Source organism: Chenopodium quinoa, unplaced genomic scaffold, assembly GCF_001683475.1.
Source record: "Chenopodium quinoa cultivar QQ74 unplaced genomic scaffold, ASM168347v1, whole genome shotgun sequence".
Taxonomy (NCBI): Eukaryota; Viridiplantae; Streptophyta; class Magnoliopsida; order Caryophyllales; family Amaranthaceae; genus Chenopodium; species Chenopodium quinoa.
In genome coordinates, this window is record NW_018744304.1 from 893,056 (window position 1) to 965,144 (window position 72,089).

The 72,089-nt window shown below is 39.5% G+C and overlaps 1 protein-coding gene across 2 annotated transcripts; it reads right to left on the bottom strand.

The window, feature by feature from the left end:
* Positions 1-29,266: 29,266 nt before the first annotated feature.
* Positions 29,267-43,985, bottom strand: LOC110695612 (ribosomal RNA-processing protein 8-like). 2 transcript variants are annotated; one of them, XM_021872826.1, is made up of 10 exons: positions 43,745-43,985; positions 43,117-43,398; positions 42,955-43,016; positions 36,348-36,399; positions 33,713-33,827; positions 33,490-33,584; positions 30,306-30,412; positions 30,101-30,215; positions 29,903-29,947; positions 29,267-29,749 (listed from the first exon to the last, which is right to left on the bottom strand). In XM_021872826.1, exons 2-10 carry the CDS (start codon positions 43,312-43,314, stop codon positions 29,678-29,680), a joined length of 861 nt encoding a protein of 286 aa, XP_021728518.1. In that variant the 5' UTR covers positions 43,315-43,398; positions 43,745-43,985; the 3' UTR covers positions 29,267-29,677. The 2 variants fall into 2 exon arrangements, with proteins under 2 accessions (XP_021728518.1, XP_021728517.1); XM_021872825.1 differs by having other exon boundaries at positions 43,735-43,984.
* Positions 43,986-72,089: the final 28,104 nt, after the last annotated feature.

The following is a 72,089-nucleotide window of genomic DNA, read 5'->3' on the forward strand; positions in this document are numbered from 1 at the left end:
ATTCTACTCCATTTTCGAGAATCTATGTGATTACTGAATTTTGTAAGAACATTAAGATTAATAACATGTTGAATATTTGCTCAAGGTGCATTCATTTGTAAATAGCACACCATGTCAAAGGGATTTTTATTTACCTAATTATTGCTAAATTGAAATTATTTTGGTTAGGAGATTGCTAAACGCAACCTAAGTTTACTTAACGTAACCCTTTTCTTCCTTCATTTTCAACCCTAAAAAACTCTTAATTTTAAATTCCCTTCTCTTCTCTCAATATTCTTAATACTTGCTCCGTTTTTTTATATGGTGGTTGGTTCATATCAAATTATAATTAAGTTAGCAAATATACAAATTATAATTACCTTATTAATTATAGCTAACTAGTTATCCTATTATATGTTGCCTGAATAGGATCTTGTTTCTACTGTTAATTAAGAGTCATCTAGAGAACCAGAAGTCCTCTGCACATATATGTTCTTCGTTGAACTAATTATATAATTTTGTTGGGGTAAGCAAGGTATTAAGAAGAGAAAGACCAACTCATGCATTATAGGCTCTGGATGACTTTAGATAAAGTATATGAAAATGTAGCTACTATTTCATCCCAACTACACAAAATAGACTCTTGTATTTCATCCTAGTAACACAAGACAACATTCTCTATTTCACCCAAGCAACACAAAACAATTAACGTAGTATTAAAAATTCCATAAAATTTATCCCAAGCGTTTTAATTTATCGACATGCATAATATTTTTAATGTTTCACTTTGATACAATTACATATAATTAAACATGGATGACATTAACGAATTGCATATAATAATTATTCCAAAAAGGAAGATATGTAAATGGGATTAGGGAAACCAACTCTCGTTGTTTGAGTTACGTTGCTTCAATTGAGTGAAATTGGGTTTATGAAATGAAACATGAGATGAATAAGATTTTGCAAATTGAATTGAGGTTATAATTTTTGCTGCTCATTGAATTTGACGAATTAATTGATTTGGGTTTCCGAAAGGCATATTGGATTTTTGGGATTTTACAGGGAGAGAAAGGGGAGCATCAAGGAAAGAATGAGGAAGGAGGGGCATATTTTGGTTTTTAGGAGGGTGTGTTAGAGTAGATAGGGATTGTATTTAGCAACTGTGTTTTGGTTATTCTTCTTTATAGAACAATTTTTAAGGCGAGAGAATAGAGCCTTAGAAGACTATCTTTGTTGAATCTTATATTAGTAAAATGTGGGAAGTCACATGAAAAAGAAAAAAGTTTTAGTTTAAGGTTCATCACTTTTTGTATAATTGGTTGTAAGGTGGCCTAGAAACCCATAGGATTATTACGCACATTCACTCTTAATGTTTAAAGACAATTATTTAACTTGTCCTTGATGAACTAAACTTAGAAGTTTATATATATTTTTACTAGGGCTTTGTTCTAAAGAGATCTAGGATTTTATTCATTGGATTTATGTTGGCTATACTTTGTGTTAAACAAGTTAAATAAAATAAGTAAATTTTGTCACAAGAAACCTTTTATAACAACTTATTTGTTAGAAATTACCTTTAAAAATTTGTTTTGGCAACTTAAAATTTTAATGTAAATTTAATTTGTAAGAAACAACCTAACCGTAGTCCACTTTCTAGTTGTTTCGGGGTTTTCTGATGTCCTGCGGGAGAGTTACAATTCCGAGACTGGAACCGGACGCCTGTACCTGCAAAATAACGGAGACTCCTGGTGGTGGGAGCTCCGCCTCCAACGGTCAAGTTAGTACTTGATTAAGGAGTAATTAATGCAGAAATTAAAGTGATTGGATCTCTCTAAGTGAGAGTGTTTAATGTAGGTAATCTGCTTTGTTAGCGAGATCAGCCGGTAACTCTAGGTGTAATCAATGTGTTTTTTCCGTAATCCCCCCTTAATGAGGATTAAGGGAGGTATTTATAACCTTGGGAAACGTGCCAATCCTAGGTTTAGGTTAAACTAGGGCTGATTGGGCTTCCCTCGGAAGTTGGGCCTGGGTGGCCGGTTTCTCCATTAGGCATGGAGTATGCCACGTGTCATGACATAATAGGTCCAAGGTGGACAAATAAGCGCGTGCCACGTGGCAAGCCCTGACAGTTCCAACTGGGGGACACTTGGCAGGACCTGATTGGCCCACGTGGCGCATTCCGATTGGTAGGAGCAAAATCCCCTAATCATTTGCCCCTCACAGGTGGCACGTGACTGGTCACGTGTTACCTGTGACAGGTGCCGCACTGCAACAGGCGACGGCCTGCTACAGGTGTCAGTCGGCGAAAGGCCGAGAGATTTTCCCGCCCAAATTTTGAATTCTGAAAGTGACCCTTCGCCTTCTCACTTCGCCTATATAAGGGAGAGTTTTCTTGAGTCATTTTCATACTTGAGAACTTTGTGAGAGAACATTCGGACCCCTGAACTTGCTCTGACATTTTGGACCTTTTCTGCCTACCGCCTGTTCTGACAAGCCGACTGCACAGGATTTTCAGCACTTCATCAATCGTCACTCGTTCAGGTAACTGTCGGTTCTCTTACTCTTAATTTTCTTTTTATTTTTTGAAATGGCACCACGGAAGCACACGACACGACCTAGGTTAGTGATCAGCCGGTCACCGGGGACGGCTGAATCTAGGACTAGGAGTGCCGCCTGCCCTTTTCCGGACCCATCTTTGCCCTTTATACAAAGTCCGACTGTATCTGTGTCTATGCAGAGCAGGATGGCCAGAACGAAAAAGACTGCTAGGATCTCAAATTCAGACGGCTCCTCCCACAGGGTGCCGATTAGTGAAACATCTGACCAGGCGCCAGATGTGGAAGTGAAACAAGGCGGCCTGAAAGCCGGCAATTCTGAGGGAAGAGTCATAGTGACCTCTTCCCATTTAACAGTTAACAATTCTGCTCCTTTTCAAAGAGAGGAGGCGGGCCCCTCCGGGAGAGGGGAGGAGTCGTCCTCTTCGGACTCGTCAGAGGACGATTCCGAGTCAAGCTCTTCTGGCCATGCTTCTTTGGATACAGAAGAGAAAAACAGCCGCCTGCAAGAGGCGAGGCTTTCTCACGCAGTTGAGAAGGGGGACAATTGGGCGGAGCCATCCGCCTCTTACCGAGAGCAAAATACCCCCTACTACTGCACGGTACCTCGGGGCCGGATCACAGTCATGCAAGAGAAAGTGGAGAGCTTTATCGCAAACCACACAATGGGCCCCGACTTTTTAGTGTTTGTGCCGGATCCAGAAGACACAGTCGTCTGGCCGGCTGGTACCAGTTATGATAGCGCTTGCTTTGGCTGCTACGAGGCGGCCATCAAGGCTGGGCTGCGCTTCCCATTACATCCGGCTGTTCAGCGGATCTTGGATGGGTATGAGTTGGGGTTATGGCAGTTAGCCCCAAACTCCTGGGTCAACGTACTCGACTATGTGGCCAGGTGCGAACTGCACGGGGTGGAGCCGAGCTTCGAGGCTTTCGCCCATATGAACTATCTCAGCCGGACCCCTAAGGCAGGCGGTACCAGCTGGTATCAATTGACAAGCCACAGGGGCTACCTCATGACGAGAGGTAAAGCAAACAAGTGGAAGGTCTGGCGGAGCACCTTCCTCATCATTGAGAGTTCAGACACTGAGCTGAACAAGCGCTTCAATAGGTGGAACAGGAATCCGCCCCTTCTTGCAGGCGGCCGTAGCATGCCGCTTGTTCCCCCCAAGGCTAAGAAAGAGATCCTTGATAAAGGACTCTTTAAAGTAGAGTCGAGGGTCGACTCTACTTCAGGGGTACGAGAGCAAGTACCCCTGCACTGCGTCCCGAGCTTCAAATGGCTCTACGACGAGTACTTTTTGGCCGCCTGTGGCCTCAGCAGTCGGTGCTCAAGAGGTAGTCGGCCTGTCGAATACTCTGTTGTTCCATACATTTCTTGTTATGACTTATTAACTTTGCTGTTTGTTTTTGCAGCTGACGCCATGAGCAAAATCACCGCCTCCAAGACAGCGGCGGCCATGTTGCGGGCCTCCATCATGCAACAAGCTTCAACCGACTCCCCCAAAAAGGGGGCACCCTTTGTGAGCTCCGAACCTTTCACCCTCTTTTTGGAGTTGTGTTTATGCATATACTGACTTTTTTCTTCTTTTTTAGACGGGTGCTCCAAGAGCTTCATCTTCCCAACAGCCGGATGACAAACGCACTTTAGGGCGCGCTTTAGAGCATATTTTAGGATGATTTTGGATGTATTTGGGGCCGCTTTGGCCGATTATTACCTTGTTATGCTTACGTCCCCCATATTACGTGCTTCACGGGTTTTCGGTTTGTTTTTGATGTGTTTTCAGGTAATATCAACCGAGTTTAACCGGATCCCGAGCCCTTGATGCGTAACCGAGCTAGCCTTGACCGGAGTCCGAGGAGTTAAGGAAGTTCAAGTGCCGTGCATTGATTACATAGCACAGGCAGCACGGTCGTGTTACCATAGGCACACCCGTGCTGGCCTATAAGCAAGCAACCCCAGGCAAGGCAGCACGGCCGTGCAAGCCAATAGCACGGCCGTGTCAATATCCACGCACCCGCACGGCCGTGCAGGCCATTAGCACGGCCGTGCCAGATGTTGCCCGTGCCCGTGTCAGCTTCAGTATGAGCCCCGTGCTAGAGCATATTCAGCACGGTCGTGTCATTTTTAGCACGGCCGTGCCAGGAAGCTGCACGGCCGTGCCATATATAGCACGGCCGTGCCAATTTGAAGAAGAAACCCGGTTTACTTACTGACAAGCTAGCACGGCCGTGCTGATCCAGGGTTAACTGCGCGCTTGACTTCTCCGAATTAGAAGACGTATATAAGGCCCGACTTTAAGAGGATTAAAAGACAGTTTTTAGAGATAGTTTTTTGAGAGCCTTTGTAGAGAGTTATTGGAGAACGTTCTTAGTATTAGAGATTCATTAGTTTTCTTAGAGAAATTCCTAGAGATTTTAGTTTTCTTGGATTGATTTGAAGCAAGATTTGCGAAGGTTCTTTGTATTATTCATTGACGATGGATATCAAAGTTCTGAACTTTTCCATTGATTCGCATCAATACAATTGGTATTATTCATTCTTGTTTATTAATCAAGCTTTATTATTCCTTAATCAGAATTCATGTTTATATCTATTATTCTTTTGGAATTCATTATTGCTTTGATTATTAATATGTGTGAGTAGTCTCCTAGCTAGGGGTTCGGGATGAAACCCGACCTAGGTAATCTATGTAATTGAGGATTGATTTTGATAAACGGATTGTGATTAAATTGATTGTATGCGATTGCATGTTAATTCATTATAATAGGAGTAGCTAACCTAGAATCTTGAATTTGGTTGCATGATATTCTTGATTTGAACAAGAGATTGTGAATTGAGTATTTCATTATTGAATGTGGTTTGATTATGTATCGAGTAATGTTAAGTGCATGAGAAATCCAAGCTTAGTATTGCCCGTTGTCTTCCTATCACATGATATTGATCAGACTTATAGTCTTTGCATATCCCGTTTGTCTCTGTGATTACTTGTTGCGTAGTTACCGATGGTTTGGTGAATTCCCGTTCTCCCTAGTGTCTTAGTTATTGATTTATTCCATCTTATTAGTAGTATTTTAGAACACCATTTTCCATTGATTTCGAACTAGCTTAGGTTTAAGATTGATTTGCAATTACTCTCGTTCCTCGTGGACCGAACCTTTATTTGCCATTGTACTTGGTTATAGGGTGTTCGTATAAGTATTGTTTGATTGAGAGTTAGATTGTAGCAACCGATTTAACCCTTGTCAAAATGGCGCCGTTGCCGGGGAACGGTGTTTGTTAATTGCTTTTTGATTTCTTGAGTCTAGTTCATCGTAAAAATCACAAAAAGATTTTTCCCTTTTGGCTACACTTGTAGCCCTGCTATTTAATTGGTTTGGTTAGTGTGTATGCGCTGGTCTAAACAGAGAGAATTAATACCCTTCGATCCAGAAATCGAAAGAACTTTGAAGAGCAATCGTAAATCTCGATTGACGTCATCAAACTCTCAAGGAAAGGAACACAACACACAACAGGTTCCAATGGCAGACATACCGTGCCAACCCAATCGGCCAGCACCACGACCCCTTAAGGAGTTGGGAACTCCTGGGGCGTATAGAGCTTCAAGTGGGATTGCTCCACCCACTACTGAGGCCAATGATTTCGAGATCCGGCCGGCTATGATCACCCTCATCGAGAGAAGGCAGTTTAGTGGTGCCAAGCATGAGAGCCCTTTGGCTCATTTAAACGAATTTGAGAAGTACTGCAATACCATCAAGGTTAATGGGGTGAATCAAGAGTTCGTGAGATTGAAGCTTTTCCCCTTTTCACTTATTGGGAGAGCTCTCGAATGGTTAGAGAAGGAGGTGAAGCCGAACTCTCTACACACTTGGGTTGATGTCACGACAGCATTCTTGGGAAGATTTTATTCCCAAAAGAAGACGGCCGATGCTAGAGCTTTGATCCAGGGATTTCGGCAAAGGAGTGGGGAGTCAATCTACGAAGCCTGGGAAAGGTACAAGGAGTATCAAAGAGAGTGCCCACACCACGGAATCCCAACATATCAAGTTTTACAGATTTTCTATGGAGGATTGAGTCCTCAAGGGAAGACCAGTTTGGATGCGGGAGCAGGTGGCCCCATTATGAACAAAACCGAAGAAGAAGTCATTGATATCATAGAAGATGTGGTACGCCACCACATGGATTGGCAAGATGGAGAGCGAGAGGCCATGAGCAAGAGTGGAGGAGCGGTCTATTCGGTAGACCATCTTAATGCAATCGGGAATTTGACATCGCAAATTGTAAATCTAGGTAAGGAAATGTCAATTATCAAAGAGAAGCTCAACGATACACCGCATCAAAATCTTCCATCCTATTCTAAGGGAGCAGGTATGCACTCTAACTCTAATAATATGCCTGCTGGATGTATATTCTGTGAAAACTGTGGGTCTTATGACCATGATACCTCTGCCTGTAACGTAGATTCCCAATTTCAATCCAACTATAATGATGGTAATGAGTGTGATAATGAACAAGTCAATGCCTTGTCTTATGATAATAGACCTAGGAATGACAATAACAGATATTTACCACCTAATCAAAGAGGGAACAATTATAATCAACAGGGTAATAATTCTGACTACCAACAGCAAAACCAGTGGGGAAACAGGAACCAAAGGGACCAAAATCCCCAAGGGTCTTATAATCAACATGGTAATTTTGGTAATCAGAATAATTACCAACAAAATGCAGGTAATCAAGGGCAATACAATCAGAGCATGAATGCCAATAACAGGGGAAATTGGAATAACAATGGTAATAGGAACAACTTCCAAAATCAAAATCCCCAACAGTCTAATGCGCGTGGCTCCCGAGCCTCTAATGACAACTACAATGCTCAAGGACCATCGCAAAGGACTAGTTTGGAGGAGATGATGGAAGCACAGACCAAAATGTTCAACACTTTCATGGCCACCAGTGACAAAAAGTTTAATGAAGTGATGACACATAATAAAATGCTTGAAACCCAGATTTCTCAGTTGGCTAGTGCTATAAAGGATGGGGTTGGAGTGTCAAAACTCCCACCTCAAGGTATTGACCCTAAAAACTTTGTAAATGCTATCACCACTAGGAGTGGAAAGACATTAAGGGGGAGCGATGAAGTAGTACCCCCTAGGAGTCAATCTGTGACTACACCTACCACTGATACTGTTCTAGAGAGTGAGGAGGAGAGGACCAGAGAGAATGATAAAACTGTAGAGGTCTTAAATGAAAAGGAAGTAACACAAGTCAAAGAGCCCAATCTATTGCAAAAACTTCCTTACCCCCATAAGTTTGTGAGACATAAGTTGGATGTTCAATTCGGTAAGTTTTTAGATACTTTGAAGCAAATTCACCTTTCCATACCATTCACCGACGCTATAAAACAAATGCCTAACTATGCTAGGTTTTTGAAAGATATTTTGAGTGGCAGGAGGAATTGTGATGGGGTGGAAACTGTTAACCTCACCGCGAATTGTAGTGCAATCATCATGAACAAGATGCCTCCCAAATTGGGAGACCCAGGTAATTTCTCAATCCCTTGTGCTATTAATAAAATGAAAATTGATAATGCATTATGTGATCTTGGGGCTAGTGTTAGTCTTATGCCATATTCTGTATATCAAAGATTAGGGGTAGGAGAACTTCTTCCTACCAACATTACCCTACAGTTAGCTGATCGTTCGATCAAATTTCCTAAGGGTAAGGTAGAAGATGTTCCCCTACGAGTTGGGAAATTGGTGATACTTGTGGATTTTGTAGTTTTGGAAATGGATGAAGATAATCATATACCTATTATTCTTGGGCGACCTTTCCTAGCTACCTCTGGTGCTCTCATTGATGTGAAGAGTGCCAAGATTTCTTTAAAGGTAGGAGAGGAGGTCCTTGAATTTGATCTGAACAAAAGCATGCAATATCCTTTGTCTACTTCCGAAAACTGCATGATGATTGACACTATTGATTCGATTGTCTCTAGTATGCATACACTATTGCTTTCTACTAACCATGATCTTGAGCCAAGTGATACCGATGAGAGCAGGTACATAGAGGAGCAAATGCTAGAGGAAGATGATGGTGATAACGGTTTCAATGAAATTACACCCATGTATGCACTTGCTGAGGCCACCAAAAAAGAGGTAACGAGGCCCCTAAAATAGAATTGAAACCTCTACCATTACATCTAAGGTACGAATTTCTTGGCCCTGATTCAACTTATCCTGTCATTGTGAATTCTTCTTTAGATGCGGATCAAACTCGGAAGTTGTGTGATGTATTGAGAGAGCATCAAAGTGCCATAGGTTATACCATTGATAACCTCAAGGGTATTAGCCCCGCTATATGTATGCATCACATAACTCTCGAGGATGGTGCGAGGCCTTCTATTGAGAGGCAGAGGAAACTCAATCCTCAAATGGGGGAGGTGGTGAAGAAAGAGATCACCAAACTTCTTGATGCAGGTATCATCTTCCCCATTTCAAGCTCTAGATGGGTTTCCCCTGTGCATGTTGTCCCTAAGAAGGGGGGAATGACTGTAGTTGAGAATGAGAATGGTGAGCTCATCTAAACTAGAACGGTGACCGGCTGGCGGATGTGCATAGACTATAGACGTCTAAACGCATCTACCAAAAAGGACCATTTTCCCCTTCCTTTTATTGATCAAATGCTCGAAAGACTAACTAAGCACAAGTATTATTGCTTTCTTGACGGTTATTCGGGGTTTTTCCAAATACCTATAAACCCGGATGACCAAGAGAAGACGACTTTTACTTGTCCATATGGTACTTTTGCCTACAGGAGAATGCCTTTTGGACTTTGCAATGCACCGGGCACCTTTCAACGGTGTATGATGAGCATTTTTGGGGACATGTTGGAGGCCGAGATGGAGGTTTTCATGGACGATTTTTCTGTTGGGGGAGCCTCCTTTGATGATTGCCTAGTGAACTTGGGGAAGTGCCTACAACGGTGTGAGAGAGTGAATTTAGTCCTGAACTGGGAGAAGTGTCACTTCATGGTTGAAGAAGGTATTGTTCTCGGTCACAAGATCTCAAATGCAGGCATAGAGGTGGACAAAGAAAAGGTTGAAGTTATAGCAAAGCTACCACCACCGGTCAATGCAAAAGGGGTAAGACAATTCCTAGGGCATGCGAGGTTCTACCGGCGATTCATAAAAGATTTCTCTCTTATAGCCAAGCCTTTGACTGCCTTATTGAAAAAGGAAGTCGACTTCAAGTTCGACAAAGAGTGCCTACAAGCTTTTAACACACTTAAGAAAGCTTTGATTTCGGCACCGATTGTGCAAGGACCACGGTGGGATCTACCTTTTGAGTTGATGTGCGATGCTAGTGATACGGCTATTGGAGGTGTTCTTGGGCAACGAGTTGAGAAGAGGGTTCACGTGATCTATTACATGTCCAAGACCTTAAATGAAGCACAAAGGAACTACACCACTACAGAGAAAGAGTTCCTAGCCATTGTTCATGCATTTGAGAAATTTTGGGACTACCTCATTGGTTCCAAAACGATTGTTTATACCGACCATGCTACCATTAAGTACCTAATTTCGAAGAAGGAATCCAAACCACGCCTCCTCCGATGGGTCCTCTCTTTACAACAATTTCATGTGGAGATCCGGGACAAGAAGGGAGCCGAGAATGTGGTTGCGGATCACCTTTAGCGCATGGAGAGGGAGCAACAAGAAGATGATGGGCTGCCCATTTGTGATGAGTTGAAGGATGATGTTTTATACCTCCTCAAGGAGAAGATTCTACCATGGTTTGCGGATTTGTTAAACTACTTAGCTTGTGCGGAGTTTCCCCCCGATTACTCCAAGCACCAACGGAAGAAGATTAGGAGAGATGCAAGGCATTACATATGGGATGATCCAATTTTGTTCAAGAGAGGTGTAGATGGTCTCCTAAGAAGGTGCGTTCCAGAGGAAGAAGTTCATAGTGTGCTGAAAATGTGCCACTCCGACCCTTGCGGAGGTCACATGGGGGCTAATAAGACAGCCCAAAAGGTTTTGCAATGTGGGCTATGGTGGCCCCATATCTTTAGGGACGCGTGGGCATTTGTGAAGACTTGCGATTCTTGCCAACGGAGTGGAAACATTTCCAAGAAGAATGAAATGCCTCAAAAACCCATACTTGAACTTGAGATCTTTGATGTGTGGGGCATTGACTTTATGGGACCCTTCCCTTCCTCCCGTGGGAACCAATACATACTTGTGGCTGTGGATTACGTGTCTAAGTGGGTGGAAGCAATTGCCTCCCCTACAAATGATCACAAGGTGGTGGTGAAACTCTTCAAGAAGATTATATTTCCAAGGTTCGGGGTTCCTAGGGAGGTTATAAGTGACAACGGGTCACACTTTGTGCATGGGGCCTTTCAAAGGATGCTTCGAAAGAATGGAGTACATCAAAGGTTCGGGACAACCTATCACCCTCAATCTAGTGGGCAAGCGGAAGTCTCCAATCGACAGATAAAGTTCATCCTTGAGAAGACAGTGGCGAAGAATAGGAAAGATTGGTCCGATAAGATTGATGATGCACTTTGGGCATACCGGACTGCTTTCAAGACCCCAATAGGCACCACCCCACACCGTTTGATCTACGGGAAAGCATGTCACCTTCCGGTCGAACTAGAGCACCGCGCTCAATGGGCTATCAAGAAGATAAATTTTGATCTAGCAAGCGCGGGAGAGCAACGGATGTTGGACCTTCATGAATTGGAGGAGCTCCGGATGGACGCATATGACAGTGCGAACCTATACAAGTCCCGATCTAAGGAGTTCCATGACCGGAAAATAGAGCGGAAGGTGTTCAATGTTGGTGACAAAGTCCTCTTATATAACTCTAGGATGAAGCTCTTCCCCGTTAAGTTGATGTCAAGATGGAGGGGTCCATTCACTGTCAAAGATGTTTTCCCTTCCGGTGCGGTTGAGCTTTATGATTCTAGTGGGTTGAAATCCTTCGTGGTTAATGGGCAAAGGTTGAAGACATACTATGAGGGAGCCCATGTTGGTGTGATAGATGTGTTCGAATGCGGTCACAAGAGTTGAATGTGACCACGTCAAGCTATCGACGTTAAACTTAGCGCTTCCGGGAGGCAACCCGATTTTCTTGCTTTTACTAGAGTAGTTTCTTTTGTTTTGTAGTTGGTTTAGCTCCTAATTTGTGTGAGTTTTGTGTGCTCTTGTGTGTTTTTGTGCAGGTAGAAGATTGGTTAGAAGTCGGAATGAAGAGAGTGATGAGTGCCTTGAAGGAAAACAAAACCTGCGGACTGCAGCAGACAGCACGGCCGTGCCATCAGACAGCACGGCCGTGCCAAATTCTGCACGGTCGTGCCAAACCTCAAAAGCCCACTGACATTCTAGCACGGCCGTGCCATTTTCAGCACGGCCGTGTCAAGTACTAGCACGGCCGTGCTAATTTTAACACGGCCGTGCCATCTGAAATTCAATTTCGCAAAAAGCCTGCCAAGCCAACACGGCCGTGCCAAATTCGGCACGGCCGTGCCAGTTATAGCACGGCCGTGCCATCTGAAACTCAATTTCGCAAAAAGCCTGCCAAGCCAACACGGCCGTGCCAAATGCGGCACGACCGTGCCAAACCTCAGCACGGCCGTGCCAGTTATAGCACGGCCGTGCAGCGCGGGTTCCGGATAGTTTTTCGTGTTTTTTTTAAACACGATTTCACTCACACTCTTTCATTATTCTCCAACTCTCCTACCCTTTTTCTCTCTAAACTAACCCAAACCCCCAACCTCCACCCTCAATTCCTCAAATCAAACCCTAATTCCCCATACTCTTCTTTCAAGATCTCGGCACCCTCCTTGCATTGGATCATTTTTCAAGTGATTGGACGCAAAATTCGGCCCTCTTTGAGCTCGCCACAACTCCACTTCGTGGAGTCCTCAGTGAATTCGTTCTTAAACTCATTGATTTCCGCAATTTTTGTCCAATTTCATTCGTTTTATTGAATATTTGTTGTTGAATTGTGCTTTATTGTTGCAAGTTTGGGTGAACTAGTAGTGTTAGGGTAGTACATTGCATGCTAGGATAGTTTCTTGCTTGTTAATTGGTATATTGTGCTTAATTTCTTGAATCAAACATGCCTAGAACAAAGACATCGACTAGGAGACCGGGTCGGGACGATGCATCCTCATCCATGGTTCCACCCACGGTGGACGCCATGGGTATTGTTTTTAATAACCCGTCCTTTTTGGACAAATTTGTAGGATTATCCCACCGACCGATCCGGCCTACCAAGTTCTACAACCCTTTAGCCGCTAGGGCTCTAGGGATCGAAAGCGACATGGTTCAACTATTTTCATTTACCAATTTTGATTCTTTCCTTACCATGCATGCTCTCACTTACAAGAGGCTTACCCTCGAGTTTTTGTCTTCTTTGTACGTGCATCGGGATGAGAATAACTCACCGCGGTACTTGTCCTTTCAACTAATGAACTCGGGCACCATTCAAATGTCGGTGGCCCAAGTTAATGCCGCCTTTGGGTGGACATCCGACCTGAAATATGGTCCTAAGGATGGCCACTCAAAACACTACAACTCCGAGTTGTTTTGGCGGAAAATCACGGGGAAAATGGATAGAGATCCCCGTAGGGATAAGACGACTTCCATCGTCAATCCCGCCTTTCGGTTGTCCCACAGGACCTTCTCCTCTACTATCTTTGCTAGAGGAGATAGTTCGGGTGTAGTCTCCATTAGGGAGTTACAGTTTATTTGGCACCTCACCCGTGGGGACGGGCGTCTAGACATGGGAGCGTGGTTACTAGACCACCTCGACGGTGTAGCCCGGGGTAGGGTGATATTACTATCGGTGGCATGATCACCATTCTTGCGCAATATAATGGGATTGATTTTTCTGAATTGCAGGCTATCCCAGGCACTACGAGGCTTGATATGCGCACCTTGAGAGCCATGCAGTGGCTTGAAGGGACATCCCAGCTGGATTGCTATTTGTGGCTCGTAGCAGGCAAGCCATACGCCTACTTGCCCGATCCGGAGAGGACGGTGGTTTACAACAAAGACAACTGGATCTTCGACCCCGACTTCCCCTGGAACGAGGACGGAGGCACGGAGTATGTAGACCGCAATCCCCAGCCTCACCAGGGGGATGAGCAGGCCCACGGGGGCCAAGGAGGTGACGATGCTGATGATGATGATGATGATGACGAGGTAGGTGGCCCGGATGCGGCCCAGCAAATCCCGGCGCAAGACATCGCCTGGCTCCGCCAAGGAATGGAAGATTTGAGGCTTGAGGTAGCGGATTTGCGCCGGTCGAACGAGGATATGACCTCCGCCTTCAGAGACCTGAAGAGGAGTGTTGATGATATGGCCTCCCGTTTCCCTTATGGCCCGGGCGGGCCTAGCTCGTGATCCATTTCCCTTTCCCTTTAGTTACCTCCCTCTCCTTACTATTGTAAGTCCTTGATGTGTAAACATTGAGGACAATGTTTGATTCTAGCTTGGGGGGTCTTACTTGTATTTAGGGATTTGGATTTTTGGTAGTTTAGTTTTTATTTGCTTTCGAAAAAAAAAAAATAGAAAAACAAAAACAAAAACAAAAAGATTTACTGCTTTCCTAGACTAACCTTAACTTGTTTGCTAGTATGTCTTTCCTTTTTGCAGATTGGGAACATTCGAGACGCGGCATGAGTTTGAAGAACGATGCTATGGCCGTTAATTGGAGCTCCCGGGAAGCAAATTTGGTGAGATCTTTTCTTTTTTTTGTGTGCTTAGGATAGTTTAGTTTAGGAAGAAGTTGAATGGTTCGAGGATGTTTGATCGGTTCTAAGGAACCTGGGATCGTTGATGTTGATATCATTCGATCACTTGTTTGTCGATTGGGATTATTATGTGATTTTCATGCCTCTTTATGAGCCATTTATCTTATTTAGATTACTTAGTTGTTTATATATGTGTGCAATATAGGAAAAGCTTCTGTTATGAGAATGTGTAGTCTAGTTTATATGATTTGCCTCATAGTCTTTTCCTATATTTTTGGATCGTGATAAACTTGTCTAATTGCATAAACTTTTGGAATAATGCTCATATTTGGATTCGAAACGTGAATGAATGTGTGTGGAATATCTATTTCTACTTAAGCCAGTAATGAATGCACAGTTTGAGTCTATTGTTGATCAATGTAGACGAGTCTAGGCGAAGGTAGTTGGTTAGAACACTTTTGTCATGTGAAACTCTATGCCTTTGGGCTGTGGTAAGATGGAGTCGCTTCCCATTTGTGGATTTGATCCCCTTAATTGGTAGTTGCTTTGTTTTTTAGATCCCGTGAGGTTTATTTGTTCTAGCCTTCATCATTCTTGTTGAGTGGCATATTTGGATCCTTGATTACGCATTTTTCGATCTTTGTGTTGACTAGTAGCTCCCGAGACCGACTTGACACTTTTAAGGGAGGAAGAGGGCACCTTTTTCATTTTTCTTATTTTGTTCCTTTTGTTTTGTTACAAATTAATTTTCTTTTTACATCATCTTACTTGCTAACCATGTTGAGCCTTTAATTCCATTCTTGGTTACCCATGTTACAAACCCGATGGCCGATGTTTTACCAACCCTTAGTTGTGAAGCGTTTACCTCGCAAGGTTTGTTTGAGCTTATTGTGTATAAATCAAGAATAATGATCGATAGTTGGTTTGAGAAAGTTTGAAAGTGAGCTTAATTGTAAAGATGTAATATGAAAATTTGTTTTTGAAAAAAAAAAGAGGAAAAGAAAATCAAAATAAAAAAAAGGAGAAAAGCCATCCGAATTGTGAAAAAGGCAAGGACACATAAATAAAGTTTTGAAGTTTGAAAGAGGTCATTTGAGTGTGTATTATATGGATAATTCGGGATGTGTAAGAATGTGAATCAATGAGATTGTGGAAAGTGAATTACATCTTTTGAACTATTGTTTTTGAGAATTGTGATTCTTGCGCTTCATTTAGGAATTAACCCCACTTTTTTTAAATTGTTTTCACCTACCTTACCCATTGCCAATACATTACAACCCTTTTAAGACCCTTAGACTTTAGAGTTGTTCGGTTCTCAAACGGTGGAGGGAGATACCTTTCAACCCTATGGAAAGATTATGCGTAATCGAGATGTCGGGATACCTTTGTTATTTCCTCAAAATATCACTTTTTCCGGTTCCTTCGAGGAATCACGAGGGGCCAATTAGGGTGGTGATTTGAAGCAAAAGGGGAGGACGTGGCCGGTTTGGTTGGGTTTAGAGGGAAGCATGACTTCTTTGTTCTCTATGCTTGGTTTAGGTTTTGTTTGCATTTTGATCAACGATACCTTGGATTGTGTGTCTCGTTGCTTGTTTGAGTGAGTTTTCATTCCGTGCATGGTTGTTCTAAGTAGGATCCATTGACTTCATTCCGTGCTAAATTGGATTTATATGTAATGGCAATAGTTTATTTGATCCTGTGCGTGTGTGTATCCCTTGGTTTTTGCTCGAGGACTAGCAAAAGTGTAGCTTGGGGGGTTTTGACAAGCGCACTTTAGGGCGCGCTTTAGAGCATATTTTAGGATGATTTTGGATGTATTTGGGGCCGCTTTGGCCGATTATTACCTTGTTGTGCTTACGTTCCCCATATTACGTGCTTCACGAGTTTTCGGTTTGTTTTTGATGTGTTTTCAGGTAATATCAACCAAGTTTAACCGGATCCCGAGCTAGCCTTGACCGGAGTCCGAGGAGTTAAGGAAGTTCAAGTGTCGTGCATTGATTACATAGCATAGGCAGCACGGCCGTGTTACCATAGGCACACCCGTGCTGGCCTATAAGCAAGCAACCCCAGGCAAGGCAGCACGGCCGTGCAAGCCAATAGCACGGCCGTGTCAGTATCCACGCACCCGCACGGCCGTGCAGGCCATTAGCACGGCCGTGCCAGATGTTGCTCGTGCCCGTGTCAGCTTCAGTATGAGCCCCGTGCTAGAGCATATTCAGCACGGCCGTGTCATTTTTAGCACGGCCGTGCCAGGAAGCTGCACGGCCGTGCCATATATAGCACGGCCGTGCCAATTTGAAGAAGAAACCCGGTTTACTTACTGACAAGCTAGCACGGCCGTGCCAAATACAGCACGGCCGTGCTGATCCAGGGTTAACTGCGCGCTTGACTTCTCCGAATTAGAAGACGTATATAAGGCCCGACTTTAAGAGGATTAAAAGACAGTTTTTAGAGATAGTTTTTTTAGAGCCTTTGTAGAGAGTTATTGGAGAACGTTCTTAGTATTAGAGATTCATTAGTTTTCTTAGAGAAATTCCTAGAGATTTTAGTTTTCTTGGATCGATTTGAAGCAAGATTTGCGAAGGTTCTTTGTATTATTCATTGACGACGGATATCAAAGTTCTAAACTTTTCTATTGATTCGCATCAATACAAATGGTATTATTCATTCTTGTTTATTAATCAAGCTTTATTATTCCTTAATCAGAATTCATGTTTATATCTATTATGCTTTTGGAATTCATTATTGCTTTGATTATTAATATGTGTGAGTAGTCTCCTTGCTAGGGTTTCGGGATGAAACCCGACCTAGGTAATCTATGTAATTGAGGATTGATTTTGATAAACGGATTGTGATTAAATTGATTGTATGCGATTGCATGTTAATTCATTATAATAGGAGTAGCTAACCTAGAATCTTGATTTGGTTGCATGATATTCTTGATTTGAACAAGAGATTGTGAATTGAGTATTTCATTATTTAATGTGGTTTGATTATGTATCGAGTAATGTTAAGTGCATGAGAAATCCAAGCTTAGTATTGCCCGTTGTCTTCCTATCACATGATATTGATCAGACTTATAGTCTTTGCATATCCCGTTTGTCTCTGTGATTCCTTGTTGCGTAGTTACCGATGGTTTGGTGAATTCCCGTTCTCCCCAGTGTCTTAGTTTATTGATTTATTCCATCTTATTAGTAGTATTTTAGAACACCATTTTCCATTGATTTCGAACTAGCTTAGGTTTAAGATTGATTTGCAATTACTCTCGTTCCTCGTGGACCGAACCTTTATTTGCCATTGTACTTGGTTATAGGGTGTTCGTATAAGTATTGTTTGATTGAGAGTTAGATTGTAGCGACCGATTTAACCCTTGTCACCGGACCCCAAGGCCCGGAGGACGACTGTTGCGAGCTCTCCTGGTTCTGCCAGGAAACATGTGGCGGCTGAGAAACAGCCGGCCACTTCTTCTAAAACTCCAACTGGGCCGCCTAGAAGTATGAAGTTGTCCTTGTAAATTTTAGACTTGCTCCCTTTTTTACTAGGTCTAATCCGTTTGTTTATGCTTGATGCAGCCGGCCCTTAGGAGCCTGACTTGGTAGAGGTGGCCAAGTCTATGATCAGGGTCGTTCCTCCAGCTGAAAGGGAGGCGGTCAGGGGTGTCGGCACCCTTGACCTAGACGGGATTGCAGGGGTCCTTGCTGAGGTATACTTAGCATATTTTTGAGTATTTGAATTTCTGGACGCATGTTTTCTTTTTTGTTTGGAAACTGACGCCTGTTTCTTTTTACTTAGGCCCTGCTCCGAGTGAACGGCCTTCGCAAGCCGCTTGAACGGAAGAACAAAGAGGTAAAAGCTGCAAAAGCTATGGCCGCCTCCAACTGTGATAAGGCAATGTTTCAAATTGCCCAAAATGAAGTTATGACCATTGATATTCTTTATTATCAGGCGCAGGCTACCGCCGCTGTTCGGGCTCAGTTAGAGGCGGCCCAGAAGAGGAATGGCGAGCTGGAGGCGACCATCACCAATCTCAAGGCCGAGCTGAAACCTCTTCGCCTAAAGATGTACTCATACGAAGCCTTGGAGAAATCCTTGGCCAACGTAAAGGAACGCCTGGTGACCCAGGAGAGGAGTCTTACTCAGGAGCTCTCGGAAAAGGCCGAGCAAGAGAAGAAAGAGCTGGTCCGGGAGATGATGGAAGACTCTGCTCAAATCCAGCGCATGGCTTGGGGCCGCCTCTTCCCCAATGCCGACTTTGCCTCATGGGAAAAAACGTACCGCCAGTGTTCTGATACATATAATCAAGAGATCCTGGCGGTTGCTGAGGAAGAGGCGTTGGAGGAAGCGTTGGAGGAGGAGGAGCCCGTAGTGGCGCTTGTGCCGCTTGGGGGTAATGCATCAAAAAAGGATGCAGCTGAAGCTGAGTCCAGCAAGAAGAGTGCTGACCAGGCGGCAGCTGCTAATACTGAAGATCTGCCCCCTTCTTAAGCTTTATGTATTCTTTCCACGGCCTGCGTGTCGTTTGTTTTGTATTTACCCGGCCAGGGGGCCGGGGCTTTGAATATTTTGCCGGTCTTTAATGACCGGCTTCTTTTTAATGAATTTTTGTTTTGCTTCAAATTTGTCTAAGTATTGAATATTCTAATATCCAATTGTTCACTAGACCGACTGTTTTACATGGCCTATAGTTGCAGACAGGTACGGATAGTTAGTCACGCCGCCTATGCCCCTGGACGACTGGTTGTCTGTTTCCAGGCTAGACGATCAGTCGGCCAATTAGCCAATCGGTATTCAAACTATTTTTAAAACTGGATCCCCTTTAGGCAGGCAGTCCTGTCATTTGTAAATTTAACCAAGTAGGAAAGTTGTCTGACCAAGTAAACATGATTGTTACCTAGTTGCCAAGGAACTGAGTAGTAGAGGTATCAAGCGGCGGGTATCGGTTGTTTCCCTTTATTCGCCAATATTTGTTGGCTTTTAACTCATAATTTGTTAACCTAGCAGGAGTAGTGGTTGAGAGCCCCCGTTTGCTAAAAACAGGCGGACGACTCATACCTTTTAGGCTCAATACTAAGTTTGAGGGAGTGACTATAAGTTAACATAGGAGTTACTTAGTCTCCGTCACAATCTAGATTGAGTAGTAGAGGTACCAGGCGGCGGAGGCCGGCTGATCCCCTTGATTCACCAATGTTTGTTAGCTATTAACTCAAGATGTTACCTAGTAGGAATAGGGGTTTGAGTGCCCGTTTGCCAAAAAAACAGGCGGTCTACTCAAACCTTTTTGGTTTCATACCAAGTTTGAGGGAGTGACTATGAGTTAACATTGGAGTTACTCAGTCGCCGTCACTCTTGCTTGAGAAGTAGAGGTACCAGGCGGCGGAGGCCGGCTAGACCCCTTGATTCGCCAATGTTTGTTGGCTATTAACTCAAGAGGTACCTCCTGCATTTATCCCAAGTAATACAGGCGGTCATTTGACTCAGATGTCAACTACTACCACTGGTTTGGTTAGTGATAGAGTTATCCTTGTCTCAAAAACGGCTACGTGGTTGCCCTTGGGGACAGTCGTATAGGTGCCGTGTAATTAGTTTATAGAGCAATGTTCCACCCAAAAGGGAGCTGCTCTCTGCGACGAATTTCATCCGGAGGGATGCCGCCGTACGCCTGCTATGATGTTGGGACAGGTCGTATTAGTTTTGAAGATTGGATCAGTTGGCTGGGCGCCCGGTCTGATCATTCGGCCTGTGGCCTTGGTAAGTTCTTGGTGAACGTAGGTGCTAAGTAAAAGGAGGGTAGCCGCCTGTTAGGCACAGGGTCGGCCAGGCCTTAATCTTTTTAGCTAAGTATAAGGGGGGTGGCTGTGTGTTTGGAACCAGTCGGCCCTCTTCTATAGAGAGTAGCCGACTATATGTCCAGACGGCATGCCCCTATGGTGATAGAGTAAAATACTCAATGGAGAGTAGCCGACTGTAAAGGTACAGACGGCATGCCCCTCTGAAGATAGAGTAAAAATACTCAATGGAGAGTAGCCGACTGTAGAGGTACATACGGCATGCCCCTCTTAAGATAGAGTAAAATACTCAATGGAGAGTAGCCGGCTGTAAAGGTACAGACGGCATGCCCCTCTAAAGTAAGAATTTAAACATGGAGAGTAGCCGACTATTTGTTAGTAGGCGTGCCCCTATTAGTACAAAATTGAATAGTAAGTATGCAAACTTTCATTAAGTAGCTCTTTACTATTTACATCATTCAAAAGAAATATTTCTTAAGATTGTCTACATTCCAAGTTCGAGGCAACGGTCGACCGTCTGGTGTTTCCAGACGGTAGGTACCGTCCCTGACCTCTTCACAGATTCGGTAGGGTCCTTCCCAGTTGGGAGTTAGTTTGCCAGACTCATTAGCCCTACCAACTGCTTCCATTTTTCTAAGTACAAAGTCCCCCACTTTGAGTGGACGCCTGTGTACTTTTTTGTTGTATGATCTAGTCATTCTCATGCGGTAAATTTCATGGCGCAAGACAGCATTGCCCCTCCTTTCAGGAAGTGAGTCTAATGCCAGGCGCATGGCTTCCCAGTTTGCCTCTTCGTCATATAGCATTACTCGAAGAGTCGGCTCGTAGTGTTCTATTGGAAGAACAGCTTCCGCACCATAAGTTAGGAGGAAAGGAGTTTCTCCAGTCGCCCCTTTTTCAGTCGTCCTAATGGCCCAGAGAACATGTGGTAATTCATCCGCCCATAGGCCGCCTGATCGTTCAATATTTTTCTTGAGACCGCCTGAGATGATTTTATTAAAGGCTTCTATCTGGCCGTTTGCTTGTGGACGGCCGACAGATGCAAAGTAGTGTGCAATTCCTTGGTCACCCAACCAGATTTTGAGAACAGGCGTCTCAAATTGGGGACCATTATCAAAAACCATAGACATGGGAACTCCGAACCGAGTGATGACATTTTTCCAAATGAATGAAATTACATCCTTCGTCTTGATTCCCTTTACAGCCTCCGCCTCTACCCATTTAGTGAAGTAGTCGACGGCAACAAGTATGTACCTCCTTCCGCCTGTAGCAGGCGTATATGGACCCAGAATGTCCATGCCCCACTTAGCAAACGATAGTGGGCTATGAATGGTAGTGAGGTCAGTAGCCGGACGGTGAATTAGCTTGCCAAACCTTTGGCACTTGTCACATTTTTTCACCATCCCCATTGCATCTGCTTCCAAAGTAGGCCAAAAGTAGCCCTGCCGCCTTGCCCGTTGAGCAAGCGTCCTACCGCCTATATGGGAAGCACAGTAACCAGAGTGAAGATCGTCTAGTATCTCTCGTCCCTTTTCTGGAGTAACACACTTTAAGAAAGGTTGAAGGTACCCCCTTTTGTGAAGTTCTCCCTTTATTATTTCAAAACAAGTTGCTCGTTTTTTCAGTGCTGCCGCCTGTTGATGATCATCCGACAGGGTACCCTTTGTCAGATATGCCCTGATTGGATCCATCCAGGTTGAGCTTCTGTCTAAGATTCCAATAGGTTCTTCCTCAATGCTTCTCCTCTCCATTACTTCCCAAAAACCAGTTCGAGGAGTATCAGAGGAGGCGGAAGATGCTAATTTTGACGGTGCATCCGCCTGGTTGTTTTCTGATCTCGGCACTTGGATCAGATGGAAATCCTCAAGGGAGCCGACTGCTTGTCGGACCGCCTGTAAATACTTGATCATGGCCGGAGGGGTTGCTTCGTATTCGCCATTGTACTGACTCACTATCAATTGCGAATCGGTACAGGCGTCTACTTTTCTTGCCCCTGCCGCCTTGCACATGCGGATCCCGGCTAGTAAAGCTTCATATTCTGCCTCATTGTTTGAGGCCTGAAAACTGAAGCGTAAAGCATACTCGTACCTGTCGCCCTCTGGCGACTAACATATGACGCCTGCTCCACAACCATTTGAAGTAGAGCTTCCGTCCACATATACCTTCCAGACTTCGTCTGGAACTTGAGAGTCAGGAGGACGAGTCATCTCAACAATAAAGTCAGCAAAGGCTTGCCCCTTCACTGCTTTTCTAGGCTCGAAAGCAACTTCGAGGCTCTGTATTTCTATGGCCCATTTGATCATTCGGCCTGACGACTCCATGATGGTCAGTGGCCGCTTGATAGGTTGGTCTGTATACACGACGACTGCATGTGCCAAAAAGTAAGGCTTCAATTTTTTAATAGCCATGAAGAGTGCAAGACCAAATTTCTCCACTAAGGGATACCTCAACTCGGCATTTTTCAGTACGTGACTGACAAAGTAGACCGGGAGCTGACAGCCGACTCTTTCAGCAAGGAGAACAGCGCTTAACGCATGATCAGAGACGGCCAGGTACATATAGAGTACTTCTTTCGGCAAAGGGCTGACCAGCCTCGGCAAGGAATGCAAGTGAACTTTCAATTTCTGGAAGGCGGCCTCAGCATCCGGCCCCCATTCAAACCTTGCCTTCTTCTTAATTGCCTGGAAAAAGTATAGGCATTTGTCGCCTGATCGGCTTAGAAATCTTCCTAAGGCCGCCAGACAACCTGTTAGCTTCTAAACCTCTCGGATGGTACGAGGCGACTGCATGTCAATGACCGCCTGCACCTTCTCAGGGTTCGCCTCTATTCCTCTCTGATTGATAAGGAATCCGAGAAATTTCCCAGACTCAACCCCAAATACACATTTCTTGGGATTGAGCATGACATGGTGCCGCCTGAGTGTGGAGAAAGTTTCTCGGAGGTCCGACAGATGATCTTTCTGAAGTTTAGTCTTGACAATCATATCATCAATGTATGCCTCGACGTTTCTCCCAATCTGATCAAAGAACACAGTGTTTATCATTCGCTGGAAGGTAGCCGGGGAATTCTTAAGACCAAACGGCATGACCGTGTAACAGTTACCACATTTGCAACCCAGTCTGGAAGTAACATTGCCGAATGAACCCTGCGTCAAGTAATTTTTTAACTTCGGCGGCTGCCGCCTGACTTCTTTCTTTGCCATGGTTCCGCTTCTTCTGCCGTACCGGCTTCTTTTTCGGATCCACGACCAGTTTATGTACCGCCAGATCAGGACTAATGCCTGGCATTTCATGGACTTCGAATGCAAAGATGTCCTTGTATTCTTTCAATAGTTTGTGAAAGTCGTCACCAAGGTCTCTCAGAGCAGTCGTCCCAACTTTGACTGTTCGATTAGGACGTGAGTTGTCTAAGATCAGGTCCGTATGCTCACCAGCCGGCTGAGGGCGGAACTCATCCGACCGTTCCTCTGCCAATGATTGCTATTTTCTTTCTTTTCTTGCGGCCCCTGTCTGGGATGCCTTTCTCTTCTTGCCGCCTGCTTCTTGAACAGGCGCACTCTCCTTGACATTGTCAAGGTCTGTTTTTTCACCACTTGACCCAGTGGCCATAACAGTGGGCTTGACATCCGAGAGATAGCACTCTCGGGCCATCCTCTGATCTCCCCTTAGGGAGCCGACTGTTCCATTATCCCTCTCAAACTTGAGCAACATAAGAGATGGGATTATAACAGCCTTGGAATTATTCAGGGTTGGTCGTCCCAGAATCATGTTGTAGGCCGAGAGTTCTTCTACTAACAGGAACCGGACTACCATGTGTCGTCCTTCCCCTTTTTCACCCAGGCGGATGGGTAAATCCACTCATCCTAGTGGGTGGACGACTCCTCCTCCAAACCCTACTAAAGGGTGGGAGGCCGGATGTATGCAATCAGTCCGATATTTTAGTTTCGACAGACATTTGCTACTGATGAGATCTGAGGAGCTTCCGGTATCTATGAGGATTCGGCCAACTCTCTGGTTGGCCACTTTACATTCAATAACGATAGGGTCGTCATGCGGCCCTCTTACCCCTCCTAGATCTTCTTCAGTGATGACAATCTCAGGAAATGAATATTTGGACGGTCGTTCTTGGTGAACGGAATTTACATCTAACCGCCTGATATTGTCTTTGTTGCCCCTAATAGTGGGGCCGCCTCCTGAGAAGCCGCCTGCAATGGTGTAGACGACTGCATCATATGTATCGGAGCTGTCGACCTGTTGTTTCTTTTTGGCCGACTGCTTTTTCGAGGAAGTGTTCCCCGTAGATTTCTTGACATAAGTGTCAAGATTACCTTGCTCAGCCAGGCGGTCCAGATACCGCATGAGACTGATGCAGTCATTGGTGTGATGGCCAACATCTTCATGATAAGCACAGAATTTTTCTTGGTTCCGGTTGTTTGCAGAACCCTTCATGGGGACCGGCTTCTCAATTGAGATCCGTCCCTTGATTTCTTTTAGGATAAACTGGTTATCCTTGTTAAACACATACTTTGGGGAGTATGGTTTGAATTCTTTTTTCTTTGTCTGGGCCGGCTGTTTAGATGAATCGGTCGCCCAGACCTCTTTTCTTTTCTCGTCTTTGTTGGACGACTGCTTCTGTCGTCCTTCTCTTTTGTCGGACCTTTTACCGTCCGACTGTTTTACCGTACAAAGATCAGTCGCCTGTATATAGGCTTCCGCTTCAATCAAGGCCTCTTGAAGAGTCGCCACCCTCTTTCGAACCAAATCAAATTTGAAGGTAGACCCGTCTTTGAGACCTCTGAAAAAGTCAGTATAGGCTACTTCATCCGGTAACCCTTGAATCTGTATTCTCATCAGGTTAAACCGCCTGATGTAAGAACGAAGCCCCTCCTTCTCGCCCTGCTGAATTGTTCCTAAATCAAGGGTCGTTTTCTTCGCAGGGATGTTCATGGCGAAGTTGGAGGTGAATAAGTAAGCAAGCGTCCTGAAGCTATTTACACAACCAGTCGGCAGGTTGCCGAACCATTGTTGTGCGATTCCTTTGAGAGTCGCTGGGAAACACTTGCACCAAGTGGGATCATCCAACCCTTGAAGGTACATCAGGTTGGTGAATGCCATCAGATGGTCTTCTGGGTTAGTAGTGCCGTCATAGGCGCCTACTAGTACATTTTTTACTTTGGCCGGCTGAGCGGCTTCAGTAATTTCCTTGGAGAAGGCCAACGGCTGTTCACCAATTCTAAGCAACCGTAGCTGCCAGTCCATAGGTTGGACGTTTTTTGCTGCATGTCCACCAAACGGAGGTGGCTGCAAAAAATACTGTTGTTGCGGCACAAACGGTAAGTTTGGTACCGCCTGGTCGCTATGAAAGCCGGACTGACGGGAGGTGCCGCCTGACTGACTCTCATGATACGACTGAGTATGCCTCATCAAGGCATTTAGCAGACTGTCTTGAAAGTTTGAAGTAGAGGCCGACTCTGACAATCGGTCACTCTTCTTCTGCTCTAGCAGTAGCCGAGCGTTTGTGAATGTTTGCTTCGACCCGTCCGCCAGAATATGATGAACAGGTTTCCTATTTCCTGTAGGAAAACGGAATTTTGTGAAATCAAGGGCAGGTGGCTCCCGCTTCCTAGATTTAGGATGAGGAGTCGCCTCTCGCCCTTGAACTGGCTTCCTCTTCAGTGAAGTGGAGGGTTTCTTAGCCGACTGCTCCTTGACCAGAGCAGGCGGCTTCTTGTTGATCAACTCTTGAATCTCTCCCTTGAAGTCCCTCATGAAGGTCATGAGTTCGTTTCTTGTAATGGGAGCTGACCCATCAGTCGGCTGTTGCCGAACAGGCGGTGCGCCTGCTGGCTCGCTTCCTGTATGAAAATGTTCCCGTTCCCTCCTTTCGGTATGACGGGTACGTCGGGCCCTTAGGGTCCCGTCTGAAGTTGTGTGAGCTTCAACTTCAAATTCATCCTCAGTATCATGGTCCGACTGAACTTGAGGGTCGTCTAGGGGACGCCTCTCTTCAGGAGTCGGTACAGACTTGGATGCCATCTCAGAAGTACTCTCCCCAAAGACGGCGCCAAATGTTTCGGGGTTTTCTGATGTCCTGCGGGAGAGTTACAATTCCGAGACTGGAACCGGACGCCTGTACCTGCAAAATAACGGAGACTCCTGGTGGTGGGAGCTCCGCCTCCAACGGTCAAGTTAGTACTTGATTAAGGAGTAATTAATGCGGAAATTAAAGTGATTGGATCTCTCTAGGTGAGAGTGTTTAATGTAGGTAATCTGCTTTGTTAGCGAGATCAGCCGGTAACTCTGGGTGTAATCAATGTGTTTTTTCCGTGATCCCCCCTTAATGAGGATTAAGGGAGGTATTTATAACCTTGGGAAACGTGCCAATCCTAGGTTTAGGTTAACCTAGGGCTGATTGGGCTTCCCTCGGAAGTTGGGTCTGGGTGGCCGGTTTCTCCATTAGGCATGGAGTATGCCACGTGTCATGACATAATAGGTCCAAGGTGGACGAATAAGCGCGTGCCACGTGGCAAGCCCTGACAGTTCCAACTGGGGGACACTTGGCAGGACCTGATTGGCCCACGTGGCGCATTCCGATTGGTAGGAGCAAAATTCCCTAATCACTAGTGTAAACCAACCTATTTCGGCGTTAACTGAGGATGTGTAGATCACGTGACCTTATTTTATACTATTTTCACCCCTTTTCCCCTCTTTAAACCTTTCATCTTTAGTTTTTTCAATAACGAACCAACTAATCATGTTTTTCTAAGCTCTTCCATGATATGGTGCCTGCTGCAACTGCTGCATCATCAATTGGGATGTAAATGCATTCAATAAACACCCACCCATGAAGTCATGTGCCCACTTTCATGGTAATAAAATTTTCAAGCAATGAACTTTCTTCCATGATTCTCATGGGTCCATAAAGCCCTCTAGTGACCGTTATAATGTTGAAAATAGGGAAGAGATTAGAAGGAAAGGGTTTGAATGCGAAATATGTGAAGGAAAAAAGGTAGAAATAGTAAAATATAAGGTCACGTGACCTGCATAACCTAGTCAACGCCGAAAATAGTTTCAGAAGGTGGTGTTAGGTTGTCTCATGTTAAAAAATAAATAAATAAATAAATAAATAATAAAATAAAATAAAATAATAATAATAATAATAATAATAATAATAATAATAATAACAATAATAATAACAATAATTCCCTACCTTTTAAAAAGTATGAAAAAAAACACTTATGAATAGTGTGAAGACTAGGGATGACAATTATAAATGGATATCCAAAAACCCGATCCACCCGATATAAATAAATGGACAAAAATCCGCATTAAATGGATGAAGTGCGGGTGACGGACCGGATTGGATACAAGTGGGGCTCCGTTCCATCCGTCACTCATCCATTATCCCCCCGATATATATGTATATAATTATCGATTAATTTGATATAGAAGTTTATGTGTATTAATTTGATATATATGTAATCATCACCCGTAAAATACTATATTAACATAAATAATTTTGATTATACATAAAATAAGAAATTATAATCATCTCCCGCTAAGCATCTGATCCACCCGTTTCACTTGGTGATGACGGATGGATAGGATGCAGGTGATGGGTTTTGAGGGTGGCGTGTGGATCGTGTAAAGCGAATGGAGTAAGCGAGGTGGATGCAAGTGAAGCTCCATCCGACCCGAATTCAAGTCGTTGCCATTGCCAGTGAAGGCAATTATATCCTTGAAATGTTGGTTTACCTATATGTCCCTATTGATATTATGAGATAACACTTATTAATAATGTTAGAACAATATTGATATGCATTAAGGTTTTTTGTAGCCAAAATATTTTTTTTTTTAAAAGGTTGTTTTGATAAAATAATTGTTATATAAGGTTTCTTCTAACAAAATTTTCATAAAACAAAATCATACTACTAAAATTAGACAACTTTAGATCTAATTTACTTAAAATTCATGAACTACAAACATAGGGTTGGCTACTCAAGGGTATAGGTCAAGCTCAAGCTAGATTTTGAGTCATGCTAAAAACTACAAAAATAGTCTATGCTTAATATTAAAATATGATGAAGCATATGGGTCAAATCAGGTTAAATTTAATTGTTCATGTTTAGATCAAGTTTGATTCATATTTCTCTCAATATATTCAGTAGGTTCGGATTATGTTATTAAGCTGGATTAGGGTGTGCCTTCCATAAATACAATAGAACATATACCAAAATTCAAAATCAAAGACAAGCCCATAAAATTGAGGTTCATCTTTACAACAAACACTAATTTATTTGGATAAAGAAAGGGAAGGAAAAGAAGAGGGAGGGGAAGAGGAGAGAAGGGAAAGGGAGGAGAGGAAAAATAATACTCCCTTCGTCACAATATATAGTTCCCGTTTGGAAAATAACATGGGAATTAAGGAATAGGAGGAGGAAATAATAAAGTACATGGAAAAACCAAATTGATAATCATTTGCAAAAAAAGAACAGAGAAAAAATGTAATTTTTACTATTTCAATAATAAAATTGAAAAAAGAAAAAAAAGTTTAAAAAAACAAAAGGAGTCATGATGCACAAATAATAATAAAAATTAGAAGGTATTTTTTGTCACTTCCCTAATAAAGACAAAAAAAATGATGGTAAATAAGTAATTTCCAAAGAACATTAATTAAATGATAAAAAAAAGAAATAAGTACTATATTTAGGACCACCAAAAATGAAAATGGGAACTGTATTTAAGGACGGAGGGAGTAAATTTTCATTCCAAATTTTCTATTGCTGAAGAGATCAATTTTTTACAGTTTAATCACTCCATTTATCTCCCCTCCAATTACCTTCCTCATTTGTTATCCAAATGAAAGAAATTCAATCCCTCCACTTCCCTTCCTTTGCATCTATTTCCTTAATCCAAAAACACTCTTTAACTACCCTATACTTGATTGAGTCGTTCCATTAATTTTCTAGACCAATGTATTCCTAAATTTATACTGTATAATTAATTTGTTAATCATCTCCACTCTCTAAATGACACAAATTAATTAAACACAATCACGATCCTCAAAGTCATACCAATAGAACAAGAAAGCTCAACTGAACTTAATTCCCTAATTAAACTAGTTGATCGATCACAGCCAAAGTTAGCAAAAAAATTATTCCAAAAATATGTGCCAGTGGTAATCAACCAAAAATACATAAAATAACATTTGAATTTACATTGCTGGTCTTGTTCAATTATCATAATGTTTAAAGGCAAGAACTGCACAATGAACAGTATAGCTATGGCGTAATTGAGGGACTGCTCGTGACAATTAGGACTTCCTGGCTAACAGCAAATTACAGCCACCACTTCTAGTTGACAGCAGGTCTAAATGAATAAGTTCCATACTTTCATTCCCTATCTGAAACTCCAAAAAACTTGTTTTCCGAATTTCATCAGCAATACCACCATAATCACCATTTAACAATGCAATTGTGTTCTCTAATCCAAGTACTCCTTGGGTTATAAAGATGTTTGATGCAAGATTCTCTTAAATCAAAGAAGATGCTAGTCCACCATAAAAACAAAACTGTTCTTTTCCCAAATGCTCATCGACGCTTGTAGAGACAAGGCTTAAGCTCAGGCCATTCAATCTCATTCACATCTCTCAGTTGCTCATCCTGACCAAAAATTAAAGTGATGCATATTCAAAATAAGAAACAAATAAACAAGGAACGGTTGATTGGCCCACATACATGCAAAAACACAAAGATAACGAGGGCCTTTAATCTTAATACCCTGATATGGAAAAATGAAAGGAAAGCAATTCACACCTTTTTCCTGAAGAAAAACAGGATGAACATCTTATTTGAGGAATCCTGTAAACAAGAATTCATAAATAGACAGTTTTACAGTAAAGCAAGCAGGAGTCCAGAAGAGACTTTATTTATACTATTAGAATAACTAGAATAAACAAAAGAAAGAAACACAATGTGGTTGTCAATTTTTGGGGAAATTAAAAGCACATATACCTTTTTTTCAGTAATAAATCCTAGTTCACATATGGCTTTGGAAAATTTTATGGGATCTGCTCCTCCAGTGTTTGGATCAAACCTACTCTTTACTTCAGCTATCAAGAGCCAGCCCCTAAAAGCATCAGAATATTATCAGAAACATACAAAAAAAAAAAAAAATCACTTATCAATAATTTGTAAACCACCAAACTAAAAATATTGCCTTGGCTTAAGAACTCGGTGTGCTTCCTGAAGATAACTAGGGAAATCAGTTCCCATCAGCGAAAGGCAGAATACAGAGACATCGACGGATGATGATTCAAGGGGTGTCTGCAAGAACAAAACTTTATGATTTAAACAGCATTGAGATATCAATACACTTGATCAATGATGTTTAGTTACAAGAGCATACTGCACCTGATCTCAGCAAAATGTTTGAGCGTGCAGCATGAAATAAAGTCTAAAATACATGGAAAGTTGAAATCACAGAGGACAGGTATCATGTCTCACAAATATTATTAAACTAGAACAGATCTGCAAGAGCAGACTTCCAAAAATTGCTCATGCATAAAAATGTAGTCCAACTCAGTCTCTAGACTACAAAATTACTTTTGCTGATGCCTCTTTATAGAATCTTACATTTTTCTAAGTTAGCTGTAACTGAAGAGTGAATGTAAAAAGCCCTGCGTTACATTAATTGACAAAATAATCCAGCCTAAAGAAGGGAGAACTCATACAAATAGAAAACAGTCTATATGACTTATACTTTACAAGACAATAGCTTTTAACACAAATTACAATAAGAGTTATGTACCAATTGGTTGTTGGTGTAGTGGTGATAGGGACTACAATAGGTAGGAAGGACTGCGTAATTGATCCCCCACAACAACAATTGGGAGGAGACTGGAACCTAACCACCCAAAACTGATCCTCGAATCTAGATAAGCCCAAAGGGTGAACCGGGTGGAACACCAAAAAAAAAAAGTTACGTCTTATTACTACAAGTTTCAAAATATTGTTTATAAAATTCTAATGCTCTTATGTTTGAGATTTAAAAATATAAATCCTGATGACCGGGCACATTCCATTTTAAAAAAATAAATAAATAAATAAATAAATGTAACATACAGCAAATACAAGGAACTTGATAAAATTGAATGAGGGTCAACTATGGAAAGAAGACAAACCTTGAGAGAGTATTTCGACTATCACAACTTTAGATCAATCCCCCAAAGGTTTGGTGAAAATTGTATGAGCTTACTCTAATTAAACATTCCAATCCAAAAGAGATACCCTTGTGCTAGCTCATCAATTTCATATGTTATGTTACCCAAAATAAGTGCTTGTTTGGTTAGATAAAGTATTAACTTCCATGAATTTTCAATGTCCATGAAATTTTATTTCCAAGATTTATTTTGGCTGGGCGGTAGAAATTTCTACTTCCCAAATTCCCTAAGGAATTTCCGCTAACCTTAAGGGGCTAGGCAAGTGAATTCCTCCATATAGTGGAAAGTAGAATTTCCTATCTCACTTCCCTGATGAGTGGCATTTATGCCACGATTCAGAGTCCGTTTTAGTGGTTTTTCCCCGTGCTTGTAGCTTGTTTGTGCCCTCTTTTATGACTTTACCTTATTGTCTTCGTTCTCTTTCATTTCTTAGTTTCCCTCCTATTTTTGCCCTTTTTCTACCTTTGTTTCTTTTTCTTCATGTTTTTGTAGGAAAGACTAGATGATGAAGCAAGGGGTGAAGTTTTGAAGCTGAGCGCCCAGGAGAGACCGCGCAAATGCAGTTTGCGCGGGCGAACTGAATTCATGCGAGGACGCTCACATGGATTGAAATTGAAGGTTTGAGAGAGTGGCTATGCGCGCCAGCCAGACGACGCGCAAAAGAAATGCGCGGGCGCGCACTGAGTATAAGATTGCAGAGGTTGAGGCAGGAAGTCTGCGCGCCTTGGTTGCGAGCGCGGGCACGCATCAATCATTCGCGGGCGCGATTTTCGGGGTTTACTTTCCCGTACCCAGATTATCGCGGGCGGGGCGCACACGATAAGTCGGTCTCCCTCACTTAAGCCTCTTGTATAAATAGCTTTAAGGCTCTCTTTTTAGCAATTAATTAGGGTTTAGAGTAGCTTAATTTCCAGTAAACTTAGAGAGAGAAACACTTAATCTTGTGATCTTGGATGATTTGTAATCAACTTTTTGAAAATTAATGAAGCTCCATTAGTAACTTTTTTCCCTTAACTCTTTATTCACTTGCTTTATTTCCTTAGTTTGCTTATTAAACATGTCATTCCTTGTTAGTTGTATGATTAGCTTGCTTTTCAACATGATTATTGAGTAGTCCCTTAACTAAGGGAATGGTGATGGGTTAGCCTAATCTTGAGCATGTTGGGGAATGGGAATAAGGGTTGATTAGTGATTAAAGTCTTTGTTTTTCATGATTTACCAATTATTTCTATTGAGTGGCCAATCAATGGTTGTAGTTGGGTGAGTTAATCTTGATTATGACGACAATGTGACTAAGTAAAGCTCGTCAGATGATTCATGTTTATTTGCTTCAATTCATGCATAATTATGACGACAGTGTGATTGTGTGTGCTTGAGAAAGTAGTTGCTCCCGACAGGAGAGTAGACTATGCCTTTAATCATCTTTCATGTGAAACTTAGTTTGCTTGATTCCCACCTTTCCCCTATTATTGCTTGAGTGACAGTTTGCTTTGAACCATTTCCTTAGTGCTTGTTATATTTGGTTTATTCCCTAGTTTAATTGTAGTTTATTAGTGTTTGATTTTCCATTCAATTTGTCGAGCTAGATTAATTGGTGATAGTGTTTGTGGTGCTTAGTGTCTCCCTTGGGTTCGACCCTATGCTTGCCTTATTTAGGTTAGCTTAGGATCATAAATTGTTTTGATTAGGGGTTTGCATATAACGACGTGTTTATCTCTTATCATTCCCATGTTAATGTTAACCAAGTGAGCACATACATCTATTTCCTATAAACTTACTTCCCATCTTTTTATTTGTCAACCAAAGCACTATTTAACTCAGTGCCAAACACGAATATAGGTCCAAGTGGGGTTAAGACTCATCTATTTTACAAACAAGTGACTACTTTTAATACTTGTGTTGATTGTTAAGAATCTGACTTGGATACTTATGGAGTTACGGTGGATGAAGGGCCTAGGTGACATAGGTGGCAACTTTAGATAGCATTAAGGTAAAGTAATATGTGGACTCAAAGTCTCAAACCCAAGCTTCCAGCAGTATATATGTTTTACTGAAAGAAATATATACAAACAACCATCCCACTAAATCATGGATCTAATGACTACTAAGTAAAACAAGAAACATCCGCAACCACTTGGGTCAATGAAATGGGATGAAATAATAGATTGCTAAGGTGCACACCTTGGACATGTCACAAGCAATAACAGAAGGATCACTGGAAACAAGATCAATAGAATATACTTTATTTTTTACATTCTTTGATAACCGTGCATCCCCTGCATTTGACAAAAACAGGCACAATTAGCGTAAAAGTGATAATGAGAAGCAATAAGTGAGACTCCTAGTTACACCAGACATCATTTCAATATAGGCATTAGTTTAAATAGGGCACAGAAGACCTCACCACAACCAAAATCAGCCACGATAAAAGATGGGTCATGATCCTTCAGCCATTTGATGATCACGTTAACTGGCAGCTCAGGCCAATGTGACATTTGTTCTTGATATCCTACATGATACTGGCATATAAGTTAAGAAAATGTCAAAACAAGCAAGGTATCAGGCAATGACTATATCAGACCCAAACAACTTCCTGGCAGCATATTCCTATGAGTATATGACAGATTGGATATAACAACACACACACTTCAAACACAAAAAAAAAAATTAGAATTTCACATGCCATGTACACACAAAAATTATGTAAACAAAAGAACATAATTCAGATGCTGAAGCAAAAGTTTACAATGTAAGAGTACAATTCAGCAAAATATAGTGGGACTTCCTAGTAAGTGCAACTGTGCAAGGTAGGTAAGTTGTTTAGTTGACAAAAAAATTGGTGAAATGAGGTTAGTAGGACTTATTATGAATTTCCACTTCCCACAATATGTAGGAGTTCCCTTACGTAATTCCCCAAGGTAATAAGAAATTCTTATAGAAAGTTACTTCCCTATTGATAACCAAACAACTTTAGGAAATTCCAATGAATTTGGATTATGGAATTTAATTCCCAAAAAAATCGAACTTCACGGGAATTTCTACTTCCTGCGTGAATCAAAAAACCACTAAATATTTGGACTTAAGACATTATCCCTATAGTTACGACTAACACTACTTCACAAATATTTCAAATCCAAGTCTTGCATAGTTGTAATGTGAAAGAGGTGTGCTACAAACATCTCTTTGAGCAATCTTGAAGGGCCAGTGATAAGTAGTCTATAGCATGAGTATTGGTACTCAAGAAATTTCTCCAGCAAATTTTGGAATATACACCCTTGATAATGGACCAAAGAATCCACTCAAAGATTGATCTTACCTATCTTATCATTAAACGAGTAGAAATCAACTAATAGATTCCAATGATTTACATATGGAACATAGATAATTCATCACAGACAGGCGAATCTAGGAATTTAGAGATGGGGTACAAATTCGGCTTGTTAAAATAAAACTTATAAACTACAAACTTGACAAACTAAAATTTCAGTTTGTTTCCACTATCTTATTAGTCATTCATAATTAAATAACCAAACATATTAAACCAATAATTTTATTGAAGGTTACACTTTTATAAAACTTTTAGCCAAATCTAAAGACCATATATATACACTAGAAATAAAGTACTTGTAATAATTTAATCTAGTATAACTAATCACACTTAGTTTTATACATTGCCATAATCTAATATACAATGATACAAATTGAGGCATACTTATTTATACCTGATATATAGTACTGAAATCAGGGGGAAAAAAAAAAAAGTGTTAACTATATTGATGAACATACTAAGTTTAGAACCAACGATTCGAAAACTCTTTTATTTATATATATAAGAAATCATTAGACAACCATTAAATATTAACAATATATTGATGTAATTAAAATGACCGATATTTGATATTAATGTTATATGTTTAAGTATATAAATGATACTTCGTACTTCATAGTAATATAAAAGTGAAGAGGACAAGAACAAATTACTCCCTCCGTTCAATTTTTATCTTCCTAATTTCCGTTTTGATATGTTTCTTTTTTATCTTCCCACTTTTGCTTTATTCCTTTTATGGTAAAGAAATCATCCACTTTTATCACTCCTTAACCCACCACATGGTCCATATAAGAATATATAATAATGATTATGTTTTTAAAACTTCCTCCCTCAAACTTAAAAAGTAAAAATAAAGACCCATTTTCCACTTACTACATTTTATATAAATAATAAATGGGTATGTAAAAAAAGAAGAGAGGGAGTATTATATGTCTATATATAATACCAAAGTTTTTTTAAAAGAACTGGATAAAAAAATAAAAAATAAACAAAAGAAAAAAACTTAAAAAATAAATATTAAAATAAAACTCATTTTGGCAGAAGCGTACTTATATAACTAAGGAAAACAGTTGTAGACATTACCAGTCTCTTTTCATTTCCTTTTTAGAAGAGTGCAGCAAAGACCTATTAATGCTGACTCTATGACAAAACCTATGAGATCAGTGTTATATAATATTCAGTCTCTTTGATCAATATTTTGTCTTTTGGAAAGAGGGTATGTACCCCTGTATCCGCCACTATTTATGAAGAATCTCTAGCATGAGACATTATATTATTTCAAAACAGAATCACAAGTACAAAATCCAGCACGAACATTGTGTGAAATAACTTTTAACCACTGGACACATTTATTAAAGGGAAGATAATATTCAAAAAAATTACTAGATGGTAGGGCTCGCAAGAATGGCAAGTGAACATTTATGCAATAAGGAATCTAGGATTTAGATATGCATATAATAAATTAGCTACTCCAATAGGTGGCTTCCACAGCCACCAAGAATCTAGAGTGCACTTACAAATTAGTAATTAAAAGTTATCCAAAACTTCTAAGTACTAGATGACTTATAATATCTATTACATAATAGGCGGTAATTTATACATATGTACTGTTTAACACAGAACATTCCCCAAACTCTACCCATTTAGTCAATAATATATCCAGGATAAGTCACACAACTTGGATATAGTAACCATAAAAGTAGAAACTCACCATATTGAACAGAGAAGGGTCCTCCTTGAAAAACTTCAGAGCTTCATTTCCACTGCAAAACAAAAGTAGGATACATGTGATATCAATTTAGCAAAATAAAATGGCTAACAATACATCAATAAATAGTTTATAACATGCTAAACCAAATCATGCCCCCACAAGCCCCCAAGTAAAAGATTATAACAAAACAAAATTCAACTGTCAAACAATTCTAAACTCAATAATCATACTTTTCACTCTATTCAAGGGGTGGGGGTCCAGTAATTCATGAATTTCAAAGATTCTTAAAGATGAACATTTAACACCTCCAGCAAACAATGAAGCGGCTGATATCTGTCATCCACAATCCTAACAGAAGAGACGCAGAAAAGGGAAACATTAAGCGAAGAGAAGGGAAACTATACAAGTATCAACAGTTATCATACATTGGTATTGGACAATACACTAATTAATTGATGGTCATTTAGTTAGCGATAATATGGATATTATTCCTTGTATTAACTCTAGGTTAATTCCTATTCTTTCTTCAAATGCATTAGGAACTCCCCTCGTGAGAAGGGTTTCCTATTGTTTTCCTTTTTTTATAACTTTAAATTAAAACAAATTAGTGATACTCTACAATGAGTCCCTAGATCATTCTTTTAAAAAAAAATAATACAGGTACCTTATTTTCTGGGACTACATCAGATCCATTAGCCTTAAGATCACAAGACTACCTACAAGTACCAAAATCTGAAAGATTCCCAGAAAGAGAAGTAGGGTACCATAATGTCTATACAATTAATAAATCATATAATAAGACGCCCCCAAAGTACACACTAATCAACCACATGAGTCTGGAAAAAATGGGCCTCCCCAGCTTCATTGCACTTCTTCTATCACGGCAAATATTATTACGTACTGCCACCTTCTAGTTTTGGCTATATTCTTTTTTCAGGACCACAGATGCTCTAATTGAGTACCATGCCACAAATAGGAGATTGCTACATTCACAAATATATTCACTATAATGCTATGTGAACAACAAATATTTTTAAGCCAAGGGCCATTCAGATCTCAGGTACATGATGCCACTCAATCAGAGTGAAAAAAGGAAATATTGAGAACGGAAATTGAAAAACGGAAGAAAGTGTACAACTATGCATGTGTCTATCAATTGAAACCATCTTAAAAGATGATAAGAAATTAAAACATTAACATCCATACATATGCTATCATAATGCTCATTACATATAATTATGTCCTCCATTTTACAACCTTGTTAGCAAACACTAAGTTCCATGCTCTTGATTAATAGCATACATATATTACTAGACATTGACATAACCCATAATTGCAATTTACAATCATCGGCATACATATATGACTAGTCATTTACATAACCCATAATTGTGATTTACAGTCATCTAGGCTGTGAGCTGCATCCTCTTGACTAACAGTATACATAAATGACTAGTCAGTAGTCATTGACATGGGATTAAATTCCTTACTATTTTATGGTTATAACAGATAAATCCTATTATGACTTAATAGCTTTATTGATGCAGAAGCTAGATCCCTCCAGTTTCACATTGATGTTGATTCCCTTGATATTCTCACAGCGGCATTCAAGGAATTAATAGCTTGATTTTAGGTTAATTTCTCTCTTATGGCACTCCTTGCATGATCTGGATTGGTTCTTAAAGGCTTGAATAAGTGTTTGAAGAGTAGTAGTGTTTTCAGGCAATAATATAGGTTCAAACACTTTGAAGCCAAAAGGGGACCAAGGAAAAATTCGTCTTTTGCTAGAATGGTGATGCCGGATGCACTAGTGCACACCCATATGAAGGAAACAACACTAAGAACAGCCAAGCAACAAATTAGAGCTATTCATGGAAAACTATGATCAGTTCCAGACATACAGCACCAGAAAACAGAAATGCACAAAAGCACCAATGCTCCTAAGTTATAAGTACAGGCACCAGCAATGCAATATAGCTTCATTACTCCTCTAATCCAGTGCTGTCCATATATCGTTCCTTTAGGTTGTCCAAAATACCCTTAATCTAATCTTGATATCACTGATTTTGACTCAAAAGGTCAAGAAATCCTCCCCAAGGTCCATACGCATTAAAGTAGCATTGCAACCAAGGTTGATGAATGATGATGGAGCCTTAAAAAATTATGAAGATAGAAAGAGAAAATATAACAAGCTTACAATTTTTCCAACCTAACTTTCCTTTCCTCTCAACCTCTCTTCAATTCACCCTCAAATCAAAATAAAAGAAATTTCAAAATAAATATAAATGAATGAAAATAAAAGAAAAACATTAAAGATCTCATACAGTCATACCACACATCATCACCATCAACTTCCCCCTCCCCCTGAGAAAAAAGGGGAAAAAAACTTGACATTCTCAACCAAAATCAAAACAATTCTTAAATTTCTTACCAACCTCTTTAATTCGTGTCCATAACACACAAACACACAGCCCTGCTTTGAGCTCACTTTCTCCCTGTCCATTGGACCCCTTAGGCCTAATAAACCTCACAATCGACAAATTTAAAACCCTTTGTAAATAAAAATTCAGAATTAATGATTTTGACCTCATATTGAATAGAGCATTATATAATTTTCTAAAATTATGATTTTTTTTTTTTTTACCACAATGTAAGAGTGCCTTATTTCAACTATGAAAGGAGATGATCCATTTTATGGAAATTCCAATAAATAATTTAAATAAAAATTCACAGGACCCAGCAAGAAAGCAAGTTTATCAGCTATAACTAATAACTATGACCACGTGGGTGGTTTTAGGAGAAACATAGGCAAGTGCTCTACCAAAAAAGCTATGAATGAGATGGCTTCTAGTACCTAAAGAAGAAAGAAACGAAAAGAATAGAAGTATACCCACAAGATATATTCAAACCAAAATAGTTGGGTATGAAAGATTGAAGTCATACTAATCTTAATATACCAAAGCTCGTTTATGTAATGAGTTGGATTACGGACAAAAAAAACTAAAGGAAGAAGATGATTTTGATTTACAAAATGAGAATAATAACAGGAAATAAAAAGATAGTGCAAGCTTTCAAGAGGCTTGTTTTCTCCCAAGACTAACAAAAAAAAGCAATTCGACTCTTAGTAATTTTTTCCATCTCACTGATTCTTTTATTAATAGAGCTACATCCACTGCTTTTTCTTGAAGCTAAAGTATTTTTGTTGCACTTCCAATTTTATCCCTTTACTATTCCCAATGCATAACACTAACAGCCGACCAAACTTCCACCTTTTCCTAAAGGCAGATGGTAATCAACTCTTCATGAGTCCATGGCAATGAAGATCAATGACCCATGTCTTGAAATATACAAAGCAGATTGAGTTGCAGCTCCACATTATATATCTTGTTGTGATGTTGCGAAGTGGATACCAGGTTCAGAAAAAAATGAATCTGATCTAGATGAGTATCAAAAGGTGGGTAGTTGGGATAGGTGTTTGGTTGGATGCTGCAGTTTGGGTTATGAAATGAGAATTATATAAAACAGAATAATAGTGCAAGCCTTCAAGAGGCCTCTTCTCTCCCAAACCACACCTCTGTTTCAAAATATAAGCCCTAGTTGACTTTTTCAATAATCTGCTACACAACTTTGACTCATGTTTGTGCTTTATACATAAGATTAAACATAGCCACATGGGTACTTGTTAGATATTATTGGTCAAGTATCTACGTTGGCAACGAAACATTTATTTTAAAACAAAAGGGAGTAACAAACAAAAGTAATTGAACTCTTAAATGTTTTTTTCATGCTTACCCTCTCACTGATCTCTTTTAGTTAAAGAGCTAACTCCCTTGCTTTCTCCCCAAGCTAAACTAATTATGTTGCGCTTCCAATATTACTTCTTCCCTATACCTAACGCATAACAATGTATTAGAATTCCTCCATGTTTATACCTAATGCATAACAATGTATTATAATTCCTCCATGTTACATGGACATGGGCATGAGAATCGAATATAAGTGTAGATCCCCATTCGGCATTTTTAAATATTATGGATGGGGACATAGTCCTATACAAGAATACAACATCAATAAAATATTCTATATTTAAAACTTACAAGTATTTATTCTAAATATTAAGTCACATTTATAAAAAAATAGAAAACTTTTTTCCAAAATAAAAGACAGTGTTCTAATACATAACTTTATTAAATTTGGGCTCCAAAGTTGTAGGCAGCTTGCAGCCTCAAGTTACCAACCCACATATAAGAGATATTATTATTATGGCCCAACATAAGGCCCAAACAAAGACCACTTCTATTAGCTATACCCTATGTTACTCGGACTCGAGTACAAGTGTCGGATAAAAGTATGGATATGAGTGTCAGATGTGACAAAGTTAAAATTTCAAGAATACAAGAACTTTGTCCTAATTTGAAATCATGCACGAGGACATGAAGAAAAAAACGGAGATAATTAAAAGTAAACATATCTTCAATCTTACTCAAATTTTCAAAATATTTGAAATTTTAGAAAAATAAAATAAAATTGAAACAAAGGGAGAATATAAATAAATAAATAAGACAATGAGAGTTGGGGGGAAGTACTGCCAAAGTCAAATTGTCAAAGTATCGAACGATTTTTAATTTCTTTCACATAGTTCATATTATGTTGTACCCCTTCCCCAACCTACACCAAGATAAAAAAAAAATTAAAAAAAAAATAAAAAAATAAAAAAAATAAAAAAAAGTATAAAAAAGTTGCACGCAATTTTTAAGCTTAGTACCCACCTCCCGCCATAGTGGAGCAATCATTATAGGGGAAAAAATCTCTTCAAGGTGATGAGATTTATACTCTTACCAAACGCCCCCATTCTATTAAGCAAAAAAACGTAAATTTCACCTCAAATCCCCCCCCCCCTTTCCCATTTAATGGAATTAAGGTTAATACATAAGATCAAAACTATTCTTTAATTATTCCCCCTCCTTGCAATCACTCTTTCTTTTAATGTTCCGTGTCGAAATGATAAATCAAGGATGAGCTATGGATACAAATACCCGGATCTAGCTCGGATATAGGCCAGATCTTCCGTATCGATTATTTGTAGGTGAGGGTAGAGAATATACCCCACCAGCTGCACAAAGACAGGAGAAAGATGCACACAGACATGCATTGAAGAAGACTATCAGAGCTCTGACCATTTTAATATTCCATAAAGACTGATTCGCGTCAAGATCTCCCTTCCTTACTCTAATTTAGGTTTGTATGGAGAGTCATAATTGAGCAAATTCTTTCGTACCCAACCTCTATTCCGCACCAGTACCCAGATCATTGTCAGTTGTATTAGTATGGGGGAGAATTTGCCATGACGGAATAAAATAGTGACTAATCTTATTCATTAACATTTAATTTTACAAACACTAACTGATTATGCAATCTGCCACTTTACCCATCTTTATTAATATGGGTTAGAATTGCATGATTTCGGACCACCTTAAAGGCTCAAACCCTTCAACTATTGAAATTGATGCTATACATTATGGCTTGTTAACTACATCAGGAAATCATTTAAGCTTTATGTACAAAAATTATGCAAATATGCAAGAAACAACAATAATAAAATTGTACAGACTATATACAACAAAATTTCACAAAACAAATAACATTTGGCATAATAAGCAACCATACACAGTTAAACACCATAGCTTGAATAACTTCTTGAGATATTTAATCACCATAAGTGAGTTCATGAGGTATTAGCTCTCAAAAATTCCATAACTAATTGCTCATCACCATGTAATAAAGATATGCATTTGCATTAAAATCTCAAACAAGTGCACTACACAAGAACTTTGTTTCAACATTTCCATGTTCCTTCACAAAACTCAGTTTACAATACAAAGCAAAGGACAACAAAAAGAAGAAGAAATGAAGCACCTTTAATCCACCCAATACCTTGAACATATGTTACGAACCAGGTGATCACCGCAAACCTTGTCCCAATACCATTATAACCCAACAAGATGAATTAAAACCTATAAATTCAAAAATGAAACACCTTTCCTACAGGCAAGGGGTTCCTATCAAAAGCTGGCCCCCGGGGATTGTAGACATTCCCCCATTTCCATCCCGTAGCATTTGCATGCAGAGTATGACCATTGAACTACTGTTGAGAGCCGACACGGGTTTTTGCGTTAACCAATTCAATGGATGATAAATACTTCTCTGACCTCGGCTTCTCTCATCCAAGTGCTGCCTAAATCCCCCCTAAACTTCCCTTACTACTACCTTCACATATTACAAGTAACTTATCCACTTTTATTCAACCAAACTCCATTACTTTCTTTTGTTTTTCATTTTTAAACAACCAAGCTCTATTAGTAGTATCTTGTCTATTGTATTTGCCTTTAATCAACCCGACTCCAGAGTCCTATTTATTCACCTTCCTAAAAATTAGTGCAAAGGGTACATGAGACTTTTATCTGGAAACGGAGGGAGCAAGTAAATCAATTCAAGTAGCAGTCAGTTTAACAACAACACAAAACAAAAAATTTGCGCTAAATTACATCAAATTTTAGGAATTCTCATGCATAAAAATTATAAAAATAAAAAGTAATTAAGAATTTACGGGCAAGTGTAGAGCTTTTCGTTGAGCATCCTGAAATGTCCACCTGATAACCTTGCCTTCATCTATACAATCCCAAAAAACAAAAAACAAAATTTATTAATTGAAAATTCTAAAAATTAAAACTAGAATGAAAAGGGGTGAAAGCAAGAAAGAAAATACTACCTTGTCAAGAAAATTAGAGGATTTAATAGGATTAGACCGAGAAGAATTAGAGATTTTATTTGGGATTATTTGTTTAGAATGAGAAGTGGCAGTGGTTAAAGAAGAAGAGGTAATTGTGTTATCTTTGTGAGATTTGTTGCGGGCTCTACCCTTTCCACCTCTTCTCTTACGTTTTCTGGTGTCTCCCTCTATCGCCATTACTCAACCTCTCGAAATCCTTCGCTCCTTGTGGAATGAGTAAGGGAAATTTTGATCGCAACTCCCACAAGGCCACCAGAAAACCTTGCATAAAATCAATCAAGACATCAACTTATCAAGTATCTAACTCAAATATCTAAATAATTTAACAATTTAAGTTCTAACTCCAAAAAAATTAAAATCACACAAAAACTTAAAAAAAAAAAAAATAATCCCTATATACACAAATGAATTAAAATGTATCAATTATATATCAATCATCAATTAAAAATCCAACAAGCAAGAACCTAATTCTACAATCATAAAAGTGAAATATTCAACTTAGCAATTAAGAATCTAACTCCACGATTGTATTTCAAATTAGCAATTATCAATTATCAATTAAATTCAAAAATAAATTGAAGATGTGCAGCAGCTCACGGTGTGTAACTGTGTAGGGCTTTGGAGATGTGCAGCGTTTGGCCTGAGGTGGAAATACGGGCTGCGAGTGAATACGGTGGAGCAAGGTGGTTGTGCGCTGCAGGTGCTGTTGGTGTTATTGTGTTGTGATGCGAAGGTGGCTGCAAGGGTGAGTACTGAGTATCAATTACGCACTTGGTACTTGGCACTTGACAGTTGACTCAAAGCCAGAACCCGAACTCACTCCTACCTACACACGTACAAAACCAAACAGAGGGTGAGACAGCATATAAAATGAAATGAAAATAAATATAGTAAAATAGAAATCTATTAACTATTACTAAAACAGAATATGCTGACGTCACTAATGCCTATATCTCACTCTCTCAATAAAAAAATTTCTCGCCTAAATGCAAGGATGATGTCATCTTTTTTTTTTTTGGAGCTATCTTATTTAACATTTTTGAAATTTAAATATTGGAAGCTCCTACATTACAACTAAAATCGCCTATTAATTAATCTTAGGAAATTGAAATAATTTTACATCATAACTCATAACTATTGATTTGGGTATTTTTACCCCGCCACGTAGATCAACCAGAGTCTGACACGTGTCACCTTAAGAAGAGCACAAAGTGGACCTACCAGGGCACGACACGTGGCAGACACATATCCCACGTAGGATTGGCGGCCTTCAAGGCCCAAACTCCTAGGCAGCCCATCAAGTCCTAGGTTTCCTTAACCTAGGACGGGCACGAATCCCAAGACTCTATAAATAGAGAGACATTCCCACCTAGGGAAGGGGGATATTGAATACATTCAAACACATTCAATTCACACGAATTACGAGAGTAAATACTCAGATATTGAGGCTGTCTATGATAGCCGGATGATCATTTCTTACCATAGAAAAACCTGATCTCACTTTACATTCTACACTTTTTATCTTCCGAACACGTTCTAACTTGATCGTCGGAGGCGGAACTCCACCCAACCGAAGTCTCCGTTGTTTTGCAGGTAGTACAGGCGTCCGGAGTCCAGTCTTGGTGTTGTAACTCTCCCAAGGGACACAGAAAACCCATAAACAACTATATACTAAAAGACACACCAGCAATAACACGTGTCATCTTTTGGTGTGTCCTTAGTTTAGGTTTTTTTTTTTAATATAATTCTATTATAAAAAAAACAAATCTTATACTAAAATAGTTTCTAATCTTATAAAATATAATTACTTAAAATAAAAAAATATTTGACATATCTTTAATACTAAAAGACACACCAGCAACGACACGTGTCATCTTCTGATGTGTCCTTACTTTAGTTTTTTTTTTTTTGAATAAAATTCTATTAAAAAAATAAACCTTATACTAAAATAGTTTCTAATCTTATAAAATATAATTACTTAAAATAAAAAAGATTTGACATATCTTTAATACAAATATTTGTATAGCTACGAAGTATAAAAAATATTCTTAACATAATTTTGATAATTTTCTACGTCATTTTATATCTAACATATCTTTCGTATTCCTTTATTTTGATTGAAATTTGTCAACTATATCTTTAAATTTTTTGTTTATAAAAAACAAATTATAATAATATTTTAATAATAGTTATTGAAAATTACCGTGGATGACACAGGAACTAACCTAGTAAGAGAAATAAAATTAAACTAATAAAAATTAAATAAAACTATACAAGCAAATAAAATCAAACAAAATACGATAATAAACTAAAATTAAAAAACTATACAAATCTCTCCTCTCTCCTCCTTCCTCTCTCCAAAACCCTAGCCTCAATTCTTGAATTTTGGAGGGGCTTCTATCGGTTTTAACCGGTGAAAAGCCCCAATCCTTGTTTCTTTAAAGTTTTTTAAGGTTTATAATAATGCTTCCTCCTTTTGGGAGGAACTTTTCTCCCTCGAAAGAAAGGGTTTTTAAATCTCCTTTGAAAGACAATGGTTTTTCGACCTCCTTTGAAAGACAAGGTTTATCTCCTCTTTTCGGGGGAGAAATTTCTTAGTTTTGAATCCATGATATTAGATCTAATGGATTGTCGTGAAATTATTTCGTTGGTGAAAAAGTTATCAAGTTTTCGAATACAGACAAATGAATCAAACGGAAAACATCCTCACGGCTACAAAGGATCGTTAGATTGTCTCTCCAACAAGGCTGTATTTTCCAGCGATATAAGCGGGAGACGTTCCACATTGCAAGATCTACTCGACGATCGTAGTTTTATGAAGAAATTTTTTTTTTTTGATTCAATATCTTATGTATAGGTTAACGTCGAATCTCTATTGTAGATGTCGTATTACTTTTAATTAATAAATTATTTTTGCTATTAAAAAAAAATTTAAAAAAAAAACTATACAAGAAGAAAACAAAATAAATTAGAAAATAAACTATAAACTAATAATATAAAACAAAAGTAAATTAAAATAAAACAAGGAAAAAATAAAATATGAAAATAATCTAAAAATTAATTAAATAAAGTAATTAAACTAAAACATACCAAATAAATTAGAAACTTTATTAAATAGAAAATAAGAGAATAAAGGGGGAAAATAAGATAAAGTAAACACAAAAATAAGCTAAACACTACCCGTAACTTTTTGGTTCAGCAGGTCACACTGTGTGGCAGGGGTTACTCGAGTTATTTTGTTAGGGGTTACCCGAGTTATTTAATCAGGGGTTACTCGAGTTACTCGGTCATGGGTTACTTGAGGGGTTCGGACAGGGATTACTCGAGGGGTTCACTCGGTCAAGGGTTACTTGAGGGGTTACTCGGTCAGGGGTTACTCGAGTTACTTGGTCAAGTAGTTACTCGAGTTACTCGGTTAAGGGTTACTCGGTCATAGGTTACTCGAGTTACTCGGTTAGGGGTTACTCGAGTTACTCGGTTAGGAGTTATTTAAGGAGTTTGGTCAGGGGTTACTCGAGTAATTCGGTCAGGGGTTACTTAAGGAATTCGGTCAGGGGTTTCTTGAGGGTTCAGTCAGGGGTTACTTGAGGGGTTACTCAGTCAGGGGTTACTTGAGGGGTTACTCGAGGGGTACGGTCATGGATTACTCGAGGGGTTACTCGGTCAGGGGTTACTTGAGGGGTTACTCGATCAGGAGTAACTCAAGTAACCCCTGACCAAGTAACTTGAGTAACCCCAACAACTTGAGTAACCCCTGACCGAGTAACTCGAGTAACCCCGGCAACTCAAGTAACCCCGGCAACTCGAGTAACCCCTGACCGAGTAACTCGAGTAACTCCTGCCGCATGGTACATCAGGCCGCATACAAAAAAATTGTGAAACACTACCCCTAGCTAGGAGTGACATAAATGTCACTTAACAAATTCCCCCAAGATAAGCTTTTGCTCGTCCTTGAGCAAAACAAGAACTAAACATAAGGGAAGATGACGCACTTATTTAAAGAAATAAACAAAGAGAGAAAGAAAATACACTAACTCACTGGCGTAGGAATCACGGATGCATTTAGCGTATGCATCAAGAACTTTAAACCCCTATGTCGCTAAAGAGGACGAGTAAACTCTCGTGAGGGTTTCCTAAGATATTAACCCACAACTAAACACGCTCAAGTCAAACTAAAACAAAGAGAAAATAAAGAAGAAAGGAAAGTAAAAACACGAAACAAAACATGAACAAGAAGATCATTTTGAAAAGTCAAACATAGATGGATAACAATCTTTCTAAGCAATAAGAGTAAGCACACTAGTGGATGTCAATGGTTGATTGAAAGATAAACTATGCTAAGCATAGAGAACTCTAACATGCTCCACTCCCCCCGCATTTCATACATTCTTACCGCATTATCTCATCTAGATTCAAATCCACCCTTCAAGGTAGCATCTCATGACTCCACGAAAGAGCCGGGACAAAGATAAGGCAATAAGAACAAGGGGAACCTGACATCTTACCAAATCACGCTCTCTCCATATGCTTGAAATCTAGTTCTCTCCACCGACTAGTGACTCAACTAATCTAAGTGAAAAGGACTTTAAAATGGGTTGTAACATAGGCTAGGGGGTAAAGGTGCGGAAAAATTTGAAAATTTTGGTGGTAAAATCCTAATTGTGAAGAAAAGAATGATCAATTCTCAAAAACAACATAGAACATCACCAATTTCCAAACAAAAAATACATCTCCCCCAAGCTTATTCAACACAAACTCACAAAACTATAAACAAAATGCGTACAACCTTTCCCCCAAGCTTGAATTGAGCATTGTCCTCAATGCTCAAACTAGGGAAGACACTACATCAAAATCTTTTTGCGATTTTTATACATTTCTTTTCTTTTATTTATTTTTTTTTTTTTTTTGAGCTTTGCTTTTGTCAACTTTTATTGCATGTCCTTGCCTCTTTTAACTATGGACGACTTTTTCTTGAATTTTCACTTGCTTTTATTAAACACGAATATTTACAACCTCACTTTTCATTCCAAACCATCACCTTTTCAGCTTTTGAAACCAAGGTTAAAACAAAATTTCATGCCAAAAATTTCACAATTCTAAGGGTAAAAAAAACAAAAAGGTCATGAGGTTTGTAATATGCTTATAAACAAGGAGGGATAGTCTCAACATGGCTAGAAAGGGGCAAATGCAAACAAAGATAGAAAAAAGCAACAAAAGAAAAGTAAATCCTAGAAAAGAAAAAATAATCACTGAAAGAAAATGTCTTTATTCTCCCTAGATTTAGTTCGATCGCAATCTCGGGTAGCTAGACGTCAAGTTCTTGATCTAAGCATGCCTTGGTAAGGATCTTGTATCACTCAAATAAGGATATTGAAGACTTGAACAATGAAACTCATATATCGGGTTACAAAAACTACCTTCAGGGCTTCAAATCCCCTAATGAGATGAGAGCAACACCTTCTTACGACAAACAAGTGAATTTAGGATCAGCGGGGCCTTACGAGTTCTATCACAACTACCTTAGCATAGGCATATCCTAGAGTCAACCATTGACAATCCAAGAACGTGGAAACTCTTAATTCTTAGGAAGAAAGACATTCAAAAACGCAAATCCATCAATTATTGCTCATCAACACACACACGAAACGTACCAAAATCACATGGCTTGTCTTTAAGCAAAAGAAGATTTTTTTTTTACTTAAGCATGGAGCATAAAAGACAAAAGGCATGCAAGCAAATAATTCCCAATCGTCAAATAAGGATCGTTCGGCATCAATACCAATGATCACCAGATTTCGAAGAATCAAATGCATGCAACCTCGAATCATTCAAATCTTATCTAAACTAAAACCTAAAACTAAACACACAAAGAGAAAGTAATTAAAGGAAAGGAAAAAACAAGATAAAGTAGAAAATAAACTATAAACTAATAAGATAAACACTATTAAATTAAAATAGAAACAAGGAAAAAGAACGAATAAAAAAAAAATTCAAAGCAAATAAAATAAGAAAAAAAAATCTAAAAACTAATTAAAGAAAGAAATTAAAACCAAAACATACCAAAAATACCAAATTAATTAGAAACTTTATTAAATAGAAAATAAGTGAATAAAGGGGAAAATAAGATAAAGTAAACACGAAAACAAGCTAAACAATACCCCAAGGAGTGACATAAATATCCCTCATCAAATTCCCCAAAGCAAAGTTTTTGCTCGTCCTCGAGCAAAACAAGAACTAAACATAAGGGAAGATGACACACTTATTCAAAGAATGTAAACAAAGAGAGTAAGAATATACATTAACTCATTGGCGTAAGAATCACTGATGCATTTAGTAAATGCATCAAGCACTTAAACCCCTATGTCGCCAAAGAGGACAAGTAAGCTCTCGTGAGGATTTCGTAAGAGGTTAGCCCACAACTATTGGCAACACACTCAAGACAAACTAAAACAAAAGAGAAATAAAGAAGAAAGGCAACCAAAAACACGAAACAAAACATGAACAAGAAGAGCATTTTGAAAAGACAAGCATAAATGGATGACAATCTTTCTAAGTAATGCGAGTAAGCACACAACTGGATGCCAATGGTTGATTAAAAGATGAACTATGCTAAGCATAGAGAACTCTAACATGCTCCACTCCCCCCGCATTCCATACATTATTACAGCATTCTCTCGTCTAGACTCAAATCCACCCTTCAAGGTAGCATCTCATGACTTCACAAAAGAAGCCGAAATAAAAAAAAAAGGCAATAAGAACAAGGGGAACCCGACAAGAGTGCGAGACACAATATTTCAAGTATTGTGTACCTGATTTCATACACCAAGAGTTTCTTGCTTAGATAGTAAATGACACTTTCTTTTCCTTCCACTTTTTGTGCGGCAAGCATTGCCCCCATTGCCTCCTTTATGACTGTAAGGTAGAGTTAAAGAAGGATGTCAGGTATTGCTGGTGCTAACATAGGTGGATTTGCTAGGTATGCTTTTGTTTTGTTAAAGGCCTTTTAACACTCGTCGTCGCCCTATTACTGGTATATTCTTCTTGAGCTTTTTTTAATATGGGTTCACATATCATGGTGAGTTTTGATTCAAACCAACTTATATATTAAAGTCGTCTGATGAAACCTTGAATTTCTTTTTCATTCTTTGGAGGAGGCATTGATATGATTGATTGCTTTGATCTTAGTAAGGTCTATCTTAGAGAACTAATTACATAGCTAAGAAGCTTGCCTGATGTAAACCCAAATGCACATTTTGTCGTATTAAGCCTTACGTTATACTTGTAAAGTCTCTTGAAGAACTTGCGAAGTGCAACTATGTGGTCTAGTCTATCCTTTGACTTAACAATCATGTCATCGACATACACTTCAACTTCCTTATGCATCATGTCATGGAGTAGTGCAGTTGCAGCTCTTTGGTAGGTGGCATCCACGTTTTTCAACCCGAATAGCATAACTGTGTAACAATATGTACCCCATTGTGTAATGAATGTGGTTTTCTCCATGTCTTCCTCAGCCATTAGAACCTGATTATGACCTGCGTACCCATCCATGAACGAAAGCAGTGCGTGATTTGCTGTGTTATCTACAATGATGCCAATGTGCGTAAGTGGAAACCCATCTTACGAACTTGCTTTGGTGAGATCTCTATAGTCAACACACATTCGAATTCTGCCATCTTTCTTAGGAGTCGGGACCACGTTGGCGATCCATTCTGGGTATTTGAATACCCTTATAAAACCTAGAGTTAATTGTTTCTTGATTTCGTCTTTTATTTTAAGAGCTTCATCGAGTTTCATTCAACGTAACTTTTTCTTTATAGGTTTTTAGTCAAGGAATTAAAGGTATAGTGTGTTGAGCTATGTCTCTGTCTATGTCGGGCATATCTTGATAAGACCAAGCAAAGACATCGACAAATTCTGTTAGCTTATTAATTCCTCTATTTCCTGTGGATTTAAAGTTAGTGCGAATTTAACTTCCTTAGGAGCAGAATCTTTTGCCAAATTAATTGTTTCTATGTCTTCAATTACTGCAATTTTATTTTCATGTTCTTCCATTACTTTTAATATTTGTCTTTTTCTTTGTCTTTTTCCTCATTAGTAAAGCAATCTTTATCAGGAATGGGGGAATGACTCGAGTCGTAAGCGAAAGAGTTCATATCATTAAATTCCTTAATCATTACATCAAAGAGGGAGAGATCAGGTGCAACCTCACCTGAATGACTAAGAGCCTGAATACTAGAAGAAAGAACATTAGAAGATGTAATGCTAGGAGACTCAAAAACAGAAGACTTAATGCTAAGCGATGACTTAGACTCGACAAATTAAAAATAACAAGCTTAGACTTAGGAGAACCCAACTTGAATTTAGACTCGGACTTGGACTCAGACCTAGACGATCCAGAATCATCAAACATAGCGCATTCACCTATAATAATTGCCATTTTTCTTCCGTCCGAAGCAATGATTTTCACGGTCATTCGCCACCCATTTAGGACGCCTTCGGCTAGTGTGATGAGCTTAGAGCGAGGGGTTAAAGTTTTCATTTTGCAATGCAATTTGAATGAGGGCAGAGTTGTTGTCGATCTGCTCTGGTTTTGGTTCTACCCTCTCTTAACCAAACAACAAAGCAATGGCTCCATATTCAAAACATGGTGGAGTAGCTCGCTTCCTTTACCTTTGAAGAGGAGATAGTTTCATCAATGAAATAATAATCCTTGAAAATTTCATAACTTAGCCGACGCCTCCTGTCCTGAACGAGTGGCTCAGGAAATACATAGCAAGGGAAGTCTTCTCCCTCTTTCATAAATTGTCCATTTAAAGTAAGAGGGTATGGATTCATGAGCTTTTCTCAGTTATCCTGACGAACGATATTTCAGGTTATGAATTGAACTTAGTCTTAGCTCTCTTTTATGTCTTTTTTTGTGGGGTGTAACCCAAGTCCAAAATTTTCCCTCTTAGGTTCGGGTGCTAATCCCAATCGAGAGGCCATTTCCTTTTTACGACCTAGGGTCATGCCAGGAAAATGACCTTGTTTCTTCATAATTGCATTGACTACAAGGCTAGATTTGGATCAAATTCAAATGGAGCTTTATCTTGTTATTCAATAAAAGCGATCTCTTCAGTTTGGAAATCCCATTTGTCTTCATCTAGGGTTGTTCAGAGTGCAGTCTAGACCACACCAAACCGCAAACCAAAATGCAATTTTGTGGTTTGGTGCGGTTTGCGATTTGAAAATTGCGGTGCGGCTTTCGAAAATTAAATGACCAAACTGCAAAAAAACCGCAGTTTTGCGGTTTGGTCAGGTTTCCAAAAATATTTAGACCAAACCGCACTTTAAACTGTTAAACCATTTTTATACTATTTGTATTAAAAATACATCAACATAACTTTAAAATATGACGTAATTTTCGACTATTAGCTAATAAAAAGTTAAAATAAGAGTTTAATATTTAAATTATAAGTTAAAAATCACAAAATAAAATAAAAGTTTTTTTGAGAAATAATATTTATAATTCAAATAAAATGTGGCTAAACCGCAAATTGCGTTTTGCGGTGCGGTTTTGTTATAAGTGCGGTTTGGTGCGGTTAAAAAAAAATGCAAACCGCATCGCAAACACCTCTATCTTCATCTTCTTCGTCGTGGTTAACGTGAATTAGAGGCTTTTCACCTGTCACTAGGATGCGCCTAGGAGATGCATCTATGACTATTGGAATTCCTCCAACTATTGCTTTGATCTTCTAATGGAGTGGAGAAGGGATTGCCTTTAGCTCATGAAGCCAAGGGCAACCTAGCAGTAAGTTGAAAGAAGCTTTGATATTTACCACTTGGAATGTGGTTCAACATTCAATGACTCCAGAAGTAATGTTCATTGTGACAGTACCCACAGCCCGACGGCGAGTTTAATCATAAGCTCTTATGCCTTGTGTTGAAGGAGTAAGCTCCTCGTCTTTTATTCCTAACCTCCTTGCAGTTCAGAGAGGACATACATTAATTGCTGAGCCATTATCCACGAGAGTCATTGGAACATTCATCTTCCTACACACAACAGTAAGATTGATGTAGTGCTTTATTGTGTTGATCACCTTTCGGAGGCAATTATCTTTGTCTGAAAAGGCAATCAAATTGTTCTCACTTGGCAAATCAGTAGTCAAAAAGTTAACAATACCTTTAGGAGTCAAGTCATCATTGATTCCGACTTTGGAAAGAGCGCTCATAACAGCAAGACGATGTTTGTGTGTGGTAGCCATGAGCTTCCACACATTCAACTCGACTTTAGTCATTTTCAGTTCTTTAATCACATCAGTTTCCTCCGAATTTGTGACAGTAGTTATAGGTTGTGCTTGAGATGTTTAGCCTTGTGGAGGTACAACAAGGGGTCGTAGCCTTCCGAATCTAGAAAGAACTTCAACTTCTAAGTCTCCCCAAACATCTTCAACTTCTCCCCAAACATCGTCAACTTCATTATCAGAATAAACCACTTGTAGAGGAAGGGTAATCATGTGTTTTAAATAAGCATCTTCATCGTCGCTATCCCATATCCAGTTGACGTCTTCGAGATGAGGGACATAAACAACATCTGGAAGTGACTCTCCTACTGGTTTAATTAAAAGAGATGGATCATAAGGGACCTAACCCTCTGTGATAGCTAGAGTTTTAGTTAGCGGACTGCTCTGAATGTTTGTCTTCTTGCCACCGAAGGGGACAATAAGTTCATTGTTGTAAATGAGATCTTGGATAACTTCTTTAATTTGTAGCATTCTTCGGTCTAATGTCCATCGCCTCGGTGGTACTTACAGTAAGAATTAGGATTCCAACAAGCAGATATATTTTCTAGTGCAGGGTTTCTGAAAGGGCCAATTGGCATGATTAACCCTCTACCATGTAGACGATTGAAAGCAGTTTTGTATGTCATTCACAAAGGTATATAGACTCTTCTTGGCCTACGAGGTGGTCGTGTAGGATTATCCAAAGCTAATACTTCAGTGAGATCAATGTTAGTTATTGGCGTTGTTAGTAGTATTATTTTTGGAAGAAGAAGAAGAAAGATTGTCGTTCTTCTTAGTTTTCCAATTGTTACTATTATTGTTATTATTGCTACTACTAGCATTTTTCAACAATCATTCTCAATTTAAATACCAATAGTATAAACAGCTTCAAAATTAATCAATCCCAAGAATCTAAGATGTTTTCTGTACTTGTCTTACATATTGTTAATGAACAGAATGCACCATGTCTTTTTCACAAGGTGGTTAAACCATTTAAGCAGCGGTTTGTCTCCACCTATATCAGTATGCGGTGAAACCTTCATTGTCCTTTTGCTTGAGAATCTCTAGCTCTCGTTGTGAGATCTTTCCTTGAATGTTGCACTTGTACCATTCCAAGAAATGACGAGTGATATCATCCCATGTTGTAGTGTCATTGATGTCCAGAGAATAAAACCATTGCTGACACACAATTTTAAGAGATAAAGGAAACACCGTAGGGTACAGTGATACCTCCACCCCTTTAAGAGACATGGTTGCTTGAAATGCCTTTAGATAAAAAATGAGATTGTCTATAGGCTTGAATATTGGGATGTCGATCATAGAGTATTTCTCCGGAAGATTTTCTCTAACAATCGAAAGACCTGTTGGTGTTTCATAAGAGTATTCATCAACAAGCTTGCTGATTTTTTCAGTCATCCTCTTGATTTTTGCAGGAGAAGTGGCTTCTTCCACAATCCCTACTGAGTAGTAAGGTTTTAGAGCATATAAGTCCATCAACATCTTCCTTAGTAGCCATTCTTTGAAAGAGAAGTGGTTCTTGTAAAGCTAAACTGACTTGAGTTCTTCGAGTGTTCCTTCTAGTTCAAAGGGACGGTTATAGCTGTGCGGATGCAGTGTGTCTACAAACTAGTCTTCTTCTACTTCTTGTCCACTCGCTGTAGAAATCACATAGATTGATTCAATGATTTGACTCGACTCGACTCACATACAAGGTTTATATGAAAAGACTATTTTTTTTCTTGAAAAAATTAGTTACGTGAAGTTATATATAAAATTATATGTAGGAAGGATGTATATCCGACTTACTCCCCTAAAAAAAGTACGAAAAATAACACATGCATGCGCTTAAATATAGTCATAAAATACGGTGTGCATGACAACACAACTTAACTAAATGACGATATGACTAACAACATACGTGACGACTTGACTATACATGGTGTGTGCGACGACTCGACATTTATAATGTGATTAAGTGGATTATTTAGACACGTGTTATGACCGTAAATCTAGATTGATGTGACACGAGACAGACACATGGACCAAATAGCACGAAAAACACATCGGAATTATTAGTGACGTAAAACTGGAGTATCACATGAACAGCATGACTATCGCGCCTTTACAATATCTGCCGCGCAGCGACAAAAATATCGCGTAGCGGCAAAAATTGGTGTGACATGGCATAAGGCAACGTGGCGCGCCAGAGTATGACATGTCACGGTGCGATTGTTTCCGGTTTATATGTCCTTAATTATATAAGTTTCCGTATTTTAATTCCTTCCTCTGTTACTAAGTGGTATAATTAATAAAAAATATCTCAATAAAAAAGATTAATTGTAAGAAAAAAAACACCATGAAAAGACTTAGTGAAAACACGTCAAGATGCACAAGTAAGCACATAGTCACACATGATGCAATGAAGTTCCACAATCAAACCAAGGATCTACATTCATACTATTGGTCAGTCAAATAAGGTGTCGAAAAGGTACCACAGTTAAGAGTTTTGGTGCGAAAGTAAGGCAACCTACCTTCTGAGGGTGTATGCTTTCAAAATGCTCCGCAAGTTTGATAAAATCGAACCCGACTTCGTGGCTTGGTGGATTTAACATCTAAGACCAACCCTTATTGTCTTGAGCATTTTCAGGTCAGTAAAGTATAAATCCCATGGCTAACGTATGTAGAACACATCCGGTAACAGAAAACTCAAGAAAAAAAGTATCACGTGAAGGCTGAAACTATCGCGCCACGTCAAGAGCTAACTAGCGTTTACGCGACAAAATTGTCGCTGTGCGGCAAGAGATGACTTAGCACAGTAGTTTCAAAATTCTGTGCGATTATAATTCAAGTCATTCCGATAAAAGTGACCCTAAAATCAACGTATTTCGGGGACTACTAACTAACCCATGATGCCCCCTAATACAGATTGGTGCATATGAGACAATGTTAATTAAGTTGCAAAAATACATGTCAATAATCTTTTGAGTCTCATCCACTCATCTTAATGTAATACCGATCACTCAAATTGATAAGTAACCAAAAATCCTCCCCACTTGAGTTGCCAAATTGTAGGCATCGGACGCCTACGTAAGCATACGTGAATATGCTTGGCAAATTATAGGAAGTTAGATTTGATATACTTCCTCCTTTTTTTTTAGTTGCAACACTTTTATTTTTACGGTCTCCTAGGAAATTTTTGAATAGGAGAGAAATAGAGAGAAAAATAAGAGGGACCCATGTAGGTAGGAGATAGATAGAGAAAAAGAAATGTCAAAAATGGAAAGTGTTGCAAGTAATTAAAATTTTCAAAATAGGAAAGTGTTGAAACTAAAAAGAAATGGAGGAAGTATAACGATAGGGACAAAAAAGTAGGGAGACGTTACAAGTTTTTAAGGAACTTGTAAACCGTTCATGGATCATTAGAGGCAACCACGAAAAGGGACAAACCGAAAGGCAACAACGATTTGATTCATGAAGGTTATACCCCATTCTTAATCCATAAGATTATTAACTGGCCACAATTCATAACTGGATATTCGGGAATGATGGTACAGATTGAATTCATGAACACAATGCTGACGTATTGGCCTCTACTTGATTCTTATAGCGACATGTATTAATTGTAACCTAAAAGACATATAACAAGATTCAATTTGCTCCAAACTAATTAATCTAAGTCGGTTGAATATTTAATGCACATATAAATCTAATTATTGTGATCACTTGAATTTAGCAACAAGATTACTGTGAACCTATTCATGATGCAAAACAATTATTAATAAAATCATAGGCATGATACAAACAAGATTAATATAACGCCTAAACATAATACTAATAATTAAAATAACGATCTTAAACATGATGCTAATTAAAAATAACGATCCAAAACATGATGCTAGCAAGAATAAAGATTAGAATTAATTATACAATGGAATAAAAATTAAATCTACTTACTTCGATTGCGAAACCTTGCAACTATATCATGATGAAATATTGCAACTACATAAAGATAGAAATTGCATAATTCAATTTACAAAACTACCACGCCAGTTGAGCATCTGTCGCGTCACGTTATTTCTAAACGTCCCTCGGTGACAGAAACTGGCACGGTGCGGTAAAACTATCGCCACGCGCCAGTACTTAACATTAGCTAGGAATTTTTATATATTACCTTTTTACGCGTTTTGATTAAGAAATTTAATTATTGAAAACGATTTTTGAACGCGTTTAAGACTTTTAGAAGTTCGTTTCAAGTTCGAATTGCTTTGTAAATTAGACGATTTTTTAGAATAAAAATAAGGATTAAAAATAAATTATTTGGGCTTAAGATAAAAATAAATGTGGGCTAGAAAAATTAAATTAAATAGATTTAGAAATAAAATTAAGCACTCCTTTATTTTAACCATGAATTCGAACCAAATGGTAATGAAAGGTTTCCCTCATCATTGAGTTTTGATCGAGGAGACATTTTTAGGTGTCTACAGTACCCCACCAACATTTTTCTCTCTCTTACACATCACCATATATATTCATATTTAATTATCTTTTGATTAATGAAGTTATACTACTACAAAAATATGTTTTCGAAACAATTAAAATTTAAATATATTATTAAAAAAATTATGTAACGAAAAATTAACCGACCAATCAACCACTTGGAAAAAACTCATTGATTTCTAAATTTTCAATTACATAAGAAAGATAAATATCGTACAGTACATTATTGTCGTACAGATTATTTAAACTTTTTTTTTTTTTTTTTTTTTTTTTTTTGTGGTAAATAGAAATTACATTACCAAAAGGAGCTGTAAAGCAGCAAAACAGAAATACAAAAAGCTCGAAGGCCTAAACTCCAAGACACCGAAAGCCCCTAAGGGCAAACAACCACCAGCTAAGGACCAAGGACCAAAGGCCACCTTCTAGAAGGGTTCCAGTGAACCTTGGGCCAAACATGGCTCTTTTGAACTCAAAGGAAAAGAGCTACCCTCTAGGAGGATTACCCAAAACCAAAGGAACGGGATAAACAACTAACTCAAAAGCTTACAAAAAAATGGGCCAACAAATTAGAAAAAGAAAAAGCTAAAGCCCAAAACACCAACACTAAAAAGCTGCTAACAAAAACAAGATAAAGAAAAAAGCAGCAGCAAGCAAGCAAAGAGGCAGTAGCAAAGACACTAATAAAAATCAAATAGGAACACAGCAGCAGCCTTCAATAGACAAGCAACAACAAACACCAAGCAGCAACAGAACACAGCAACACAGCACCACCAGCCTCATGCTTAAACAGGACAACAGCAGCAAGGCAGAAGGTAGCAAAAGCAACCAGCTGAACCTGAGAACAGGTATAGAAAAGGCTGAAAAATGCCAAAGCAGCAGCACCACACAGAGTAGCAGCAGCTAGACAAAGAAGCAAAAGACAACAACAACTTCCCAACTCAAAGCAGCAACCCCGCAGCAGCCCTGGCAGCCTAGAAGCAAGAGCAAGGCAAGCAACAACCCACCTTAAAGCTAGGCACCTAGTAGCACACAGATCAGCAGAAAATAGGAGGCTGACCATGAGCATCCCAGAGACAGCCATCCACTATTACTATTCCTCAAAAAACTAAGAACAACAAACAGAAACAACAGCATCAGACCCAGCAGAATAGCAGCAGCAAAAGCCAGCAACAGAGCAGCACCATAATATGACAACACTAGCAATCAGCATGCAGAGGCAGGGAATAGCACCAGTCAACAGCCAGCAAGCAACAGGTAGCCAACAGACTTTGACAAGCTAGGACAACAAGCAAACTAGTATTAGCACATCCAGCACGACAGCAACAACACAACCAAAACCAGCATCAACAAGCTCAGCAGAGCAGCAGCAGCAGAAACCAGCAACTGCACAACACCAGACTGTGGCAACGCCAGCAGCTAGCAAGTAGTAGGCAGAGACTAGTGCCAGCAACAAGCAACTGAGATCCAAACAACAACCCAACAACCAACATAAAAGCAGCATAAAACACAGTAACAACAACCCAGCAACCAGCAGAGCATCAGCTGGTAGAGCAGACAACAGAGCAGCAGCAATTGACAGGCAACAAAGCAACAAACAACAGACAACAAAGCAGCAAGCAAGGAAGAACTGCAGACAGGCCTCAAGAACACAGTCAAATCAAAAGAAATTTCTTTTCATCTTCTGAGCACATACCAGCAACTCTAAAAACAATATTCCGAAATTCGGAATTAGCATCAATACAGGAACCATTAAACATGGTTGAGTTCCATTGAATCCAAATGCTATAGACCGTTTCGGTAAAAAAATCAAGAATAAGTTCTTCCTCTCACCCACTTTCCTACAATACCTCAAAGCCCAATCAACCTCCAACTGAAACCTTTGGATAGGTTTACTAATATGAAACAAATCAAGCACCTTTTTCCAAATTTTACTAGAATAAGGTCATCCAAAGAAGAGGTGTTGAACATTCTCGGGCTCACGCAAGCAAAGCAAACAAATGGGATCACAAGTAATTTTCCACGAAATCAACCTATCCTTAGTCAGAAGCCTATTCAAGATAGCCATCCACAAGATAAAAACACTCTTAGGGGAAGCTTTATTATTGCACACAGTCTTTTCCAACTCACTTTGGGACTTTGTTGTCTAATAGAGCTATAGATCTTCTTGATTTGAACTTTGCCATTACGCTTCACTACATCCCACCCACCAAAATTCTTAATAACCTCTCTACACTTGAGAATCTTCTTTAACACCCATGAGCATTTTTGAGGAAGAAAAGTAGTCTGAATATCTTTATTCCTGAAATAATAAATATAAACCCACTCACCCTAAGATTATCAGCCTTATTACAAATGTTCCACAGTTTCTTACAAACCGCGGCAATGTTCCAATCCTCTAACGCAAGGATATTCCAACCTCCACTTGCCTTAGGAAGGCACAATTGTTTCCAAGAAACAAGAGCTTTTTTTTGTAGGATTAGAATTACCAGAACACAAAAAGAACTGAAACCTAGCCTCAATCTCTTTTATGGATTTCTTAGGAAGAATAAAGATTTGAGACCAATAGGTTTGCATACCAAACAAGACACTCCGAATAAGCTGCAGCCGCCCGACATAAGACAAAAACCTCACCGCCCAACTATCAACCCTTGAAGTTATTTTGGCAACCAAGGGCTTACATTGAAGAACAGAGAGCTTTTTTGAAGATAAAGGCACACCTAAATACCGGAAAGGAATACAACCAGCACTCATACCAAGGATTTGAGCCTGATTGAAGGCGCTGGACCTTTATACAACAGAAGTCACAACCTTCTAAAGCAAATGCTGGCAACGTCCAAAAGCAGCAAGATCGACTTCAATGCCTATATCTCATACTTTGCATCGTTATCATATTCTACCAAGGTATCGCAGGAGGAAGAGGTACTTTTCATCTTATTTGCCCTTATTCATTTAATGATGTGCAAATTTGGTGGTATTTCTGCACTGTTATTGCCACTTGTAGTGAACATTTCATATAGCAAGTCTTTTATAGCGCTAGTCCCATCTTATTAGGACAATTATATAGATGTATGTTTAGATGTAGGGAAGCTCTTAACGAAGGTCAAAGCTTAGAGAATATAGGTGGACCTCTATGGTTGGTCACTTGTTGAGGTCATCTCTACACTACTTTGTGTATGGAGAAGACTGAGGAAGAGGTTAAGAATGAGATGGCGAATAAGACAACTTTGTATGTATCAAAGCTTGATTGTAGGGAGAAAACTTTAAAAGTGGACTGTTGCACATATGTAGAAATATGTTTCAACTATTTTGACCACCAAAAAGTTCCTGAACCTAATCTCGTTATGCATTGTCTGTTGGAGTTAGACCCTTTACCTGTTAGTTGGTACATTATGAGCCGAAAGGATACTCCGGATCCTAACAGTATCTAGGTCTTTGATGAAACTCCAAACTGGCTTAAAATGATAGGCATGAGGACAACCTTTGATGAGGACTCCCCTTTTTGGTGTTCTGTGTTAGCTTCCAAAGATTTGCCTGTAGGAGAACCTAAATACTTTGGGTTTTGAAGCCTATAATCCTCAGATGGTAGCTAGACAATTTGGTTTGTGCCAATCTCTTGCCATCCCCCTGTTCACCACATGTAACATTCCTTGGGATTCTCGTCCGAAATTTTGTGAAGAAGATGTTTGGAAGAGTAACTCCCTCACATGTCCTAAAGTCATTTTGCAACCCAGGAAGTCAAGCCCTATGGTTTCCTTGAGTTACCTTGAATGGTGGTATCATGGACCACTTCAAGCTCATGCTGTTGAAGATGCCAAAGCACACTTTGTTGTGAGTGTGGGCAACTATAAAGGTATGAGTTCCTCTAAATGTTTCCTTCACTTGCTTCTTATTTTCCACTCACAATCTACTTTTCACGTAAGAAGAAGACTGTTGTATCTTCAATCAAGATGAAGGGCAAGTCTTCCTACTATCAAATTAATCGCTCAACTAAGATTGTTGCAGAGTTCAATTATGAACTCATGGCCATAGATGATTCACAAAGAAGTGTCATTCATCCCCATACTGATAGGGTTGGATTGAGAAAGATAGTTTTTCTTTCGACCCCAAGTTCCTTATAGAAATTAAGGAGTGACAGGCATAGGCACATCCCCATGTCAAGTCCCAACATAAGGTCTCAATCTGCATTCAAAATAGAACCAGAGCTAGAAACTACTGATATCCTTCTTACCAGTAAGTGCATTAGCTCTAATTTGTCCAAGCTTCTTATACCTTGTTACTCACTATGATTTCTTTCATATCAGGACTAACTCGCAATATTAAAAAGAAATGAAAGTCTACAGATAATACCACGCCTTCCAACCCTGTTTCGATTGACAGTGATGAAGAAGAGCTTGAAATTACAGCAAGCGTTCCAGATCTCTTAGAGAAAATTGCTGCTTCTAGCCTGCTGTCACTAGAGAAATCACCACCTCATGATCCTATACCTTCTCCTCCAATCGTCAAGGTCCTGACAAGAAGAAGAGAAAAGGTGATGGTGGCTCAATTAAGAATCAGAGTGCCGTTTCAAACAAACAGCAATTGGGGAAAAGTTCATCATCTGGTGATGAACCAAGAGCTCCAAACATTGAGGGTGATGTGGGTGTGCAAGCAAGTCCTAGCCAATCAAATGCTAAGGTTCCTGTTTCAAGAACAACTTCAGTCTCTTCTCAACAATTTAAAGTTTCTACTACCATACAAATAGATAAGCTTGCTCAAACTATCAATGCTAATGTTAATGTTGTTGCCCCCCTAGTTTCTTACCCATCGCCTATGACTTCAAAATCTATACCTGAGCCAAAATAACCTTCTGTTGCTGTTCATGGCAAGGAAAATATTGTCTAAGATGGCGTTGAACAAGGTAAAAAAGACTCTGTATCCACTCCAACTCCAACATCTTTACCTGAATCAACACAACCTTCTGTGACAATTCAAGATCAAGAAGTGGAAATTCATGATGAAGTAGCATTAAGAATCACAGAGTCCATTCCAATAATGGTGCCTAGTGACACCACAAATGTTCAGACTAGAGATGCTGAGCCTCAGATTGATATTATAAAATCAAATCTTCATGAAGAGGCCCTAGCAGAAAAAAGTGCATCTCCTGATTTAGGTAAATAACACATGTCTTCCTTTTTTGTATCTTTATTGGTATCTAACACGCTCATTATTTCCAGCATTGACAACCATTGACCAAGGAAATCAGAGCAACAAGGCTTCAACCATACAAACGTCAGATGAACGTAAGCATCCTAACTTTATAGAGTTATCATGCTTTTTTAGTCTTTACCAACGCCCGAATCTTGACAAAGTCCTAACTCTTTGTGAGAGAGTAGAGTTGTAAGAAGAACCAAATACGCAGATTAAGTTATCTCTAGAACTTGTGGCTCAAGTTCTCTTGTTGGGAAACAATGATCTAGTTGTATGGCAAGATTTATTTGTGGCCTGTCAAGAATGTGTTATGTTATTGAATTGGCCAACAAAAGATCATCTCACCCTCCTTTAATGATTTCCGATATATCCTAACAAGTGTCCCAAGTCTTCCAACAACGAGATCTTTTGAAGAAGAAAAACCTAGACCTAGATGTAGATATGGACCACCAGCAAACTAAGATCGGTGAAATCATGGAAGAAGAGAAGAAGCTTCAGGCCAGGAGAGCTATGGTAGAACGAAAGCTTCAGGATTACAGAAGAGAGAAGAAACAATTGAAGCGCCTAATTTCTGAGAGTGCTCCAATAGTTCAAGAAAATTTGTCTTAATTTGATCGCCATGGTGAACAGATGGTGTTGATGAACAAATGCAAGGTTCTTCTTTCTGAGCTTAAACGTAAGACAATGGTTGAAAAGTTTCTCCGTTTGTAAATAGTACATTTTATTTATCAAAAGCCTCTAATGATGGATGCTTTTGTTGTAAGTTTTTATATTGTTCACATATACTTGAGTTGTACTATTTTAAGAACTTTCCATTAAGCGCCCTTGGAAACATCTTCCTATCTAACTCTTGCAACAAATAGGCATTCCTAGACATGACTTTGTGAACTCTAAATGGACTCTCCCACTTAGAAGAGTATTTTCCAAAGATATGATCTTTATAGTCACTCTTAGGAAGTTTCTTCTTCCACACTAAATCTCCTTCCAAAAAGATTTTATGTTTCACATTTTTGTTATAAGATTTTGCTACTTGTTTTTTTTAAGCTTTGATTTTAGCTAGCGCTTGGAGTCTCTCACCCTTAACGTCCATCAATTCAATGGACATAGATTGCTGGTAGTATTCTTGGCTTATACCCATTTGTTTAGCTACCATAGCGGACTTAGCACGTAGCTCTGCTGTACAACAGGTTCATGTCCATACACTAGTTGGTAAGGAGTAGTCCCTATTGCATCTCTCTTTGATGTTCTATATACCCAAGTAGCATAGTGTATAAAAATGTGCTAATTTTTAGGATTTTCATCCACCATCTTAGCAATTCCCTTAGAGATTACTTTATTAGTGGCTTCGGCTTGTCCATTGGTGATGAGTGGTGTTTACGCCACCATTTCACCTTTTTTCACTAATGAATTCCCCTTATTTGTTATTTGTTTGTACCTCTTCTTACCATTTTTACCTTTGTTTTAGTTACTTTTGTTCTTTCTCGTGTTTTTCCTTTTCTTTTATCTTTTCTTTTGCTTTTTACCCTTTATTTGTTTGCTTTGATAGCTCCTAACACTCATGGGCAAAATTTAAGTTGCTAAGCGGATTTGAAGTTGCTAGAGTGGCTTGTTCCAAGAAAAGGAGGTGCAAAAAGGAGAGGGCGCGCTGCCACAGCAAGCCGCAGGCGCAGGTGCCAAAGCCGCAGGCGTGGACATGAAGCTTTTGAGCTGAACACCAGAGTCTGGAGATGGCTGGGAGTTGGCTTGGATTGGGCGCGGCCCTGGTGATAGCGCGACGAGCTGGGTTTTCCCAACTTTGTACCCACAGCATAGAGGGCGCGACAGCTTGCTGGAGAGGCCTCTCCCTCACCCTTTTTCTTTGTTTTATCAAGAAACTATAAATAGTGTTTAGCTTGAATATTCATTCTATTCACTATTCCATTGCAATATTTTGTAGAGAGAGAATATCAACATTTTAGAGAGAGAAAATAGCTTAACCTTGAAGTTTCCATTATTGTAATCAAGATCTCTTCAAGCTTCCTTCAAGTTTTCATCTTTTCAATGCAACTAGTTCATGTTTGCTTAATCCTTCAAGTTTAATAGTAGTAATCTCTTTACCCCTTATCTTTTGTTTGGTTTTATTGCTCTTAATAGTGTTTATTTCCATAAAATTCCTTGCTTTTTATTTGGTTTTGAATCATGTTTAGTTTTGTTGGGATTGAATCCATGTTTAGAGTAGTTGGTATGACTATCCTCTTTCCTCTAGCTTAGATTTCTAGCTAGGAGAGGGGGTGAAAATCATGATTGATTGAGTTTATATTGATGATTGATTGGGTTTTGCCTTGAGTTGATGATTTTGTGCTTATAAAGCTTGGAGCTATTGTTGTGCACCTCCAGCCCCAATATTTGAGTTTTAGATTAGATGCATGAGAATGATCTAGTTTAGGTTTGATCGATTTCATCGACTTGCTTTGAGTGGTTGCATGAGAATGAATTATTTTGAGTAGAGTTTGTACTCCTTGGCATGAATCCATGATGATTTGTTGGGTTTCGTAGATACCGTCTCTACGCGGAATAGAAACCCCCCAAGACCCACCCAAATATTTAAAGCAATAAAGCATGCATAAAAATAATAAAACAATAATTAAGAGAAGGGAGAAAGAAGTTATACCCTTGAAGCGTGCTTCGCTCGTAAACCGAGCTCTTACTTCTTAGCTTAAAGCCTCACAAGCTTGACGACCTCCAACGACTCGTACCCACGACCCGACCCGAACGGTCTTCGTCTCGAGGGTTAGTCGAGACTTGACCAAAGATAAAACTAGAGTTTTACGAACTTAAAGGTTTTCTCAATAATTAGAGATGCCTTTTTGAGTTCCACTCAAGTTGATTTCCAAATGCCCAATCATGGGGTATTTATAGAGAAATGCAACTTGCACTCCTATTCATGATCAATGTGGGATAGTTTGCATATCCAACTAATTTATTTAAATAAAAAATATATTAAAAGATAATGCAATTAACAATCAACAAGTGGCACAAGGAGAATTAGTTATTAGGTGAGGACCATCACCAAGGGGGGACCATTGCCTTGCTGCCCAAGGGATGGCTCCAAGCTTTGGTCCCCACAACTCCAAACCGGCATCAAGGCTTTGGTAGGATGGCAGCCTGCCTTGCTAGCCAGCCAGCATTGCAAGCCCCAGTGCATGCGTGCTGCTAGCGAGCCACGCATGCCGCTACTACTGCTGGGCGAGGCCCTAGCTCGCTGCAGCTAAGCGTGCTGCTAGGTGCTGCGATCCGAAGGCACACGCACATACGCATAGCCCCAGCGTGCTTGCTGGCTGGTGCGTAGTGTTGTGCATTGTTGGGCTGCAAGCTCTACGCCTAGGCACATGCACGCATGCAAAGCCCAGCATGCTTGCTGGCTGGTGCGTAGTGTTGGGCTATGCTGCCATACGCAAGCGCCTAGCAAGCTAGGCATGCTGCGTGCCAGTGCTAGCAAGGCCTAGCCTTGCGATAACAGCTGAGCATGCTGTGGGCCAGTACTAGCAAGGCCTAGCCTTGCGATAGCAGCTAGGCATGCTGTGCGCCAGTGCTAGCAAGGCCTAGCCTTGCGATAGAAGCTGGGCACTAGCGCCTAGCACGCATGGCATGCTAGGCTTGCGTCTAGCAATGCGAGGTGCATGCTAGCTCGAGCTAGCCTAGCAATCACATGGCTAGGCCAATGTGATGCTACGAATTTAATTTGCTCGAACTTGTTGCTTGTTGATTTTGCGACGCTCAGTCTCGACGCTCTAGGCTCGATATCCGACGTGTGTGTTCGTAATACTCTAGTGACTCATCAAGTCCTTCGGATTGATTCGTTGGTTTGGATCGGCAATTCGTTTGGGTTCGACCCGAAGGGTTCAGTCAAGATAAAGCTGTAATATTAATTGTTCACTAATATTACTGATCGGAAGCGGCCTCCACCCAGGCATTCCGATCACTTGATCTCACTGAAGGATTAGCGTCCTGTTAATTCTGAACCCTCTATCAGAATAATACACTTGTTGGAAGGACACCATTACTTTCAATCTCCCAATTGTCCTTCCGGACAAGTGTACATATAGTGTATATCCCATTTCCTATGTCGCTTAATGTCTATTCATGAACTATAAGGTAAGAATCTTCATCATCCTTATTATGTTCAGAAGTGTTTCTCGATCTCCGAGTTCGACTGTCAATAAGCAGATGATTTTTAAAATCCATCTGAGCACGACATGCATTTTCACAGTCTCGCTCTTCGAGTGGCCTTGATAACAACAAAGACATATTCCCTATTGTTAGTAGAGGGACATTTCAAGTCTTGTACTATAAGCCTCCCTTACTAAGAGGACCTAATCTCCCGAGTGTTCCCGTTATAGTCCCCAGTTACGGTAGATGGCAACATCAAAGAGACTAGTACTCAAACAAGAGAACTTCACAATACTCATGGTTGAGGAAACATGTTCCGATAGTTATAATGAGAAATGTACTTATGACGATTTTGAATCTCTTAAAGTACTCTCATAGGTCGATCCGGTGTAGTTCCAAACTAGTACCTGTGTAAATGATTTATGATTACTATGTCCTTGTAGCACAAGAAACGGTGTTGTAAATCATACTACACACTAATCTCCGGTGGTCATTGATCGTCCATCAGTTAAATGACCTCGATTAGGGATAATTTTCGATTTAAATATTCAATGTTCACTTAACAGGTGTTTCTTTATCCAAGACATGGTCTTGATACCCTGTTTTGAATATTCTCAGAAATCGAATGGAATCATTATTTAATTCTAAATCACAATTAAATAGCAATGGAGTGAATAGTAATTTTGAATAAATTTGATTACTCCAAAAATGAATTGTTTCAACATAGTGTTTTACATTAAGACGTCTAGTTTAATTCAAACACATGTATAGGGAATTCAAAGCCAATCTCCAACGTGCTTGATTCCCATTGCCTTGACGTGCTTGTTGTGCTTCACTTGAGGCAGAGGTTTAGTTAAAGGATCGGCCACATTGTTATTCGTCCCGGTCTTACAAATTCTGATTTCACCTTCGGATTTCCATTCCCTTATCATGTGAAATCGCCTTTGGACATGTTTGAACTTCTAGTGCTCTCTTGGCTCTCTAGCCTGAGCAATAGCTCCATTATTGTCACAATAGAGATCTATTGGACCCTTGATGGAGGGTATAACACCAAGTTCACTAACGAACTTACGAATCCAAACTGCCTCCTTAGCGGCTTCTGAAGCTGCCAAGTATTCGGCTTCAGTTGTAGAATCTGCAGTGGTGCTTTGCTTGTCACTCTTCCAACTAAATGCTCCTCCATTTAGGCAAAATATGTACCCTAATTGTGACTTGAAGTCGTCTCTGTCAGTCTAGAAGCTAGTGTCGGTGTAACCTTCAACAATCAAATCTTTGTGGCCACCATAGACCAGGAATTTATCCTTGATCCTTTTTAGGTACTTTAGGATATTCTTGGCCGTAGTCCAATGCGCCTCTCCTGGGTCTGATTGGTATCGGCTCATAGCACTTAAAACGTACAATACATCAGGCCTAGTACATATCATGGCATACATGATCGATCCAACTAGCGAAGCATATGGAATCTGATTCATTCTCCCCGGCTCAACAGGTGTCTGTGGACACTGTTTCTTATTGAGAGTTACACCGTGGGACATGGGTAGGTGCCCTCTCTTGGCATTCTCCATGCTGAATCGTGCTAGTACTTTATCAATGTAAGTACTCTGGCTCAATCCAATCATCCTCTTAGATCTATCCCTATAGATCTTGATGCCCAATATGTACTGTGCCTCTCCTAAGTCCTTCATTGAAAAGCACTTTCCCAGCCAGCCCTTTACGGACTCTAATAATTTTGTGTTGTTTCCAATGAGCAATATGTCATCGACATATAGGTCTAGGAATGCGATGTCACTCCCACTAACCTTCTTGTAAACACAAGACTTATCTGGATCTCTTCGAAATCCTCTTTTGCAAGTGAAATCATTCACCCAGTCCTTAGAATCCTTCATAGGCTTCCTGGGTATTCAATATTTAGTAAGCTAGATTTGGGGAAGCCTATTAGAGAGGAGATTATTTTCTTATGGATGGCCACTAATGAGGAGTATGGGAGAAGGTTGAATCTTGGGTTTTTGTTCATGCAATGTTGTGTTTCAATCGCCAAGGGGAATAAGACCGGGGAGATATGTTGTGGAACTATGGTCACTAGGTTGTCCATGAAATTTGAACAAAGGGAGTTGCTTAAGTCTTGTACTTTGGTGGGTGGAGATAATGATATGTTATTGAACTTGAAGCAACTCAAGAATTTAGAATTCATTGTTCCCACCACGAATCCCGATGTTTTCAAGTGGCTAGTGCGCAAGCGTCACCATTGCTTGCTCCCAAAGCCGGCTTTCACCTCTATTACTAGGAATGGTCGGAATGTTTGGAAGGTGCCCTGCGATAATGGGGATGTGGATGTTGTGATGGGTGAAGGTGGGGTAGATGATGGAGATGATGATTATGATGATGATGATGAAGAGAAACAACAACAACAATAAACACAAGGTATATTTGATTTTGAGCAACAATTTAGGAACATGAGCCTTGGGATGTAAGGTCTCTTAGAGACCCAACAAGGCATGTTCCTTCAATAACAAGCCTTATATGATGCGAGCGTCAACAGAGGCAAAGTTACCCCCACGGTCAATTATTCATATTGGCCGCCACAACACGGTCTCGTACCGTCTTGGGGGGGGTGATAATACGCCCACGTATCCTTATTGGCAATGGTACTGTGAGATATACCTCTCCTTACAAAGAGAATTGTATGAACCCTATAAATGCTCTTTCTTATCCTTTAATCCATATACTCCCAAACCCAACTTTACCTGATTTCACCTCAAGTCGATATGAAGAGGGAGAATCTTTAAGTATGTCAAGGGAAAAAGTAGAGGGAAGACCCCATTCATCTTTTGGGATAAGTGAATCTTCACGGGCTGCGTGTGAAAGAGAAGGTAGGGATTTAAGGCCCACTCTCTTTCAAACCTTAGGCATTCAAGAATAGGCTTCTACAAGATTCGGGCTTTTGGAAGACAATCCTAACCAAGCTGCTACTGGAATAAATTCGAGAAGTGTTATTATACCCTAAAAATTCCCTTCTTTTAAAATACTCTTTTACTCTAAATAACATTTAAGGAAATATCCAAAGTATTACCGCCACTGTGATAAGGACTAAGGCTATTTTAAAAGTCACACAGCGGAAGTCTAAAACAAAAAACCAACTTTTCAAAAAATATAACTTCAGTTCACAACCTCAAAACAAGTAAAGTAAAACGTTCACAAGTTGGAACCAAAATAATTACAGCCTTTTTAAAGCCAATTTAGAATAAAGCATAACAATGTTAGTCCATAAATATTAAATCAACACTTCAAAATATAAAACTAAGAAAGCATAACAGATAGCTCTCTGCACTCATTCCCTTCATGTTCTTCATGCTTCAAGTACCTGTCACTTTCTCTTTATTTCAACCCTTCTACTCACCATGTAAATGGGTCATAGTAGGGCCAATCCAAAGGAAAGTTAAACACATGCACAAAAGTACGAATCAACAAAAGTTGAGTACATATGCACCACACTAACATGCTCATCCTAACAATAAATAATTATAACATGCTCGCCATACAGTTCACAAGTCAACTTACCTTTGACTCTTAACTAGCAATATTAGTTATTAATAAATAGCTTTGGATTACGCATCGAACAAGTTTCCTTCCTTAAAAATAGCCCACTTAAATATTGAACTTCCAATTAGGGAGCTACCCCAATTGGCACCTACTATGTCACACTTGTGACAAAATTCCAGCACATAAATAATAAAAGAAAGTACAGCGTCCTGTACCCCTGTAGAAGCTATGGTTAAATATAAAACCCCATAACTCTTCTCATTTGTTCATACTCAAGGTATATACGTTCCAACAGTTTTGGCGCGTATCCTCTTATACTTAAGGTATTACAAGTGCTCCGGATTTGAAAGATGTACTTCTTGAGGGGCAATTAAATCCGTTGGTACTCCCTAATTCCCTTGAAAATTTCTTAGATACTAATCATGTTAATTTTTTGGAAGCTGGTCGTTGATTTGTGCAATCTCTAAGAAACTTTAGGGCTTGAACAAGAGTTTATTTGCAACCTTTCCCAACGAGATTGACTTTTTTGCCGTATGCACCAGAGATTTTTTGGGGGGGATTTTCCAAATTTACCTTTAGATCCCCCAAATTCTCCAGTTTCTCCAATTATTGTTTCGATTAATGTGAACAATTTATGGAGGGATAATTAGGTCGTTGGACTAACTACCCTCAACCAAACAATATTTATAAGCCTACACCTACATTAAACAAGTTTAGTGGTAAGTAGAGGGTCGAACCACAGAGACGGCATAAACACTATCAACACTACCACCAACTAAGCTAGGTCGAAGAGATAGGATGAGTGAACTAACATTAAAAGGAAAACTAACAGACCAAGGATTAAAATCTAAGAAATAAAGACACTAGGGAATGGGGTTCACTCAACCATGGAAATCAAGAAAATTGGGAGTAACAAAGATTTTAGAAAGTAAGGACTACATGTAAGACCAACTTCAAGCAATAGGAAAACAACTCATATTACTAAGCTTAGATTCCTCATTAATTTAGCAACAAGAGATATATAGTCAAATTGCAATAGGTAATGAAACATTCAACTCACATTTCCAAGTCAAACCAAACATTTCGTGCCATCAAGTTCAATAATCAAGGTTAGCTACTCCTATCATGAAGAACTAACAAGCAATCCCATATAATCAATTTATTTACAATCAATCACTAAGACATCCCCCAAAATCACTTAAATAACCATTAGGTTGAGTTTCACCCAACCCCTAACTAAAAGAACTACTCACTAAGCATGGTTAAAACTAGCTAATCAAATAATCTAAAATCAAACCAACAATCAAGAACAAT

What these genes read in the sequence shown, in the direction of transcription:
- LOC110695612 (XM_021872826.1), bottom strand. Translation starts at nt 43,314, where the DNA reads ATGGCGATAGAGGGAGACACCAGAAAACGTAAGAGAAGAGGTGGAAAG. An exon ending in CCTCTAATTTTCTTGACAAG is followed by an intron (nt 43,017 to 43,116) that starts GTAGTATTTTCT and finishes GGGATTGTATAG; the next exon opens with ATGAAGGCAAGGTTATCAGG. An exon ending in TTGCTTGTGACATGTCCAAG is followed by an intron (nt 30,413 to 33,489) that starts GTGTGCACCTTA and finishes TTGTTCTTGCAG; the next exon opens with ACACCCCTTGAATCATCATC.